The sequence below is a fragment of the Suncus etruscus genome, chromosome 8 (genome assembly GCF_024139225.1).
Source record: "Suncus etruscus isolate mSunEtr1 chromosome 8, mSunEtr1.pri.cur, whole genome shotgun sequence".
Taxonomy (NCBI): Eukaryota; Metazoa; Chordata; class Mammalia; order Eulipotyphla; family Soricidae; genus Suncus; species Suncus etruscus.
In genome coordinates, this window is record NC_064855.1 from 6633440 (window position 1) to 6705026 (window position 71587).

Genomic DNA, 71587 nt, shown 5'->3' on the forward strand with positions numbered 1-71587 from the left:
AAAAATTCCTCCCTGCTTCTCTTCTCATCACTTCCTCGCCTCACTAGAGTGTTAGCCAGCAAGTTTCTTTTTATCTTAAAACTAAGCATAAAGAAAACTTTTTCTAATTTTATTCTTTTAAATTATCTTCTTGGTGAAAATTCTTAGAAATGGAAATGACTCCAAATTTAGGAACTCTTTCATTGTCCTCTGTATGTATTCTATTACTTTTTAGAAGGATTTTTTTTAAGAAGGATCTTATCCATTTGCAATTTAAGGAAAAAACTTTTTCAGATCCAGCACAATTTTTTCTACCATCTTACTATCAGGGCAGTGCTCACAGATGTGCGGGTTTGTTGCTTGGCAGCTCGAGTCAGTCTCATTGTTGTTGACCTGAGGTTGAGTGTCACTAGGACATGGTGGACAAAGGCATCAGCATATATGCTGCAAGTGTCAAAAACAATAGTTTTGAGTTCTAGTAGATCTGAGTGAAAAATCTACATAATATCTGCGTGCATGTCAGTAAACAGTTCACTCTACCAGAACTCAACAGGATGTCTGACAGCCATGTGTGAAAACATGCAAAAGTGCTTGGCTAACCAGGAGCTTTAAAGGAAGAGTTTGGGCAATGTTCTGACGCTTCAGTGCAATGGTAAAGCTTCCAAAGTCTTGGGTCACTAAATACTTGTTTGATTCAACAAATTGACTGATATGGATAAATTTCAAATGTGTTCCTCTGAAGACAATCTTCCTTTTTTTACTTCTGTCTGTGATCAATCAACTCTTCATTCATCTACTCACCGAATATCTAATTTTTTGCAAATATTGATCTATGTACTAGGAATTAGAATATAAACTTTATAACCTTGTTAGGTCAATATAGAGTCCTTAGCCTTAATAGGATATACTTTTTGGTGGTAAAATGCAGACAACAAACATATAAACAATGTATAGCAATCACAAGTTTACATCTAAACGTGTAACTCTATTTATTTCACCTTTGGTCACAATGGTCAACTCAATAACCATCAATAACCATTAGTCTCTTGGAAATAGAATATTGAGGTTGGTTTTATTATTCATGACATTATTTCTAGGAATTTTTTTCAAATCACAGTGAAAAGAAATACTGCAGAGTCTCCTTCCTGAACTGGACAAAGTACTAAGCATTCATTAGCTACTTTAACCTTCTCAACATACTTTGAAGTAGGAATTGTTTTCCACTTTATTCAGGAGTTTCCAGATGATAGTAAACATTTCCCAGGTGTGCTTTTCATCAGTTCTCTGGTTTTTTTAATCACCAACAAATTTGATGAAGTGGCTTTTGTATCATTCAATCTTCAAGAAGTTTACAATAAACTTTAATCAAAAAAGTCTACTGGATCTGTGGTTTTTATTTTTTTTTCCTCCTGAGAATTCTATTTTGTACATCTCACAGTGGGTGATAAAGATGGCACTCACTTCTGTCTGTCCCAAACTCTTATTGGCTTTCCAAAGGGAAAGAGAGAGAGAACAAAATAAAATAGGTCAAACCAAAATAAAATAAAAATATGTAGCAAAAGCTAGTAGGTACAAAGTGAAAAGATAAAGTGAACATTTTGTAAGAGCCAATGTGAAAGTCAGTGTTCAGCTGTTGTGCTCTCCTTTAACGACCCTAACTCCTTTGTGATAATCAAGCAAAGTATTTGCTCTGTAATTTTACACCTAAGCTGAATAACATTCAGTAAATCGTTCAGTCATATGGCCATGGCTAGATGTCAGAATAAGGATGGGAAGCTGGTCCTATAGAATGCCAAGTGGCGGCAGAAAACACAGTACTCTTGATGTGTTATCTACAACATTGAGAACTCACACACAGAATTACTCTGTCTTTTTACACATTATGAGACAGATTCTGCAGAGAGGCTAAATGACTCCTCTAAAGTTACACAGGTAAGAAGTATCTCAAACAATATTAAACTCAGAATGTCTGATACTGAACTGTTTTTCCCATCATAAACACTATCTCTCCATGTTCTCACCAGACCAAGGACCATACAAGTCAGAGCTGCGGGGTGTAAGGGGGTGGGACACACCCCCAGATAACCAGAGAGGACCTAAATGATTCTATCCCTGTTATAGTTAAGATCTCTCTCTCTGTGTTAACTTCTTCTCAAACTTTATAGCATTTTGTTCCCTTTCTGCCTTAAGTCAGCACAATATAATAGAAAGTTTTCTTGATGACTCAAGGCCTAACGTGTCCCAAGACCATCATTACAACCCTCATTTGTTACTGAGAGATGTTAAATTGGTTCCAGAAGTTACAGACAATTGGATTGACTGTGTGGAGAGCCCAGAATTACCATCAGAACAGATTCAATCATATTAGAATCATTTACTTGTCCTGTAAGCAGACTGGAGAAAGGCCCCCAAACAGAGATTTACCAAATGCTTCGATTGAGTTTGGTTCCAATTCATCAAGTTTACCCAATTCATAGAAGCTTCACTAAAAGTGATTTTTCCCCCTACTTTTGGACCTGCTAAGTTGCACAGAATAAAACTCACCTGAGTCCTGCGCACCACCGTGTTACCCCATCATCAGAGAGAGAAGTGGACTGTGTAATTAGTTTTTGAGACATGAGTCATCCTTGCTTGGAGTCCTAGACCTGCTTGACTCTATAAAAGCGGCTCAGGGTCCAAGTGCAAACGTGCTGTTGACTGTCCCTGGGATCATCTAATTATCACGCCACCCTGAGGAGATGAAGGTGCTCCCTGCGCCTAGCTTTGCTGTCCTCCTTTTCGTGACTCTGAAGTTTTCCACTGCAGCCTCTTCCTTATCATCCAGAACCTCAAGGACCAACTACCACCTTGCACAGGTTTGTGAATATTCGCCAAATCCCTTTTCTTCTGGCTGCACTAAGAATATCTATTAGAGAATGAGAATAGGAGGAAAATTCTGCTATCATTTGATAATCATCTTTTAAGTCCCTTGATGTAGTTAAACTTTATTATACAGTGAAGACTGAGATCTGAGAACATTATGTGCACGTTGCGTGATTAAATAAATAACTGACTAAACTATATATTCAGACCTCTTGCTCCAGACAGAGTTTGAGGCAACTTGCTAAAAATGCAAGCATTACAAAAAAACAAACAGGGGCTGGAGAGATAGCATGGAGGTAAGGCGTTTGCCTTTCATGCAGGAGGTCATCGGTTCGAATCCCAGCGTCCCATATGGTCCCCCGTGCCTGCCAGGAGCAATTTCTGAGCATGGAGCCAGGAGTAACCCCTGAGCACTGCCGGGTGTGACCCAAAAACTACCAAAAAAAAAAAAAAAAAAAAAAAACAAAGAAAAAAAAACAGAAGCAATGTTTGAAGAATAATATGAGAGAAATATGAAGGGGAGAAAAATAAAAAAGCAAATTATATTCACTTGTTAGATTTCCTCTGTCCACAATTTAGAAAGTGGCTCTTATGCATAAGGCAAACTTGATGAACATCTAAAAGGAGCCAAGTTCTGGGGGGGATGTCTTACCCACTCCTCATTTGAGTCTTTCCCCCTACACAGATTATTCCCACCCCATACTTAATTTACTGTACTGTCCTCTTAGAGCTGACAGTTGGAAAGGATCTGATACAAATCATTCACATTAAAATTTATTATTCAATGTCTATTTATTTCCAAAGCATATAAAGGAAAGTGACCATCTGTAACCTATTCTCTTATTAAGGGAATTTCTCCACAGTGGTGAGAGGTGTGTGAATGGGGTGTTTTTTATTTGCCAAAGCCTCTTTCACAATCTGTCAAAATGACAGTGTGCCTGTGATTTCTAGCCCTGCTTCACAGTTTTCTCCTACTTTGCAGCAGCATTAGGAACTGGTTTGCACAATGTACACCACATTCAAGTGTGCACCTCCTAGTCACTATTCAAGTTGGTCACCCCAACACACACACACATCTCCAGCCCCACAACCCATGGACACACACCCTACAAATCAATAGTGTGGCAAGAATTGGGCTGTGGAATTCAGCTTCCTTTGACAGGGTTCTACTCGTAGGTGAAAATGTTGAAAAACAACTAGATGGCCAGAAGAGATAGCACAGTGGTGTTTGCCTTGCAAGCAGCCGATCCAGGACCTAAGGTGGTTGGTTCGAATCCCGGTGTCCCATATGGTCCCCCGTGCCTGCCAGGAGCTATTTCTGAGCAGACAGCCAGGAGTAACCCCTGAGCACCGCTGGGTGTGGCCCAAAACCAAAAAAAAGAAAGAAAAGAAAGAAAGAAAGAAAGAAAGAAAGAAAGAAAGAAAGAAAGAAAGAAAGAAAGAAAGAAAGAAAGAAAGAAAGAAAGAAAGAAAGAAAGAAAGAAAGAAAGAAAGAAAGAAAGAAAGAAAGAAAGAAAGAAAGAAAGAAAGAAAGAAAGAAAGAAAGAAAGAAAGAAAGAAAGAAAGAAAGAAAGAAAGAAAGAAAGAAAGAAAGAAAGAAAGAAAGAAAGAAAAACAACCTAGAACACTAGATTGTTTTAAACTGCTTTTTCTCTGGATCCATTTTGCTTTAGTACCTTTCTCTCCAAATATCATTTCTTCTCACACAGATTCATGCCTCTCTGATTCTTTATAACTTCAAAAAGGTGGATTATAATGAGACCGACACAAAAGCAAGGGGACTAAGACAATCCTCCTGGTCCAGATTCCAATTTCAAGATATGGTGGTATTCAGGCAACCAGTCATGCCCATACATGTACATGAGTTCTAGTACTGCCTTTGTACCACCGTGGCAGAGTATGGCCTGTAGATTATAAACAAAGATCCTCTTTTTGTTGATTTTGGAGGGTTTTTTTTTTTTGTTTTTTGACCACTTCTGGCATTATTCAAGGGCTTTCCCAGCTCTGTGCATGGGGTCACTCCTGGCTGTGCTCATGGGATCATTCTGAGCTAATGATCAAACCTGGGCTCTCTCCCACTCCTTTGGCCCCTTCTGCCCTTCTTTTATTTTCTAAGGCTACTCCCACAAAAATGCTTCACCTGATAGTGCACCAGAGTTGCTGGGACCCCTGGATGGCACCCCACAGCACCTGAGGAACTACCAAGCACTGATGTGTTCTAGCACTAAGCTATCCCTCCAACCATAACAATCAGTCATTTAGAGAAGAAATTAGTCTGCCTCTGGGAAGTCTATTCAGGAAGAAAACCAGGAAGACTTGGGTGAAGCAATCCTTGGAAAAAGTATTTGGCAGGAAATTAGGTGAGCGTGAAACACGGCGCATCTTTAGGATTTCTCATTTCTGCCTCCCCAAATAAGTCATTGCTCCTCGCCTCCCTTATTAGAGACTTTCAGGAAGAACTTCAACCAAGGACTAAGGAAGAGTGCAAACATCTTGCCACTTGGCAAACATGGTAACATTCAAAATTCCAGGCAGCAAGCTGTGAGAGTGTGAGTCCCAGTTACTATAAATAATTAAAGAGTAACCATATAGTTTATAGGAATAGATTTAAAAAGAAAAAAACTTTGGCATTTTACAATAAAAAAAATGAAACCACAAAGAAAAATCATTTAATTTTAAGAATACTCATTCCACAATTATTTGTTGAATGTTTACTATATGCTGTGTTCCAAGATCTACTTTAAGTACTGAAGGGAGTGGGGTTCTAACTCAGCTAAGTGTAATCATGTCTTGCATATATGAGGTCCTGGGTTTGAACCTAGCACCCAAAATAAATGAGTACTGGAGAAACCTCTGAGAATAAAGCAGGTAAAGTACCTCAACTTACAGCTTTTCTTGCAAGGGAATGACTAGATGCAGAATGGGAGGCAAGAAGCAGATGAAAGATAATCTGGGAAGAGCAGGTCAGGACAAGAACAGTGCTTGTAGCAGCCCAGGGTGGAGACATTGCTGAGGGCAGAGGAAGATGGAGAAGTTGGCAGATGGCTTGGGAGCTGAGAATCAGTCAGCTTTGCTCCTCACACCCTGCTTTCTTCTTCTGAGTTTCCTAAGGAAAGACCGTTGGTTTCTTGTATTTGAAAGCTTCCAGCAGGCAATATTTCCAAATACTTCAAGAGCCCAAGAACACAATAACATACCAGGCACACTAATGACAAATTAGTCAATTTGTTTAATGCCCGTGTTCATCCTTTAAATTCTGCTTGGTTGATTAGCATGAAGATTTTAAAAATGATGATATGAAAGCATAGTTATTTAGTCTCATAATCTGAGTTTAGTTCTACATTTTTTCATAAATAATAGCAGTACAGTTGAAGTAGATGGTTGAGTTGTCTTTAAAAACATAAAATTTGGGGGCCGGAGAGATAGCATGAAGGTAAGGCATCTGCCTTTCATGCAGAAGGTTGGTGGTTCGAATCCCAGCATCCCATGTGGTCCCCCGTGCCTGCCAGGGGTGATTTCTGAGTGCAGAGCCAGGAGTAACCCCTGAGCGCTGCTGGGTGTGACCAAAAAACCAAAAAATAAATAAATAAAATAAAATTTTATTGGGGACAAAGTAATAGTACAACAGCAGGTCCTTTGCCTTGAACACGGCCAACCCAGGACAGACCCAGTTCAATTTCCAGCATCCCACGTGGTTCCTTGAGCCTGCCAGGAGCAATTTCAAGCACAGAGCCAGGAGTAATCCCTGAGTTTGTTTTATAGCCACAATTCTGAGTTATGCTGGGGTAGGCAGACACTCAGCAGCTCAGGGAACTGTCAGGCTCAGGTCCTTGGTTCTGGCCAGAACTACATCTGGTGGACGCCTAGAGGAAGTGGACCATATATTACCAGGGACCCAACTTAAGGCTTCATACGTACAAGACACTGCTCTACCACACTCACCATCCTGCAATGGTGTTTTAACTTCCACTCTATTTTCTGTGCATAAAGATATTTTTCATTGTTATTACATTTTGTTCCTCCTTTTCTCAGTGTATCTTATATTTTCTTTTTCTGTTCAGGACACACCACTAATAAGAGTGTATGCCTCATATAGGGGGGGCCCTGAGTCCTTGGGGGGGCTGCTCCTTGGAGTGCCCCCCTAAGCAATGTAATATTGAGGGCAGTGATGTCACTACAGACCACCTGGCCCTAACTCTTCATAGCTCCGCCTTGCAAAGTGGTACTGTGGCCCATTAGAACCACACCAGCAATTCCATGGGTCCTCCCAGGCTATACCTGGGAGTACACCAAAAAGTGGGGCCTGAGACTTGGATTCAAATTAGCCCCACATAAACACGGCTATCTATCTCCGCAGCCCAGCCTGGTCGGGCCCTGGGTTCCTTGATGCCCTAATAGGAAAAAAAATAAATCTGCATTTCTATCAAATACCTATTAAAAGTTAAAAGTTAAAATAGTCTAAAATACAAATTACAATTCTTTAAGCCATAAATTATTTTAAGGATCGTGCTGGGGCTGAAGTTAGGGTACCAAAGTGTATCCAGAAGTTGGGGACTAAAGTGATCTGGGGAGCAGGGCTGAGTGCTGCAAAAAATAAACCAATGAATTAAGATTTCCTGGGCCACAGGGACCATTATCAGAAAAAAGATAAATAGTCTGGTCTGAAGGACTGTTTCTCGCGATAGACTTTTCTATGAGAAAGAGGGTGGCTACAAGTTTGGGGTTTGGGTTTGGATTTTGCGTTGGTGTCTGAGCCACACACACATTCAGGCATGAACTTAAGCAGCATCCGAGGGGTGCAGGGGTGCAGAGGGACAGGCCCCTGGGTCCACACTAGGAGGCAGCAGAGCTCCAAGGAACCAGGGCCACACCCCAGGAGCTGCTGGAAAGTTCTTCACAGGGGTCTTCACAGGGCAGAGAAGTCCAAAATCCAGGTCGGGAACCAGCTCAGGTGCTGTCAGGGCGCCCCCAGGACGGGCCCTGCGCCTCCATCCACACCCCAATCCAGGGCTTCAGCGCTGAGAGAAAACTTGGTGAACTTGGGGGTGTGGGTCCGACGTGAGAACAGGAGAAACCAACGAGTTTCAGGAGTTCGAAGTTCGGGTGGGCGTGCTGGGAACTTGTGCAGAGGGCGGCGAGCACCCGAGCGAGGCAGGAGTGAGCCTGGACAGACTGACAGACAGACAGACTGACTGACACAGACTATCAGACTGCCAGACAGACACAGACTGACACTGACAGACTGACAGACACTGACAGACTGACAGATTGACACAGATTGACACAGACAGATTGACAGGCTGACAGTCGACTGGCACAGATAGACTGACACTGACAGACTGACTGACTGACACAGACTATCAGACTGCCAGACAGATAGACACAGACTGACACTGACAGACTGACAGATAGACTGACACAGACACTGACTGAGACAGATTGACACAGACAGATTGACAGGCTGACTGACAGTCGACTGGCACAGATAGATTGACAGACTGACACTGACAGACTGACTGACACAGACTATCAGACTGCCAGACTATCAGGCTGCCAGACAGACACAGACTGACACCGACAAACTGACAGATAGACTGACACAGACATTGACACTGACAGATTGACACAGATTGACAGGCTGACTGACAGTCGACTGACAGACTGACAGACTGACACTGACAGACTGACTAACACAGATTGACAGACAGACTGAATGAATGACACAGATTGACAGACAAACTGAAAGACTGACTGACAGACAGACAGACTGACACAGACAGATTGACTGACATAGACTGACAGATTGGCACTGACTGACAGAGACAGACTGACAGACACGCTGGGCCTTCCTTTCCTGGAGGCCCGCCCAGGTGAGGCGTGGTGAACCCTGTGCCCAGACGACCGGCGACTCCGCCTCAACACAAAGCCCGGTGGCCCCCAACCCGGCAGGAGGAAGCCGGACGGACTCGCGCCCGGCTCCAGGCACTCGGGGAAGCCGGCGAGGACGCAGGGCCACGCCCACCGGATGCGGGCCACGCCTGCTGCCACGCCCACCGCATCGAGTGCACGCCCATCCGCCGCAGACCACGCCCACTGGTCTCACGATTCGGCCGTAGGCTTAGGCCACGCCCACCGGACTCCAGCCGCTCCCGTTGATGGTAAATACACGCCCACCTACCGCAAATCCAGGCCTGTTTGTCGCAAATACGCGCCCACAGGCCTCAAGCCACGCCCATCTGCCGTAAACCACGCCCGTCGGACTCAAGCCCGCCTGCACGCCGCAATTCACGCCCATCTGCCTTGGGCCACGCCCACTTGTCGCAAGGACACGCCCCTCCGCTGTAGACCACGCCCGCCGGGCTCCAGCCGCTCTATTGTATGAAAAGACACGCCCACCTACGGCAAAATCAGGGCCTGTCTGTCGCAAGTAAACGCCCACAGGCCTCAAACCACGCCCACATGCCGTAAACGCGCGGCTGGGCAGGCCTGGTTGGATCCTCCGCTTTCCATTTGGTCCCTAGGAGCCCTCCAGGAGTAATTCCTGAGCACAATAAGCAAAAAATAAGAAAGCAAGCTACTATGATGTTATTGATCTGGAATACAGAGATAATATGGCAAAATTAACACATATTATTATGTAGAATTATATAATATATTTACATTTTTAGACTATGCATGCACGCATATTATTAGCTGCTTTTTGGTGTTTCTGAAATCAGTGGGGAGGTCAAATTCCTTGGCTAGCAACAGGCTTCCACCTCACGTTTCCATGATTCTACCTTTCTTCATCTGCACAGGTACAGAAAAGTGTTCTAGAGGATCTGTCAGAGGGTTTAAGTCGTTATTTCAACAGGAGTTCAGTACTCTATCAAGCTTTGTTTTATTTGTTGCAAAGAACAAGGAGTCTGTTCTAGAAAACCTGCCCATGAAAACCATGAATCCATAGCAGAATAGACCTTATTGCAAACAGACCTTCTCTATTCTTACTTTGTAAAAGATGACAGGATTGGTACCGGAGCCATACTGCAGCAGTAGGGTGCTTGCCTTGCACATACTGTCCAGGTTTGATTCCTGGCATCCCCGTAGGTCCTCCAAGCACTGCCAGAGTTATTTTTGAGTGCAGAGCCAGGAGTAATCTTTGAGCATTGCTAGCACTCAAAAAACAATTGAAAAAAAAAAGATGACAGGATAGAAAGTAAGGCCATGAGACAAAAAAAAAAAAACAAACACATATTGAAATTATGATACTAATAACTGCTTATTGGGAAAAACAACATTCTTTTTTATAATATCTTTATTTAAGCACCATGATTACAAACATGTTTGTAGTTGGGTTTCAGTTATAAAATGAACACCCCCTTCACCAGTGCAACATTCCCACCACCAATGCCCCCCAACTTCTTCCTCCCCCACCCCCACCTGTATTCGAGACAAGCATTTTCTTTCTCTCACTCCCACCATTGTCATGAATGTTGTCAGTGTAGTTATTTCTCTAACTGCACACACCACTATTTGTGGTAAGCTTAATACCATGAGCCGGTCCTTCTAGCCCTCATCTCTATTGTCTCTGGGTATTATTATAATAATGTCTTTTATTTTTTCTTAAATCCCACAGATGAATGAGACTATTCTGTGTCTATCTCTCTCCTTCTGACTTATTTCATTTTTTTTTTTTTTTTGGTTTTTGGTTTTTGGGCCACACCCGGCGGTGCTCAGGGGTTACTCCTGGCTGTCTGCTCAGAAATAGCTCCTGGCAGGCACGGGGGACCATATGGGACACCGGGATTCGAACCAACCACATTTGGTCCTGGATCGGCTGCTTGCAAGGCAAATGCCGCTGTGCTATCTGACTTATTTCATTTAGCATAATAGTTTCCATGTCCATCTATGTATAGAAAAATTTTATTACTTCATTTTTTCCTGATGGCTGCATAGTATTTTATTGTGTAAATATTCACAGTTTCTTTAGCCACTCATCTATTGTCAGGCCCCTCGGTTGTTTTCAGGTTCAGGGTATTGTAAATAGAACTGCAATGAATATAGATGTGCAGAAGGTATTTTCATATTGTGTGAAAAGGGACATTATTGGATTTGCAATTGAATACTTTCTCATTGTTGTATTATTTTGTCTCTATTCAATTATATGAATAATAATGGGGAGAAAATTTTCCTTCTAATTTTTTGCCTTCTTAATATAACTATTTGTTGTAGCAAAATTAAAAAGCTGGTGAGTAAAAATGACTTTAAAATAACCTTTTTCTTTATGTTGTAAAGAAAATCTTATAACTCAAATAGAAACACTGTAATTTTTTTTATTTTTTTATTTAAACATCTTGATTACATATATGATTGTGATTAGGTTTCAGTCATGTAAAGAACACCCCCTACCACCACCAATGTCCCAAATTTCCCTCCATCCCACCTCACCCCCACCTGTACTCTAGACAGGCTTTCCAGTTCCCTCATTCATTCACATGATTATGGTAGTTCTCTGTGTAGTTATTTCTATAACTGCACTCACCACTCTTTATGGTGAGCTTCATGGAGTGAGCTGGAAGTTCCAGCCCTCCTCTCATTGTCTCTGAGGATTGTTGCAATTCTGACTTTTATTTTTCTTAAAACCCATAGATGAGTGAGACTATTCTCTCTCTCTCTCTCTCTCTCTCTCTCTCTCTCTCTCTCTCTCTCTCTCCCTCTCCCTCTGACTTATTTCACTCAGCATAATAGATTCCATGTACATCCATGTATAGGAAAATTTCATTACTTCATCTCTCCTGACGGCTGCATAATATTCCATTGTGTATATGTACCACAGTTTCTTTAGCTATTCGTCTGTTGAAGGGCATCTTGGTTGTTTCCAGAGTCTGGCTATTGTGAATAGTGCTGCAATAAATATAGGTGTGAGGAAGGGGTTTTTGTATTGTATTCTTGTGTTCTTAGGGTATATCCCTAGGAGTGGAATAGCTGGGTCGAATGGGAGCTCAATTTCCAGATTTTGGAGGAACTCCATATCGCTTTCCATAGACTAGAGGTTGGACTAGAAGGCATTCCCACCAGCAGTGGATAAGAATTCCTTTCTCTCCACATCCCCGCCAGCACTGATTGTTCTCATTCTTTGTGATGTGTGCCAATCTCTGTGGTGTGAGGTGGTATCTCATCATTGTTTTGATTTGCATCTCCCTGATGATTAGTGACGAGGAGCATTTTTTCATGTGCCTTTTGGCCATTTGTATTTCTTTTTTATCAAAGTGTCTGTTCATTTCTTCTCCCCATTTTTTGATGGGATCGTAAAGTTCTGTCAGTGCCCTGTATAGAAACACTGTAATTTGACACATATCTGGCTTTCTCTCTGTAAATAGATCTAATTTTTTTCACAAATGGGAATGTACTCTACACACTACTTTTAGAATATCAACAGTATTTTCCCTGAATATGCTGCTTCCTGGAGTCTGCCACAGACATATCAGCTTGCCTCTCCATTTCAGGCATACCTTGACAAATATTACACAAAGGAAGGAGGACCTCAAATTGGTGAGATGGTAGCAAGACAACGCAACACCATGGTCAAGAAGATTAAGGAATTACAAGCCTTCTTCGGCCTCCAGATCACTGGGAAATTAGACAAGTCTACAATGGATGTGATCAAGAGACCTCGCTGTGGAGTTCCTGATGTGGCAAACTATCGCCTCTTCCCAGGTGAACCCAAATGGAAAAAAAATACTTTGACATACAGGTAATGAGATAGTCTTTCCAAATTCAGAGAGAGAGAGAGAGAAAGAGAGAGAGAATCCTTTCCTTTTTCTCTTAAAAGTATCTCTCCTCTGATCTCAATAAAAAGCACAAGACATAACAACTTTAAGAATAAGAGCTTATGTCCAACTTCTAGAAAATGAATTCACTGAAAATTTTGAATTTAATAATACTGTAATCACTAGCTGTCTTTTGCATTATAACTTAACCAGTTAATGGTGGCACATATATCTTTAAAGAAAAATCATCTAGGATTAATAATCTTACAGTACCAACTAGTTTATTCTTTCTTTAAAAAAAAATAGGAGCTAGAGCAATATCACAGTAGGTAGGGCATTTTACTTGCACACGGCTGACCAGGGTTCAATCTCAAGCAACTCATATGGTCCCCCAAGCCTGCCAGGAGTAATTTCTGAGTGTAGAGACAGAAGTAACCCCTGAAGGCTGCTGGGTGTGGCCAAAAAAAGTAATATATTTTTGGTTTAGGGTCACATCCAGCAGTAGGCACATGCTAGCTCCCATTCAGTCTATTTAAACCAACCTGTTTTGTCAGAAATATTTGAAACTATCCACCTTTTCATTGATGCCAGACATCACTCATTGATAATATATAAAGTGCCTTATGATAAGAATTTAATCCTGGAGATAACAGGATGTATCATCTTCCCCTGCAATAGGGAACTCAGTCCTTATGAGATTCACACAAGCAGCCATTTGCAGTTTTGTGTGAGAAGAATAAAACTAGGAATCAGGCAGAAACTGTAGGAATGTGTAAAGTAAACTTCTCATTGCATAGATACCAGGAAGTGACATCTGAGTTTGATATAAAAGCTAAGTACAAGCCATATTCCTGGCTCCCCCTGCCCCTACCTACACTTGAGCATTCTTCCTTCTCCACCTGGCCACACTCTGGTCTCCTCCTGCCCCAAATGGAAGAAATGTTCTGTGTAAGGGAGAAGCCTAACAAGAACCTCCCCATAATTCACAGATGTTCTCTGGGAATTCACCTCAGTTCCTACACAGGAGCCCAGAACCACCTCTGAGGCTTAGCACAGGCCCTGCACTGGGGTAAAGGAGAATGGCCCAAAATGAGGGGAAAGGGGTAGCCTTAAGGCTAGAATGACAGCTAAGGAATTTGGGCCTATTTGTGGCAGAGACATCCAGATCAAGATTAGATTTCACTGTTTAGGTGAGCACATGTAGGCATCAGCCTGGGCAAGATTGAACTGTGAAGCTGGTACAAGCAGGGTTTGCTGGAGCTCATGGCAGTCAACAATGAATTTTGACATTTCAAGCCATTTCCTAAGAATCTTGAAGTTGTTGACTAAACAGTCCTAATTAACAATTAAATTATGGGACCAGAGAGATGGTGAAAAGAGAGAGGCTCTTGCATTGATCATACTGACCTGGGGTCAGTCCCCAGCACCTTGGTATCTTGAAATTGGCCATAGTGCTCCTGAACAATGTAGAAGTTAAGTGTGCTACCAATGAGGCATTTATTTTAGTGATAAATTGTTTAAGTAGACAAGCACACCTGGTGAATGAGCCCTGGAGATCCAGAGTGGTCCCAAGGCCAGGGAGTTTCAGTGATTCCTTTAGTTCTTCTGTTCTCTGCCATAAATCTGAGACCATAAGGAGGCGCTCAAAGACAACTGTTTGTCTCCTTAAGCCTAAGAGATTCACAAAAAGCATCTGGGAGTAAAGCATCCCACCAGAAACAGGCACAGGTGGTGGTGAGATTATTAAGATTTATAAAGGAAGATTTTACTATAGCCTATGAACTCTTCCAACATTTTCTTAGACTGTCTCATAGGATTATAGTCTGTGCTGCATTACAAAGACAAGGTATCACTGATCAAGTTAATTTGGAAGTAGGAAAAGTATATTCTTGTGATAAACATTTTAGGAAAATCCTCTACTCTCCCTCCTATATGAGTTCATCTTCTCATACTTTTCATTCACTCTTGCTCTTGAACAATTCTTCTTTCCCCCCAAAATAATAAAAGCAATGGTTCTAAGACTATCTCAGTGCTGTCCCTATACCAACTGACTCCCAGGTCAGCTTCTTGTAACATAATCTAAATAATTTTAAAATATGTATGTATTATTTATACAATATGTAATATATCTTGATGATTACCTACATAGGCTTTGAAGTCAGATATATCTGGATGCAAATCCTGAATAAGATAGAGATCATCAAGGTTTCCTCAGTCTTGTGATGAGTGCTTGGCATAACACATTCAGATTACTTAGGACAGGGGGTAGAGAAACAGTTCAGTGGCCTCGAGTACATGTTTTGCATGCAAAGTTGGGTTCATTGTTAGCATTGCATGTCCCCCATGCACCAGGAGTGACATGCCTGAGAACCGAGCACCAAACCAGGAATAGCCCTGGTCATCACCAGGGGTGGCCCCCAAAAAATAAACAGACAAAGTAAAAATAACAAAATTACTTGGGACAGAATCTTGTACTTAGTATGTGCACAAAGAATATAATAACTATTGCTTTATCGACCCTTAGACATGGGTCAGACTTTTCTCCATGTTCTTTTCTGGAAATATCTTTTTTGCCCACACTAGTACAGCACACAAAATGAACTTGAACTAGCCTGTCCTGTGTGAGAGGATTACAAACCTTTAACTGTCTAGAGTCATGATCAATCTCAGATGCAGCTGCAATGGTGGCATATTTTGGAAGCACTAAAGGAGCCTTTCAAGATTCTTCTTGGGCCTAAGAGCTACACAAAGAAACTGCTTACCTTTTATGTGGCTGATTTTGGTTTGATCCCTGGCATTGTATAGCCTGCCGCATACCACCTGAGCATGAGTAGACCCTAAATACTGGAACGTGTGGCCTCAAATCCCAAAAACAATGAGGGTCCTCTGGTTTCTCCTTCTGCACAACTCTCACTCTAGACTTCAGGCCCTGGAATAAGGATGGCCAATAAGTGTTGGTCAATCTTTCTGGGAGATATGGTCATTTCCTTCTGGGCCCCTAGACTCATTGCTCTTAGTTATGGTAAATATCACACCATATGTTTCTAACACATTTAAGATACTTGCTTAAAATGCAGATTTCAGTTTCATGCATTTATTAGACTGCTTGATCTTCAAATGTTCTTGCCACATCAATATTCAATGGAGGTCTCAAGCCCTTTTCAGTTAAAGCAAATATGCCTTAAAGTCAGAACTTTCTAGTCAGGAGAAAAGGGCAGACAAAGAACCATCTCTCTCATATGGGGGATGTAAACAAAGTAAGGGTGTAATCCAAAGGCAACAGTCCACAGGGGAGAGGGGAAGAGAATGGTGAGGACACTAGGACAGACAGTAGTGGAGGGTCACTGGTGGACTGTCATTGGTGCATGTTCTATTCGATGCCTGGGGTCTTCCTGTTAATGATACTGGAAACCACAGTGTTCAAGATAAAACACAAAAAGGAAAAGTAAAATTAGAACTTCCTCTTAAAGAAATTCATTATTTTATCACCAGTCACAAAGTTATCCATGGCCCCAGCACTGCCTGGTGTAGCACATACTTAACAAAATAAATAAAGCACTCTCTCACTGCTCTAGAGAAATCCTGGGAGTCTTTAAATAGCATCTGTAAAACCTCAAAACTCTGTGTTTTTATTTTTACAGTCAAAAAATATTTCAGTCTCTCTTTTGGAGGAAAAGATATTCCTTCTCAATTAAAGCCAATTAAGGAAAAATTGTTCCCCTGCTACTTGTAAACTGCCACACAGACACTCTTCTTTAAAAGTAGTGATTGTAATAGCAAAACACACTGCATCCTTCGTACCAGACTTGCCCACTTTCTCTCTTCCCATCAGTTTTGTTGTATTTTAGTCATTTTACAAATGTGACAACAAAATAAAACTGTTTTGGTGGGAGGTGGGGTATAGAGATAGTATTAGTGGGTAAGACACTTGCCTTGCATGTGGCCAACCTGGTTTTGATCCCAGAACTTCATTTAGTCCCATGATCTGTGAGTTCACAGCCAGGATTACACATTCAGCCTTGTTAGGTTTAACTCCACACCTGCCTCTCCTCAGTGAAAAACAATTCTTGTCTTGGAGAGGGAAAATTCTTTTGTAACTGTAATCAAATATAACCTAAATCTATCCTATGTCCAGTATTCAGATTTTCACTGCCACATTACAGTAGTTCCTCCTTACCTCAGGAGCGTCACTGAAAGGAAACATATGGCTTCTGTTTTCCCAGAATAGACAAATACACGTCTTCCATGACATCTGTAGAAGTGGACAAGGCTGTGGAGATGGCACTGCAGGCGTGGAGCAGTGCCGTCCCTCTGAGCTTCGTCAGAATCAACTCAGGAGAAGCAGACATCATGGTATCGTTTGAAACTGGAGGTACCTTGGTATTTATTTGTCCACTAGTCCAGAAAAGAAAATTTGGAAAATTTTCCTTCCACAAAGAATTTTGATCTGCATTATTAGCGTGATTGTCATTCACAGGGTGATGGGATAAGCAGAGGCCAAGACTGGGACCGCATCATGGTCTTTAGGCAAAAGACATCACATCATCAGCTCTCATGTCATCTTGCATGCAGATGGAGCCCAGTTCTGTCAGATTCTGCTTTGCTATTAGTCAGAGGCCATTTGACCACATGACACTCTCCTATGGTTAGTCATTAGTTAGCCATTAGTTCTTACCTCTCTCCTGAGTTCCTCAGTGAAGGGTAAACTCCACAGATCACTGACAGCTGTGTGCCAGTAGTTTGGGGAGTAGAGTTGCTGTCTTCACATGCTTTGTGGGGCTTTCACCTGTCTCCAACTGTACACTTCGTCCCCATCACTCATCACCTGGCAGTAAGTGGAGACTTGTCTATCCATGGGGATTGGTGGATACTGCAAAACCTTTCTTTAGTCAACAAAGAAAACTCACAAAATGTCTTTGCTTTCTCAGTTAGTAGTTAAAGAAGGTGAGACCTACCCCCCTCTTCTCTCCCTCCACAAATAACGGTTTTGAAGGCCCTTGTTTTATATGATTTCCACTTATCTGAAGTCACTAGGAAGACATGCTTGGGAGCTAGGGAAGAGATCCAGCAAGGCTGTGCATGAGTCTGTTGGAGAGGGCTCTATACTCTGGCCCAGGCAGGGCCACTGTGGTCAGTGGCAGAGGGTAACTCAGAGAAATTGAGGAAAGCTTCATACTGGCTCTCTTAAACCTTCAAACTGGGTCTTTGTCCCTGAGACACAAGCTAAGTGAGGAGTGATGTGTGCTACTATTTCACTGGAGTGAGGGGGGGCTGCCTGATTGGGTGTGCTACCCCCAGCCCTGAGAGATGAGTCCCCAGAATTGCATTGACTTTAAATATATCTATGAAAAAATTGAGGGTACAACTTCCATCAGAATCCTCATTTGCCCTTATCTTTTTTAACCAAATTAGTAATGAGCTGTTTGGAAAACATAGGTAGTAAAACAAAACCGTACAGATCTTGGATCAAAAAGATAGGATTAGGAGTTTTGGTTGCATGCAGCTGACCCTGGATTGCTCCCTGGCACCACATGGTTTCCTGAACCCCGTAGTTAAGGATCTCTGAACACAGCACTACTTGGCGTGGTCTATAAAAGCCTAAAAAGGTTTTTGAACCACATCTCATGGTACTATTCAGAGTTTACTCCTGGTTCCGTGCACAGGGATCACTCTCGGCAATGCTCAGAGAACCATACACGGAGCACAGTGTAGGGGAATGAATGCAAATAAAGCAAGGACCTTAACCCCTGCACTCACTATCTCTCTGGCCCCCAAATATATAAATCTTTGAATGATACATTACAAATCCCTTTATGGCTCATGACCTTTACATAAAAACATAGAAGTTAGGGAATAAGTCTTTTTGCTCTTCCTTTCATTGTATTAATTTATGTGATAGCAACAGAAAACACTACCTTGTTCATTTTATTGTGAGTTCCGTTGCTATCAGAAGCCACACCCTACAAATAGGGCAACATTCCATTCAATGAGTGAGATTGTTCAAGTATGGCCATGTGCTCTTTCTCCTTGCGTAGGCTAAAGCACAGTCAGTACTATGCCATGTGTTGATTAATAGATATTATATTTTAAAAAAAGGTAGTACAACAGGGCACCGGTGCAGCCAACCTGGGTATAATCTCCAGCATCATGGTTCCCCGAAAACCTCCAGGAATAATTCCTAAATGCAGAGTCAGGAGTAACCCCTGAGCATCACTGAGTATGCTCCCTCCCCAAAAAAGTAACAAAAGAACTTTTCCTTTTTAATACTTCATATATTTTAAGCAAAGATAACCCTGTTTATTTGAATTCAAGGTTCTTCATATATGCATGAATTTTGTAATTAAGTTGATTAAATATAGTTCTGTAATTAAAAAGAAACATTAAGAGATGAAACTACATGAGGGGTTGTCAGTTCCCTTCACTGTTATGTATTTCTCACTCATTGCTACCAGGACTAAATTTTGATATTTTCCAACTCCATTAGATCACGGGGATTCCTATCCATTTGATGGGCCTCGGGGGACTCTAGCCCATGCATTTGCACCTGGAGAAGGCCTGGGAGGAGATACACATTTCGACAATGCCGAGAAGTGGACTATGGGGACGAATGGTATATATGCACAATTCATCATAACCTGGAAACTATTGTACCTTCTTCTGGGCCTCCATCATGGAACCTTGAGGTTCAACATCCCAAGCCACCCTTTAATTAGAGAGGCTGGCTAGGACAAACAAGTAAGCTCAAACTCCAAAATGGATAGACCCTCCCTCCCTTAGTTGTGCTGTCACTTGACTATTTCTGGTTCGAAATGTATGATTGCAAGAAATAACAGTCTTCTCCTCGACACACAACTCATTTTTTTCCCCTTCAACTCCATTGTCTTCATGGTTTCTTAATTGAATTCAGAAATAGGCCATATTCATAAGTAACCTGAGTGAGTCAAATCTCTCCTTATAAGTGTGTTGAGGACGGGGAAATAAAGTTCCAACATATTCACAGGTCATTTAAAATCTTTAAGTGCAATAGATGCAGACTAAAATAAGTAGACTATACTTGCAAGGAGCTAGCTTTTGTGACCTATGCCTATATATTCCTGCCATTACCAAACCAAAGCCCTTCCTTCTTTAGCAATCAAAGAAGTACCATTGGCAGGATCCTTCTAGCCAAGGGAGAAAGAACTAGACCAAAGTGTTCAAGTTCAGTGCCAGAATAACCCAACAAACTCTGGACAATCCAGTCCTGAAAAAAAAGCACTAACTGTGGTTTGAGTGTAGTTTTTCAAGTGAGGACAGAAGATCCTGACAGTGAAACGCTGGTGCTGATGCTGCCTCTCTCTTCTTTCTCTTGTTTAGGCTTCAACCTATTCACAGTTGCTGCTCATGAATTTGGCCATGCACTGGGCCTGGCCCATTCTTCAGACCCATCCGCGCTGATGTATCCAACTTATAAATACCAGCAGCCGTATGGGTTCCGCCTGTCCAAGGATGATGTGAAAGGGATTCAGGCACTGTATGGTACAGGCACTACTTGGACCATTAACATGGGATGCAGCTTAGAGGATGTGTGTGTGGGTGATGGTTGTGTTGTTGTGTTGAGACACACAGACCCAACCAGGTCCCCGGTGAAGAGCCTATTGACAAGCTATCAATATTACTTTCTATTATCAGATGTATGCTCACATCTCTCTGAGGCATATTGATCCCTGACAATCACTCATTTATTTGGTTATTTTTAAGTGTAGGTCAGGATTTAGCCATTGATAGAGAACAGATATATTTTATAGTATAGATACATTTTCTGTCCATTGCAGAGAGCCAGAAGGCATCATTCCTCCTCCTCCTGAGGAATGAATGAAGAATATGCTGGGAATATCTCTATCTTATTAGCTTTCTCCAAGGCCTGAGAACCCAGATTTCATGAAGAACTATTCCAGTGGGCCAAGAAGTCCAGCAATATCCAATCCCCTAATCTAGATAGGTTCCTTATACCCAGGACAATCATCATTACTGATGCCTGTGGTCCCTCTACCCAGCACTGAAATATTAATTTTCTCATGGTCAGTCTTTAACAGGTGAAAAAACTATAAAATCATGGTTGTCTGAGCAGAAGTGATAGCTCAACAGTAGGGCATTGCCTTGCATGCAGCCAGCCCAGGACAGACCCGAATTGGATCCCAGGCATTCCATACGTACCCTGAGCCTACCAGAAGCAACTTCTAAGCACAGAATTAGGAGTAACCCCTGAGCACTACCAGATGTGACCCAAAAACAAACAAATAAATCATTGTTTTTCTGTTGCAAGAGACTACACAGAATCTCTCCCTGACTGCCCTGCACTGCAGCCCATTAGGAAAGTACTTAGCACAGATTAAAGATTGCACCATGGAGTCAATTCTTCTTGATATTCCCAAAGTCTCACCCATCTCTGGGTTTCATCCAACTCTGGTCTCACAATCTCTTACTTCCAGTGGCCCTTAGCCAACTCTTTCTCCTGCTAAAAGACTAGATCAACAGTTGGAAGTTGTTGAGTCATGCAGCTCATTGTTTGTAGCTGGAAGACAGTCCCCAAAACAGAACAGAGTAGGAGCAAATTCCCCCATTTCTTTCAGGGAGCAGGCCCAATTTTGCCAGAGAATTCACCGTCCAGAAGACATCTTGAAATGGCAGCAGGCTTCAGCATACTTTCAAGGCTATGCACAGTCCCTGAGTATTTCTTGGGCTCCTAATAAAAGGCACAGCCCAGAAGTGATACCCAGAATTGGACACAGACACCCTCTAATAAGTCATATGATCTATTTTAAAACAAAGAACTAGAGACAATGGAACCTTTTTTACCTTTTAAAACTGGGCTATAATTGACATATAGACATCATATTAGTTCAGATATACAACATAACGAGTATTGAAAACTGATTATTATTATTATTATTATTGAAAAATGATTATGATTCTAATTCCCATTGTGTGACTGTACAAAGGTAGAAAGTGTTTTTGGTGTTTGTGGGAGAAAAGGGGTTGAGGATTGGGGACTGCTCCCAGCTCTACTTAGGGGTCATTCCTGGCTCTGCTTAGGAAACATAGGCAGTGCTGGGGCTATAACCAGGACCAGCTATACCCAGGCAAGCATCTTAACCCTTGTGCCTTCTCTCTGACCCAGGGTTAAGATTTTCTCTTTGAACAACTTAGAAATATGCAATATGGTACTATTAACACAAAGCACTGTGCTCAGATTATATCCTCATGACTTCCAAAATGCATGACAGCATGTAAGATATCAAGGAAGTTAAAAGTAATTGCAACCTAAATGATCTCGGATATAATTTAATTTTATAAAAAAATAAATAAATAAAGAACCTTCTAAGGTGGCTATGACTAGTACTCTGCCCCATTTAAGTAACAAGAAAACTAAGGGTTAAAAAGATCAAACCAGTGTCCTAGCAAACAGATGGAAACCCAGAACTACCTTACATTCAGAGCTAGACTTTCTCACCCTGTCACAGGCTATGGAAGTGGGTTTCTAGGCAGATATGCTCTGGCTTGAGATGCCTAGCTTCCTTTTGATCCCTTTTCTTCAAACCCTAGGCCCTAGGAAACCATTCCCAGGAAATCCCTCTGTGCCGCACACACCCCCTCACCAACCTGATCCGTGTGATTCCTCCTCGTCCTTCGATGCAGTGACCAGGCTGGGGAAGGAGCTGCTATTCTTCAGTGACCGGTAAGTCCAAACTGTACCACCGACTTCTACCCAGCAGCCTCAGTGTTGTGTCCAGGTCAACACCACTAAGAGGCCTTTCTAAGAAAAGTGTTCTCAAATTCTTACAAAGGACCTGAGTAAGGGATTATTCTCCTTTTAAGCCACAAAATGCAATACCAGGTTGTTGTTGTTTTTTGTTTTTTGTTTTTTTTTGGTTTGGGTTTTTTCTTTGTTGTTGTTTTTTTACAGGGAGGGTGCTACACATCCAACAGTGCTCAGTACCTACTGCTGGCTCCTACTGCTAAAACCATTCCTAAAGAAAGGGGTTTGGGGGACATATGGGGTGCTAGGGTCTGAACCCAGGTCAGCCATGTGCAAGGCAAGTCCTTTCCCTGCTGTAGAAGAAGCAAATTTTTCCAAAACACATAGGTAGTGACAGGTGGGGCTGGGCCCTATCGTTGCTTGCACTGCTATGTCTTTCTGTGGCCTCCAGACCTGAGAGCCCACATTTCTCTCTATCCTCTCCTATTAGTTGTCACCACATGCCCAAAGTGCTTGAGAGGCCTGGGCCAAAAAAAGAAACAACAAAAGAATTCTTTGAAGGCTTAGCCTAATAGCAACCTGGGGGCTATTATGAAAGAGCCCCTTGTCTGTCCCCTACCACCCACCAGCCTGGAATTCCATATCATTAACAATGATCTATTGATGAGATATTTCAAGCTGTGGATTTAATAACCACATGATTTGTTTCTACAGCCAATGGAATTTGGTACTTTTATAAGTCACCTTGGCATTGTTACAGATTCTCTGCAGTATATGAAGTACATTGGTACATTCTGATATACTCTTGGAAGAGAAATGGACTTAAGTTAAAAGTCATCCATATGTGCCTATGTGCATATACGTATAAAAACTTTTATAAATGCTAGATTCAAAAATAGAAGTTTACTTCAGATTTCCTGAGGCACTCAAGGAAGAGAAGGAAGTAGTTGGAATTGTAGTCAATCCAAAATTATCTTTGTATCTCTCAGATTATTCCAGGTTTTATTCACTATTATTTTTTTTTTGGTTTTTTGTTTTGTTTTTCTGTTTTGTTTTTGGGCCACATTCGTTGACGCTCAAGGTCTACTCCTGGTTATGTGCTCAGAAATCGCTCCTGGCTTGGGGTGGTGGGAAGGGCATATGAGACACCAGGGGATCGAACTGCAGTCCATCCTAGGCTAGTGCTTGCAAGGCAGATGCCTTACTTCTAGTACCACCACTCTGGCCCCTATTCGCTATCTTTCTTAAAGACAAATCAAGACTATCACAATCAACTATTGACCTGAGAAGAAGAATAGCATTTTACAAAGGAGGTAAGCCTAAGTTAGTCATGCCCAAGTCCTTCCTTGTAAAAATCATTGATCTAGGACTGGAATGTGATCCAGTGGTGGGAAGCACAACCCACATGTGTGAAGGCCAAGTTTTATCTCCAGCAACAACAAAAGGAACTCTTGATATTGATTTCAGAGTCCATAATTCTCTTTAGACTCTCATTCATATACTATAGAAAACTAATGCAATGGGGAAAATTTTTTAATTCAGAAAACAATAGGGTCCAGAGCATTAGTACAACATCAGGGCATTTGCTTTGCACGTGGGCGATCCAGGTTCAATCTCTGGCACCCCACATGGTCCCCTGAGCTCCGCCAGGACTGATCCTGGTGTGTTTAGGGTACAGTGATTTAATCTCATAGTCAGCCATCATTTCCTGCTCTTTAGTAAATGGGAATAAAAACTTTAAAGTATATGAAAAGTAATGACAAAACAAGTTCTACTCAATCAATCCTCTGGCAACCATTTATATGGGGGTGGATGAAATATATATATTGAGAGAGAGAGAAGAGAAAGAGGGAGAGAGGGAGAAAGGAAGGAAGGAGGGAGGGAGGGAGGAAGGAAGGAAGGAAGGAAGGAAGGAAGGAAGGAAGGAGGGAGGGAGGGAGGGAGGGAGGGAGGGAGGGAGGGAGGGAGGGAGGGAGGGAGGAAGGGAAGGAGGGAGGGAGGGAGGGAGGGAGGGAGGGAGGGAGGAAGGAAGGAAGGAAGGAAGGAAGGAAGGAAGGAAGGAAGGAAGGAAGGAAGGAAGGAAGGAAGGAAGGAAGGAAGGAAGGAAGGAAGGAAGGAAGGGAGGGAGGGAGGGAGGGAGGGAGGGAGGGAGGGAAGAAGGAAGGAAGGAAGGGAGGAAGAGAGGGAGGGAGGAAGGAAGGACGGGAGGGAGGGAGGGAGGGAGGGAGGGAGGGAGGGGGAGAAAGAAAAAAGAAAAAAAAGAAGAAAAAAAAACAAAAAGAATCTTGATTCTCTGAGAGGCACCTGGACTCTCAGTATACTTAGATAAACCTTGTAGGTAAATACCTAATCTGTAGAGCTCTCCTGTCAATAAACTCCTTTCTTTGTTTTATTCTCTTTACCAAAGACCACATCACAAAGCACTGATAGGATCTGTTTATCTCCTTTCATAATCTGGTTCAAATGCATCCTGAACTTATTCTTTTGGGGGGGGGGTCACACCTGGCAGTGCTAAGGGGTTACTCCTGGCTCTAAGCTCAGAAATTGCTCCTAGGAGGCTCGGGAGACCATATGAGAAGCCGGGATTTGAACCACCTTCCTTCTGAATGCAAGGCAAATGCCCTACCTACATGCTTTCTCTCCAGCCCCTGAACTTATTTTTTCACAGGCTCATAGATAAAAAAAAAAAAAGGAGGGCCATCCACAGTTGTGCTGGGCTGACAGACCCAAGATCAACCCATCATGATATGGTAGGGGTAAAGATGAAGAATCAATGATAGAATCCAGAGCTGGACATGGATAGAATCCATGCTGGACATGTGTCCACTATCCTTAACCCCCAGATGTTTAAATTATTGAAAATCTACTTATAGGTTTATCAGAAGGAGGCTTTGTTCTACCTTACTTGTTAATTTTAATTAATTTGTTTTCACAATCAGACTCATCAGAGCCATGGCTCAGATGGGCCACATTTGTATTCAAGTTTTAGTTCAATACATGTATACAGCCATACCTTTGTGCAAATAATATTGGGTATGGGATCGATGAGTTGCTAAACCTCAAGTTTACTTACGTGTGCTAGATTCCTTTTAGTCATCAGGTTCAAAGACAGAAAAACTTTCAGATTGGGCTGGAGAAATAGCATGGAGGTAAGGCATTTGCCTTGCATGCAGAAGGATGGTGGTTCGAATCCCGCATCCCATATGGTCCTCTGAGCCTGCCAGGAGCGATTTCTGAGCGTAGAGCCAGGAATAACCCCTGAGCACTGCTGGGTGTGATTCCCCCCCCCAAAAAAAAGAAAGAAAAACGTTTAGATGATAAGGCTACAATACAAGACAAATAGTCATTCCTCTTTTTATACCCGAGACCAGCAGTAATCTGCAGGCTAGAGATTGAAAAGAAAAGGTCACATGAGAATTTAGTATTGTTAATGTTTCAGCCCTGAGCACTGCATGGCATAGCCAAAAATAAACCAAAAAAAAAAAAAAAGATCAAAATGATAAAGGAAAATTCTTATCAAGTGACACTTAGAATAGGAATATCCAAAGATCAAAAATATGTCACTCATAGTGCTTACATCAGTGTTTTTCTGATGTGTGCCATGAAATATTGTCTGGTGTGCCATGGGAAAAATTCCAGTTTCATCCATAACATGTGGCTTGAGCTCACAAATAGACCAATCATTAGATTATTTCATTATAAAATAATTTCTTTGTGGGCCTGGAGAGATAGCACAGCGGTGTTTGCCTTGCAAGCAGCCAATCCAGGACCAAAGGTGGTTGGTTCGAATCCCGGTGTCCCATAAGGTCCCCTGTGCCTGCCAGGAGCTATTTCTGAGCCAGGAGTAACCCCTGAGCAACACCGGGTGTGGCCCAAAAACCAAAAATAAATTTTTTTTAAATTTCTTTGTGTTATTTGATTTCTATTCAAGAGAATTACTTTATATATAGTCACTATAGGCACAGTGTTATTTTTTTTTTAACATTTTCTAATGGTGGTATGCCTCGTGATTTTTTTTTTTGAAAAAAGTTTGCAAGTGTACCTTTGCACAAAAAGGTTGAAAAACACTGGTTTAAATAAAAAATAAAAAAGAAAGAAGTATAAGTCATTGATGTTATTTTTATGTTTTATTCTTCCATATTTTGAATGCTTTAATTAAATTAATGGGATTGCTAAGATACTAAGAGGACACAAAGGGAAGAGGAGGAAGTTTACTTAAACTACATTTTTCTTTAAAAAAAAAAAAAGTCAAGTGAAAGGTGCATTTAATAAGGATCTCTGCAGAGCAGCTTGCAGTCCATTTTAGTCCATGTTTAGTTCATGCTCCAAGTCATCCCCTGACTGATTCCTCTTGGACTTGCCCAATAGGATTCTCTGGCGTCGGCAGGTTCACTTGCCAGCGGGGATCCAGCCCAGCACCATCATGAGCTCCTTCCCCCAGCTGATGTCCAATGTGGATGCAGCTTATGAAGTGGCTGATCGGGGCACTGCCTACTTCTTCAAAGGTACTTATAGATCCCTCCTGGAAGGAATCAGGCTGGGCCCAGACTGGTGTGGTGGGAGCTTGTAGCACTGACAGTATTTGTGCAGTGATATGAAACTGTGCCTCAGTCACTCCTTCTTCTATGGGCTAGCCATGCTCCCCTACCATATAGTAACAAGGCTTTAGCATAGTGAGTCGCCATGGTAGGTTCTACGCATGATGAGTGTAGAATCAACAGGAATCCCTTCTTAAAGCAATAACGAAGATGTTTGTTTATTTTATCATTGTCTCCAGAGCAAGTTTGAAGTCTTTTACTGACTTGATAAGGAGTTTAATAATTCCTTTTGGGTTATTACCATAACAGATACTCTGTAATCTTGACCTCTTTAGGAGCCTACAGAGACTCCTCATGAGAGAAGTGAGTCACCACACAGGGTACAGAATTTAAAAAAACAAAAAACACTTTGGTTTCTTTTTTCAGGTCCCCATTATTGGATAACAAGAGGATTCCAAATGCAAGGTCCTCCTCGAACTATATATGACTTTGGGTTCCCAAGGAATGTGAAGTACATAGATGCTGCTGTCAATGTCAAGGACACACAAAAGACCCTTTTCTTTGTGGGAGACGAATATTACAGGTATGGCCTTCTCTTCTTCTGACTATATAGATGTATTCAGAGAGAAAGAACAGGACCTTTTGAGAAAAAGAAGTCAAGGCAAGGACCAAAGCAATAGTACAGCAGGTAGGATGTTTGCCTTACAAGTGGCTGACCCAAGTTCCATCCCTGGTATCCCCAGCATATGCTTATCCAACCCTATCAGGAGTATTTTCTGAGCACAAAATCAGGAGTAATTCCTGAGCACCACCAATTGTTTCCCCAAACAAACAAACACAAAATAAAAGAAATAAATAAAACAAAAAAGAAGACAAGGCAGATCCAATAGGCACATTGCTCCTTTATGGCCACTAGCAAGCACATCAGTCACTGGTCACTGAAGTCTTCTTCAAGATATAGAACCATTCAAAGGGAAATGTTCATTCTAGAATTGTATTGTTTAGTCTAGGATAAAGAATATCTTAGCTTTTCATGCACACTCGTTCCTAGATTCCCCAGTGACTAGAACCAGCCTCCCCAAAGACTTCTTACACAGGTATGCATTCCTTTAGTAGAAGTAACTGTGTGAGAAGTGACCCCATGTTTTGTGAATATTGGTGCTTCCAGAATACTGGTGACTTTGTTGACAGGGCTATGCTCAGTGAAGGGAATTGGCTGACTGGAAAAATCCTTCTTGTTCAGTCCTGTTACTCAGTCTAAGCTGAGAAGTCTTCCTACCCTAGGTAGATTGTATAGGACACCATTACTCTCTTGTGGGTTATTATATTCAGGTCCATCAAAATTCTTATCACTGCATGTGAGGTCAAGTCTCTCAAAGCTAGATTTCTGCATTTAATTGACTTTGTCGAGAAATTACTGTGAGTTTCTGTTACTGTGCAGTTTTTCTGTCATTGCATACCTGCCCTATTCCATTCTCACCTTGATATTATTTGTTCTTCCAAAATTCAGAAGAGAGAAGCAAATGATGGGTGTGGTGTTGAAATTGTATGAGAGAGAGAGAAAGAATTATTGGTGTTGTAAGCTGCAGAATCTCAATTTTTAAAGTTTTTTAAAAGAGAGATAAAAATAGAATCTAAGCAAGAGATTAGATATTTTAGTGCTCACTATTTTAGTTCATAAGAGAATCTCATAGGAAGCAAGCACCCAACTTTCCGAGAGTTTTCATTTTCTTCTATATTGTCATTTTGAGTAGCCATCTAAGGGGCATAAAAGAAAATAGTTGGCAATGGAGATGTTGTTGGTGTTTGGGCACCTGCTTTGCAAGGCGGGCCCTGGGTTCAATCTCAGGCACAGTGGGAGAGGGTGAGTTATATTGATCATTTCCATTGCCTAACCTGGTGCAGTGAAAATAATCTATCTGGAGCACAACTGTATTTCAAGAAAAGGAACTTTTACTTTTAAATATGAACACCAATGCAGTCCCTCTGAATCTCCTGATGTTATCGTCAGTGTCACGTGGTATCATCTAAAGTTGTAAGTTGCAGACAACTAAATCATCTACTTTTCCTTCAGACTTTCACTTCTAAAGGCAGCAGATTCATTCACTCAATAACTGATATCTGCTGAGCAAACCCTCCCCGTTTTTGAAAAGGCAACTGTAATCAATGCTAACAGGCTGTAGAATAGCCATTGAGGTAGCCAAGTTCAGCTCAGCACTTCCCAAGTGAGAGGAGAAATGTAAAGCATATTCCTTTGGAGGGAGTGCCCTTCATAAGGGCGCAGAGCTCAGAGGTCAGAGAACCAGGCTTTGCATATGTGTTAGGACCATGGATCAGACCCCACAGCACACAGCATCCTGGAGCACTTCTGGTGTAGCCCTGGTGGTCTCATTGCACTCCTGGATGACTGTGGTGCTCCCCAGCACGTTAGGGACCTGACTTGGCCCAGTTAGCCAAACATTACATGGAGTGGCCCCAGGATCCCTTGAAAATTGCTTCAGAGGGACTGGAGTGATAGCATAGCAGGTAGGGTATTGGCTTTGCACATGGCTGACCAGGGTTCAATCCCCGGCATGCCATATAGCCCTCAAGGCTACCAGAAGTAACTTCTGAGTGCAGAGCCAGGAGTAACCCCTGAGCACTACTGGGTGTGGCCCAAACCCCCCCCAAAAAAAGAAAAAGAGAAAGAAAATTGCTTAAGAGACCTCAAAAAATTCTCAAAAAAAGACTTACAAGCCAAATACAGCAACATAGAAAATCATGACCAAGTGGGCCTTTCCAAAGACTGAAAGATTCACTTAACAAAAATAAATTATTGTTGTGTAATAATATTATCATATCACTATTATTATAAAATATATTAATTAAAACAAATAAATGAAAGCCATGTATCATCAGTTAATGCAAAGTAACTCATATGCCAAAATCTAGCACTATTAGGGGTAAACAGTAAGTACAGGAGTTAAGGTGTTTGTCTTGCATGTAGTCAACCTCAGTTCAATCCCTAGCATCACATGTGATCAACTGAGTGTTTAGTGGGGTTGATTCCTGAGCACAGCCCTTAGTACACTGAGTGTATCCCCAAGACAAGACAGGCAGATAGATGATAGATAGATAGATAGATAGATAGATAGATAGATAGATAGATAGATAGATAGATAGATAGATAGGTAGGTAGATAGATAGGTAGATAGACAGACAGACAGACAGACATAGAGAGATAGATAGATAGTCCTCTACTACATAATGGTCTTTTTTAATTTCTGAACTATTAACTGATGATTCCAGGTTACAGTAATCACACTCATAGTCCTCCTGTTATAATTTTTATTTTCCCCTTATTAAAATTATTATTCTCTCTATCTTCTAAATCTTTATTTGTCTTGGTTCTCTGAACTTCCTCCATTGTATTCTTTTCTCCTTTCTTTGCCATGCCAACTTTGCCTCCTTCTACACAATGTGTCCTGATGAAGTGTGTTTAAAGATTAGTGAAAGGTTAAATTCCCTAATAAATTAGGATTCTGCTGCCAGTGGCTTCTATCTGGCAGCTCCAGCTAGACTCCAATGAATCTGCTTCAGGGAGTGGGCATGACACAGGCCAGCAGACGAAAAAATATGAAGAAATGAGACCACACAGTGAATGTATGAAGAAACATGTTCTAGCAAGCATGTTACAACTTTAATCTTCAAGCTAGGAGTATTTAAGGGGTAAAAGGCCAGTCACATGAGAAGAATGCTCACATTTTGATTCTTTGAAAAGTACAAAAACTTATCAGTGTACATTGTTTGATGTTTAAAGCCATATACATGGTTCTAGGTGGTTGGGAATCTTAGAATAGAATATAGTTCAGTTAGGAGCCCAGAAGATGAAGGGAAGGCAAACTACATTTCAAAATTACCTGGTCCTAGGTGTTATACTGATGTAAATTAAGAGATTAGCAAGAAGCCCTGTTTTGTTTTTGTTTTTGTTTTGGTTTTGGTTTTGGTTTTGGTTTTTGGGTCACACCCGGCAGCGCTCAGGGGTAACTCCTGACTCTATGCTCAGAAATCACTCCTGGCAGGCTCAAGGGATCATATGGGATGCCGGGATTTGAACCACCATCCTTCTGCATGCAAAGCAAATGCCTTCCCTCCATGCTATCTCTCCAGCTCCAGAAGCCCTGTTCTCTATAACAAATTTCCTTTACCTAAGGGAACAGGTTTCTATCTCTAGGGACTAAGACTAACTTCCTAAGGTCTGGTTTTGAAAGAGATCAAGTATATGAAAAGAGTACAGAATTATACCTAGTAAATTCAATAGCCCAGTGCTATCTTGGCAAAACTTGTTTGGAGCGTAAATTAGTTACCAGGTACTCAGAGTGACTAGGGGAAGTCCCTGAAGCAAAGCAATCCTTTCTGTTACAAATTACTATAGTGTTCAAAGACAAGGAGAGAAGAAATTGGTTTTTTGATGCTGAGTATTCCAGGTAAAATAAATTTTTTTAGAGTTAATGATTCTTGGGGTTTAAACAAGTGACAAAGTCCTGTGTCTCAGGTTTGCCCTCAAGACTGGATGTGTGTGTGTGTAAGATTTCTTTACTCACAGTCACTGAGTCTGGGTAAAGAATCATCCAAAACCAAGATTTGGAGTAAGCAATGAAAATTCAGCCTAGCACCATCTGCATCATTGTGCTCTTTGCACAAAAATTTCAAAATCTGTTTTAAGTGAAAAGGTTCTCACAGACTAGAGAGATGGCGAGTATGTCCTCTCTGCTTCTTTCGATGTGAAAATTCTCTTTTTTGTTGTTATTTTGTTTTTACTCTTGTGTCACTGAATCCAATACTCATACACAGCCCTATTTGGAAATGTTTGATAAATTCTTTAGGTCCAGGATGTAGCTTGAGGGATAGGGCATATACCTTGTATGAAAGAGCCAAGTCCTGCACAAGATCCCTGGGGCTATGTTATCTAGGAGCACTACAGGATATGGCCCCAGCTGCAAAGAAAAAATTAGAGCAGCAATACCTGGGTTAGGAGGTGACCCCAAAATCTCAAAAATCTAAGAGAGTAGAATAGAATGAGAAAGAGAGAGGAGAGCCAAATGGTCCTTATCATCAATGAGCTATCCCCAAGAAATCTTCTATTAATGCTTCTTTCAGCTATGATGAACGAAAAGGAAAAATGGAAAAAGATTATCCCAAGTATATCGAAGAGGAATTTTCAGGAGTAAATAGCCCAATAGATGCTGCTGTGGAGTTAAATGGTGAGTATTTTCACCAAACACTTTTTCATCACGGGAACTGTAATAAGAATTAAGAACTCTGGGCCCGGAGAGATAGCACAGCGGCGTTTGCCTTGCAAGCAGCCAATCCAGGACCTAAGGTGGTTGGTTCGAATCCCGGTGTCCCATATGGTCCCCGGTGCCCACCAAGAGCTATTTCTGAGCAGACAGCCAGGAGTAACCCCTGAGCACTGCCGGGTGTGGCCCAAAAACCAAAAAAAAAAAAAAAAAAAAAAAAAAAGAATTAAGAATTCTGCTTTAATAAAACAGAAAATGGACTTCCAACTTGGAATTCTTGATGCTTCTTTTTGCTCTGCAGTTTCTAATACATGAGAAAGAGCAATTATAAACAGTCTGCTATTGTGGTTCTCTCTTGGCAAATTTAAAGTTTGCATTGTGTAGCTTCAGTCCACGTGTGTTAAAAGTCAACCCAGATCAAAATGGCCATTTTTATCTTTAAAAGACACATACTCTCAGTTTTTCTCTTGCCTTTCCTTACTTCATCAACTCAGTCCTGGAGAAAGGGAAAAGCTAAATTGAATGAAATTTAGTAAATTGAGATTGAGTAATTTGATTGGGGTTTTTGATTCAGTCAGTTGACACAGACTTCTCAGAGTATGTGAGAGAGCAGGACACTGCTCAGAAATGCACATAGTCCTATGTGTGATCTCTGCTCTTATGGTCACTTGATATCTGTGAGGGCTGTCCATCCATTTCACATAGCTGAAACCACTAGAAAACAAGAGAATCTATTATTTAGGACTAAATTGGTGCTAGGTGGCCTTCACAGTAGTTAACAGGAGGTGGTTTGAGGAGCAAAAAGACCAGAACCAGCATTGGGAGTTGAGATTTCAACCTGGGACTCAAAGAATGGCTGGAGGGTTGAAGAGAAGGGAGAGGGAGGAGAAGGGGAATGGGGCATTTACCAATGGAACTGCGTGGGTGGAAATAGCATATTAGTGGGGCTAGTCTGATCCGTGACCCCTGGAGAGGGTGGCAGCAGAACTGAGGGGGTGATAAGAGGTGTGGGAGGCTTTCGGACTAGCTCACTGACACCTCAGAAAGTCCTAGTATTCTTTGGGGGTCACCTCTAGAAGGCAATTGCACTCTCATTCATCCATTTGCAAGTCATTTCCGACAACCATAATGTCCTCTGTCTCTCTTTTTTAGGCTACATTTTCTTCTTTTCTGGACCTAAAGCATACAAGTATAATGTGGAGAAGGAAGATGTGGTCAGTGTGGTGAAATCTAGCTCCTGGCTTGGTTGCTAAATAGAAAAGTCTCATCTTTCTGAAGGACTGAAGAGGCCTGCGCGCAGCTGATAGCTGAATGTGAAGGATGAACATAGGAGGGAGTTCTTCTGTTTCTAAGGCAATTTAGAATGCCTGCGTCTACATTTTTACATTTCTGTGGATTCAGAATTTTAATCCAAATGGGGAATTCCTGTATGGTCAACTTTATTCAAAAATCAACAACAATAATACTCTTTAGTTAGATACCTCGTATTTTTTTTTCTTAATATGCTGAAGCAAATTCAGGCTGCTTGGTTTTTATTTATAAGAAGAAACTTACTCATAACTTCTGACGTATGTTAGGATTCTTTTTATAGACACTTTCATTACCGTATCTTTATAAGTGAGGGTTTTTGTATCCTTAACATTTGTTGTGATTAAGGTTTGGCTTTTTTTTTTTTTTAAATCTTGAACTTTATACCAAACAAATGCTGTGTACCATTTGTTTCTGGTGGTGAGTCAAACTCACCATCCCTGGAAGAGGTCATTGCGGTCAAAACTATTCAAAGAACTCTCCATTCTAGGCAAGAGATGGGCATTTTGCAATAGGAAAACTGAATAAACATCAATAAAAATGTTGTATTTGAACACTCCCCATTTCTTTTTCAGTTAATCATTGCTAGCTTCTTTGATACTTTATTTGACGAGTTTTGTGCACCTCAGAAAAGACAACAGCGATTTACTCTGTTTTCCTTCTTGGCAATAAAATGCCTCAAGTGATTTCGTGCCCAGCATAGCGAGTCTTTCTGAATAGTTTTCTATTTAGAGGAGGTCATCTTGCTTCTTAGTTTTTCTTTAAGCTTAGCCTGGTTTTCTCCACATAGTCATTAATGTAGATAAAGTACAGCTGTCTGTCTTTATAATTTTTTAAATATAATTTTCTGTTTCTAAAATGAGTTGTTAAAATATACTCACTTTACTTCTTAGATTGCCTACTTGCATGTCCAGTGTTCCACAGATGTGAACTATTATTGTGACTGTAATTTATGAAATTTCTTTCATATACTCATTGGGGGAAAAAACCAGAGCTTTAAGAGATGGGGTTGTGGTTGAAGATTATCTGATTGTTCCATCTGTTTTCCTTTCCGGGATGTGACTGTCTACAGCCAACCAGATGATAAATCTTGACTTGTTAGAGAAGACAAGATCTGGTTATGATGTTCACCAGCATCAGCTTCCCAGAGCAGGGAGTGTCCACTTTGCCAGAGTTGTCAGTCATGGAGGTCCACATGGATCCAGCCATTCTAGTTTTAGTTAAATCCTTAGGAGAAATAGGACAAGCATCTCCTTTCAAAAAATACAGTTAAACCAGATAAACATGCCCACAAATGCTTAGAAAGATCAGTGTTATTCATGATAACCAAAAGTGACTGTATCCATCAAGTGGATGAACTCTTTAAAAATTATGTTTAAAGTATATATTATAAATTCATGTGATTAAATTATAAAATGGATTTTTTTCTCAGAGGAGATGAATACATTCTGCAGCATGGGTGAACCTGAAGAAACAACACACTAAGTGAATGAACTTAGACATGGAGGGCCACGTTTGCATGCTTCTTTTCAGACAAGATGTACAGGCCAGGAATATCCACAGAGGCAACTGCATTGCACTTGTCAGGAGCTGAAAAAAGAAGGATGGGAAGTGACAGCTAATGACTGTGGTTTTCTTTGATGATGAAGTGCTGGATGAAGTGATGATGAAGTGCTGGAAGTAGTGCATAACTATGAATATTCTAAAAGCCATGAAATTGTACTCATGGAAAACAAATCAATTATATGAATGATACTTCAATAAACTTATAGGTTTTTTTAGAAAGAATTTTCAAAAAGATCTCAGTGGAATATGATCCATGAGGGCCAGGCAGTCTGGTCCACTGTGGCAGAAACCATATGCATTGGTACACCTCAGCCAGCCAAGCATCTCCATTCCTAGCCCTAACTCCAGGTGCGCAAATTGAAGACACCTCAGCAAATAAAAGAAAGTTGCTGAAGCAAAAACTTGAGCACCCTGAGATCTGGTCTAAATCTGCTATTTTCAGTGGTGGGAGGTGGTCAGAGTTCCCAATGTCTTCGTTTCCTCCTTTGTAACATTAGAATGGGCTCTAACAGGATCTATTTTATAATAGTTTCTGAAGCAGCTGGAATTAAGTTTGCCTTGATCTGTTTTCCAAGATTTATGTTTCTTCCTTAAGATAGTGGAAAATGAGATAAACTGCAGGACCAAAAGTATCGTATGAAACTTTTTCCAAATTCTAAATTAAACCAGTAATCTTGTAATCTATGAATTATTCTTAACTCCATTCTCCCCAGCATTCCTTGGGGGCAGGATGGCTTTTGGCCCCACCTAGTGGTTCTTGAGGTCACTCCAGACTGTAGTCAGGGTATTCCTTGGTGGCAATGATCAAAGCTAGGCCTTGAGCATGCAAAAATACGCGTTCAGCCCAGTGAGCTACCTCTCTGACCCCCCCCCCCCAAATAATTCTAAGAAATCACCATTCCATTGTTGCACGAGAGAATCCCTGGCTCCCTGATAGAGTGATAAACACTTTGGAAAGATAAAGACAAGTCTCTCCAAAGACTAAGAAAATAGGGATTGTCTTTGTATCAGAACCCAATCAGAACATTTAAGGCATGTGCTCATTTGATAAAGAACTTTGTGTAAAGCAAATAATATTTTACAGATGCTCCCCACTTGGTTTCAGAATAATAATTGGGTGCCAGCCGTGATCTGTGACATAATGGCTCTGAACAAAATATGGGTCAAGCCCCACTTTTTGAGGACTGAAGGAAACAGGTCAGTTTACTTTCTTATGGCCTCTGCATCTTATCTCGCCAGCCTCGGCGATATCTCTTCATGCGTGTTCCAGAAGCCCTGGGAAAGCAGAAAGTCCCTGACAAGATGAATGGACTCACTGGCATTGAGTTCCCCAACAGAACCATGTAATCTTTGCTCTGGTCAGAACCAGCCTTCCTTAACCTGTGTGAAAAGGCAAAGCCAACTTTGTCTGCTGGATCCTCTGTTTTTTTTTTTCAAGTAGTTGTTTGGAAGCACCTTGCTTTTTCTTTTCCCAATAAAATGCATTTTTAATCTGAAATTCTATATGACACATTTAGTTAAGTACTTTATTTATAGACATATGTATAAATAAATGTGTATGTGTGTATATAAATATATTTGATATATTCAAATATTCTCTCTATTCACATTTAAATCATTTTCTTCTGCCTGCTAGGATAGGTTCTTTATAAACATTCATCACAAAAATTACCCTGTGAAATGCTCCTTAACAGGAAATACAGAATCTGATGAACAGATTGAATATTTTACTTCTAAGAATGGTTACTAGTGATAAAAAAAAAAAAGAAATGGTTGGGGCCTTTGGGTCTTTGTAACTAAATAGGGTTTGATTGAGAATCAATCACACCCCAGACATAGTGAGTTCACAAACAGTTCACAAACAGAACCTATGAGAAAGATCGAACCAGATCCAGGATGACACAGACCACCGGAAACTGGAATTGGTCCATTACCTCCTGGCTGACTCTTCACTAACCATAGTTCCCCAGACTGAAACCTCATGCATCAAGTGGAACCCAGTGCAAACCAGTTCACCTATTTGTGTATGTAAATGCTCCCTGGATGGACATCTTAGCTGCTTATACAGCTAAGGGTTTCCCTGGCTGCACCTGAAAGGACTCTAGAAAATGTTTTTCTTTTGCTGTAATTTGATTCAGTTTTTCAATTTACAACAGAAAAGTTTTGACTAAAGGATTTCCTGCATGTTTCCTTCATTGATCCAGTAAAAGGAAGAGGCTGTGTCCTCTGACCAACTTCCATCTTCCAAGATTGTCCTTGGTCGGTCCCATTGCATCCCAAATGGCTTGTTGACATGAACAGACTAAGGTGTACCTGATAGCCTGGAAATACTATGATCTTTGCCTTGTTCCCACTACCAAGACTCTTGGAATTGAAATCAGTGCAGAACTGGGATATCTGCTGATAAACTGACTCATTGATGAAAACTAGAGAATGACCTTGGAGTTTGAAAGAGGACCTTTGAACGCATATGTGCCCAAATTAATATCTCTCATCTTCATCCAACATCAATGTATTACTTTAGTTATTTAAATCTTGTGTATTTCTTCATATATTTGAGGTTGAAAGTAGACTTGCATTGCACAAAGGAGCATCTTGTTCTGATGAGTGGGAAGAGCGATGAGAGAAGGGTGGAAAGAACCAAGCTAGAAAAAAAAAAAAACTTGCAGAAGACCCGTTGAGAAAGTAGAGTATGAAAATCCATTTGAGGTCCTCTCAGTTGGAGGGAAAGCATGTCTGTATGAATAGCCATCTGTATGTCCTTGGAGAATCCCAGACCTGTAATACCATGGGTAAATAACAGGAGCTTTTGGGCCAGAGCACAGTAAGTTTGGGTACAGCAAGTAGGGCATTTGCCTTGCATGCAGTCAACTGGGGTTCAACATTCGGCATCCCATATGGTCCCCCAAGTCTGCCAGGAGCAATTTCTGAACACAGAGCCAGTAATAATCCCTGAGCACTGCCAGGTGTGGTTCAATAAAAATAAAAACAAAAATGGGAGCTTCTGAGTTGGGTAGTCAAGGTTTACAGCTGCCTCTCTGTAGCTTTTCATAACACTAATACTCAAAGTGGTTAGTTTTTAACTGCCAGATCTCTCTCTCTCTCTCTCTCTCTCTCTCTCTCTCTCTCTCTCTCTCTCTCTCTCTTCTCTCTCTCTCTCGCTCACTTATCTTCTCTCTCTTTGCTAATTATATGATTACCAAAAATACTTTGGGTAAGATTTAGATACAAATTTTGTTTAGAAACCCTGAAAACCTACATAAATTCATGCAAGTTCTTACATATGGATGGAAGTTCACAACAGTAAGAATAGGCTCCAAGCTTCTAAAGGAAGTAAAGGTTGTTCTGAAAAGTTTCATGCAAAAATACCCAGCTCTGTTTCAGGGATCTTTGGCTATTTCTGTTTGTTACACCATCCTCCTATCAGGCCATGACTGCATTTCATCAACACGGAAAGGGGAGAGCAGTGGGGAAGATTCTTTCCTTCCTCCTTCCTTCGCACGTTCAATGAGAATATTGATTTTTATATTTACAGATTATCCATTATTTAAATATTTCCTACTGTAGAATACCTTTATGCTCTCTGGAAATGGTCAGGTTTGCTCATAAAAACTCTATTTTAGAGCCTATTGGAGCCCCTTCCCACAAACACATATGAGCATTTCTTATCTCAGGGAGCCCAGCCTGACTCACATACCTCATGACCATTCCTGACAGATTTTTTTGAGGGTCCCTGGCGTCTGCCCATGAACTCTTGGTCTCACATGATAAGTTTCTAGAGATACTGTCTGCTCATCAAGCCCAATAGCAAAGCCCACAGCAGACTGGCCCAAGTCCCCATTGCAGTCCCCCTCAGCTGCCCAGCTTGAGGCCACCCCAAACTCTGCTGGGATCCTTCGGATGGGCCTCCTTCCAGCTGCCTCAATTCTCCTTGATTTAGGCTTGTCAGTATACAGGTCTTAACATATTTTATTAGATTCACCCCTAAGTGAGTTCTAGTCTTTATCGTACTGCGAATTGTGTTCTCTGCAATGTACAATTTTCTATCGCTGCTATTTAAGAAAAGCAACTGATTTTTATGTGTAATGCTAAATTTATGGGTGCTGTGATGTTAAGTCTTATTTAATTAGCTTTTTATTGTAAATCCCTTTAATGTTTCTGTTGAGAGATCTTCATGGACCCATAAAACCAATAGGAGATTGAATCAGTAACTATTAACGAACAGGAAGGAGAGTGTGTGTTCTAAAGTCAGTTTTGACTTCACATAGTTGTGAAGGGCATCAAAGATCACAGGAGTTTGTCAGGCCCCTAAGAAAGGAAGTTGACCGGTTGTATACATGCTGAGGGCTTTCCAGATCCGCTCAGAGAGAACACAGGGAAATCTTTAGACCGTACTCCTAAGCTAGACTTTTCTCCAGGTGTCATGGCAAGGAGCATGAAAACGTACAGGATTTTGCTTATGTCTACAAGGTCATTTGAATGCCAATGTCTTTAGAATGCTTATCCTAAATGTCCTTGCTTTGAGAGCTCTTGTCCCACTGGAAGGATTTGACCAGTAAGACCCCAATCTGGATGCATGCCTCAAAGTTTCTTCTCTATATATTTCTATTGATAAAAAAGACCATTTGTCTTTTTCCTTCCCAGTCTCCAGGCCTAGGACCTCTAGAATAAATGCTAACTGCATGTGTCTGAGGGGTTCCCCAAATTTCTTCACTCTCCTTAGAGGGAAGGTGGCCAGACTTTCACAGTGTGATAGCAGCTTCACATTCTCTGGAGAAATGCTTCCTCCAATGAAGGAAGTTTTTCTTTTCCTATAAATGAGTGCTGAATTTTGTACCAATCAGCTCTGAATTTTGTTAAAAGGACAACTGCATATTGAACTGACAAGACATATTTCTTTTTTAAATACATTTTATTTTTAATCATAAATTAAGCCCAATGTTTTTTTTTTCTTTTTGTATATCATAGATTAATGTCAGTAAAGACATCACCATAAAATGTTCTATCAACTGTAAAAATACTACTGAGAAAGATAAGAGAAAATTGAATTTGAACAGAAAAGCAGGTAGGGCCCTTTGCCTTGCATGGGGCCTTTGTAGATTTAATCCCTGGTATTACAGATGGTCCCTTCTGGTTTTGCCAGTAGTGACCCCAGAGTGCAGAAACAGGAATAAGCCCTGTGCTCAGCCTGGATTGTAACCCTCTCCACCCAGAAGAGTGAAATTTTACAAAGGTTTAAGTAGGTAAGCCCTCAACCATGAAAATTGCCAGTATCCTTAAACAAAGATCATATGCCCAAAATCCCTACCTATTGTCCTTCCATTGTGGAGTTTTACCATTAATACTGGGAGAAGACAGTCAATTCCTGCTAAAACTAGTCATTCTTTCAACAGCTCAAAAACCCCAAACACGACTGTGAGACTAATTCATGATGTGCCACCAACTTCAGAGCCATGAAACTCTCAGAAAATTTCAAGACCAACAAGTCCTTAACCATATAATTATTAAGAAAATACTGTGCTCGGGCCGGAGAATAGCACAGTGGTAGGGCCATTTGCATTGCACATGCCAACCCAGGATGAATGATGGTTCAAATCCCAGTATCCCATATGGTCCCCGGAGCTTGCCAGGAGTGATTTCTGAGCACTGAGCCAGGAGTAATCCCTGAGCACTGTTGGGTGTGACCCAAAAACCAAAAAAAAAAAAAAAAGGAAAGGAAAAAAATAAAAGATAAAAGATTGCAGACAATCTCAGAGTTATCACTGGATGATATCTCAAAAATATGGTTGGGTGTTTTTTCAGGACCCAGAAAATATTTCCCATAATGATGATATTCATTTGCCACAAACAGGGGGTTGGAGGACCTCTCTCAGAATTGGAAATCTTGCGTTATCCTGTGTGCCTATATTTCATTTTGACATAGAACACCAAGTTGTCCTAAAAGGACATTTTCACATAGAACACCAAATTGTCCTAAAGGTCTGCTCCAGCCAGCTATGTGTGTCTCAGTAGAGGTGGGAGGAGAAATCATCATTTTTAGGGAGCATATATAATGTGCTAAGAGTTACGTAGGTACATTATATGCATTGTTTTGTCTAGTCTTCACAACTCAGTTTTCTTTATGTTCCAGTTCAGTGAGGTTATCCCAATTAATGTCTGGGGGACATTAGAAAGTAGGGGAGGGGTACAAAAGGAAAGTAGCAGAGTCAAATTGAGGCTGATATTCAGTTCAGGGCAACTTTAATCAGAGCAAATTTAGGCTGACAGTGTCTACAGTGGGTGCTCTCTGAAGAGCTGTCAGTTCTGTCGGTCTCTGTGACTCTCTGGGAATGTGACCATGGATTGGAGCATGGGAGGAAAGGAGAAAGGTCAGACCCAGGACAGCTCTGAGAGGAGGGTCAGGGGGCTCTGTAAAATCTGCCTTGCTGGCATCTATAGTCTCCTGTGCAGGAAAGCAGGAATCCTGAGTGACACCCCTGTAACCCAGGAACCAGGACCCCAGGACCCTGAAAGAAGAAGGTATCTGTCTTGGGGATGGGGGGACAACTCTTTGTTGGACGCCACCCTTCATTTCCTTTGTTGTTTCTGCTCAAAGCTTTCTTCACCTCTTCCTCATTCCTATGAAAGTCCCTGACGCAAATTCCTCGAAATAAAGCCCCAAAATAGCCTGACCTACCTTCTCACAGGTGCATCAGCTCTCCCCTGGAGCTTGGGGAGAGGAGCCTTGTCCTTGACCTTGGCCTTGGCCTTCCTGAGCCTTGGCCTCCATGAGACTCTTCTGGGTGAACCCTTCCCTGACACCGGCTGAGCTCCAGGTTCCACCTTCACGGCCAGACTCACACTGTGACACTGATCTGGTCTCAAGGTCACCCAGTTGCAATCTTCCTCAGAGTCAGGGCTCAGATCCTCCTCAAAAGTCACATGTCAGAAATGTATCAGAGGGAGGCTTCCCCCTCCATTCGCTCTTACCTGTTGCCTTCCCAGGGCCTGCTCTCCTTTTTAGTTGGACCTTCCCAGTTACTCATGATAGAACAGGTGAAAGAGGATCTTTAGAGCCAGAGGAGGAAGCCGCTCATGGTGGAGGATGACTCTGGATGTTTCCATTCCCCCATCTCCTCCCTAGAAACTCCTCCTGACTCTCCTCCCAAGGTCTTGTCCCAGCCCTGTATAGCCTTTATCTCTACTCTTACCCATTTGCTTCCTTTTGTACTTCTCTGAATTAAAACTATTTTTTAGTGCCTCTTGGGAACCACCGAACAAAATAGGAAGTTCTTGTTCCTTTGTCTCAGGGACCAATTTTGTTTCCTTTTTGCCTCCACTTCCCATTTCTTGACATCAGCAGTCATCATAAACACCATAAATGGCGTCTCTGCAGGAAAGGATCTGTCCCAGCTTCCTGCAGCAGTCAGGGTCTCCAAAGCTTGGGCTTTCTTCGTGTCTCTCTACTGCCTTTATTGACTCCTGCCCATGAGACAGCAAATCCACCTGTGATCTCAAAGGCAAGGTCACACTTGGTCACTGCTTCTAGGGCCTGATAAGTGTGGGGGAGGTCATGGAAGCTGGTTTTTGCCCTCACCTTTCTGCTCCTGTCCCCCACCTCATTATTGACAGCCTCCAGGAATTCCCTGCACTGTCTCCCCTGCTTGTGACATGCTCCCAGCCCAGATCCCTGAGCACAAGAGGTTTCTTAGAGCTCCACTTTAACAGAATGGCGCTGTTATTTTGTTTGTGATGTCAGGACATGTGACAACACTCAGGGCCATTCAAGATGAGGGCCCAAGCATGGGAATGTGGGCAGTTCTGTGATGAGAGAGGACCCCAGAAAGGAGACCTGAGAATCTTTCCAGGGAAATTCTCTTGCTGAAATAACTAGGTTAGGATTGTGCTGTTTGAATCACTTCGGGTGAGGGGGAGGAGGTGGGCTGAGTAGCAACATTCAGAGATCATTCCTGATAGGTTAGAGGGACATGTGAGGTACCAGATTGAATTCAGGTCAGCTACGTGTAAGACCAAAACCCTCTCTGCTGTACTATTCCTCCAGCCCTCTGCTTGAATCAACTTTTTAAGAAATATATTAAATACTGGGGAAGTCTTATTTCACCTTAGAGGAAAGCAGTTTCTTTAAGGAAAACCCTGAAAATGAAAGTAATTCATTTGTTATTAATGCTACATATACATAAAGTTATGATACGCTGTCTATTTGATCATGAGTTACATCAGAAAGGTAAAAGACCACCAAATAATCAGTGTAGATGATAAGGAAAGTACCAACTATGACGACTAAGGAAGACCCTCTGGGCTTTCTGTAGGCTGAGTAGTATTTCCCCAAGGTCTCCCCCTACTAGCCCATGCTGAAATAGTTCATTGGAAGTGGGTTGAACAGAATCAAATTATTGAACAGAAACCAAAATACCAGAGGGATTTTTTAAATTCTACCATGAATGAAAACAAAACTAAGATGTTTCTTAAGCCACTACCAACACAAATTTATGGTATATTTAACAATCTCCAATAAAGCTATTTTTAAGGGCAAGGGGGATAGCACAGCAGGTAGGGCATTTGCCTTTGCATGCGCAGAGCCTCAGGTTCAATCTCCAGCCATGTCCCACATATGGTTTTCCCCCGAGCTTGCCAGAAGCAATTTCTGACTGCAGAGCCAAGGAGTCAATCCCTGACGTGCTTGCCAGATGTGGCCCATTAAATCTAAATAAATAAAAATCTATTTTTAAAGCTCTCAAAATATGTCAGGCCACCAAAAACTTCATGAGATACTATAAATTCCCCTCTTTCAGGAAACTGCCTGTTTTGCAATATATATTTCTCCCTTTTTGGAGATGGGTTTGGGCGAACCCCGGGGGGTCATGCCATGGGCTACCCGTAACTCTGTTCAAGAATCCAGCAGGGTCCGACACATGCAAGAAGAGAGCCTTCTCCTCTCAGAACTATCGTTCCAGACCCCAGTTCATTTATTCTTTTAGCCAATTTGTATTTCCATTTTTGTCATTTTGTATTATCTTTTTGTTTTTTTGTTAACAACATTTTTCTTACAACCATTTAAAACTTCAAGACATATCATAACATATGAAACAATGCACATCCCCTCCCATGGAAGACAAGCTTTTGAATCTTTAACGCTCATGTCTGAGACATGAGCTCCACTAGCTTTGAGCTATGAGATATCAGCATTTTTCCGAGCTATTTACTAGATAAATCATGAGACAGTTCAAAATTAAATAGGTCACCCATCATATCCAAACCACATGGCTTAGCAAGCCTAAACGAAAACCAAGGTTACAGGCTACCATAGAATTCTGAGTGAGAGAGTGTCTGATTAGCAGGGAGCTACCTGCTCACTTGTGAACATGATGTAAATGGACTCTCAGGAGCAGAACCATGTGTCCCATCAACCAGCGGCACTGAAGCCACTGCCCAGATCACGTCGTCTCACCCTGGTGAGGCTACCTGGCAGTGACTTTGGGGAACTGGCTAGGGCCTTAAAGTATACCAGCAGAGCAAAGCACTAACATGCATGGACGAGGGAGCACTCAGTTCCTGGGAGGGGTGGTTAGGACTTGGTTCATCGAGCATCTTAATAAAAGGAAAGGTACCCAAAGATTTCAAGAGGCCAAAGGAAGGACTTGGGGCACCAGGAGGAAAGTCAATGAAAAGTCAGTCTCTCAGTCAGGGATATGAGCACTAGAGTGGGGTTGTTTGTGGGGCCTCTGTTGTCTGGATCTGGGGCTGTGGAGACCTTGATGTGGGTCTACAGAGAGCTGGAGGCTCCTTCACAAACTGTCTTGCTTTGAGGCAGAAGAGATGGCAGAAGGAACTCCTGTCCCTGCAACTTGGAACAGTCGCACTGCCTGTTGGGAACACTTCTGGCTCCTCCCCTTTGCTGACCCATGTCTGGTTCATGGAACTGTTTGTTCCATGGATGACTGAAGGATGGGAGGGAGAGTAGTGCCGCTATATAATAGCTAATGCTCTCTGGATTACTATGAATGCACAGAAGTGTAAACCCTTGGGAACACCTTTAACTTCCATTAAAGATATCAGGAAGTCTAAATAAATTTATAGGGATTTGAGAGATAATCCAGTAAGTACATTTGCCTTGCATATGGCAGACCAGGGTTTGACAACCAGATCCCCATATGGTCCCCTGAGCCCACTAGGAGTGATTCCTGAGTACAGAGCCAGCAATAAGCCCTGAGCACTGCTTAGTGTGGCCCCAAAACCAAAATAAATTTTTTTATTTTATAAAAATTTATTATCCACCAAACATGACTAAAGATATCTCAGGTATATTTGAACTGTGACCACTCAGAATTAAAAGTACTTAGGTGAAGAGAAAAATTTTAATTAGCTGCCCTAAAGTGTTTACCTCTACACACACACACACACACACACACACACACACACACATACACACATCATCAATCATCATCATCATCATCATCATCATCACCCCATCACCCTATCACAGCATTGTACCATTTTACCACCACAACCATCCAGATGGTTAGGATATACCAGAATGATTAAAAATATTGGCTTCCAATCATTTGGGATATTTCTTATGGTATAGAATAACTGAAAGCATGTTCACCCAGGAAATATAATTACAAAAATGAATAACAACGTAATGTTGCACATAAGAAAAGCATTGGGTTGAGAGTTTGGGACTATTACCCTCTCTGTGTGACGTGTGACTATAGGAAAATAAGTTCAGCCTGTCATGGGTTTCCAGTTTTATCTTTGTAGAAGTGAAGTCATGGCACTAGTTTAGGCTATGGGTCTTAAGTCACAGTTCCATGATTTCAGGCTCAAACCAGTATTTCCCATGGTTGGCTTACCCTTGGCCAGGGTGATTAGAGAGAAAGATTAGATGAGTTTGCTTCTGGTCAGAAGTCTAGTTCTGGGGAAAATGGGCAAGGACATGTTCGAGAAAAGTGATAAGTAGGATTAGATGAGCAACCCACACTCTGGTTGGGAGATTTTTGTTTTCCATAAATGTAAGAAGCTGCCCTTACTCCCCATATTATCGTCTCCAACCCAAAAACTTATGTTTAACCTTCAAGAAAAGAATTCTCTGTGCTCCACGAAGGAACCCCAAAAGGTAAGGCAACCAGGTCTCCACCTCATGGTAACCATTGGCCCATCCGTATCCCAATGTCCTTGCCCTGTCTTACTCTAAAGAGACACAGGCTGTGGGGCCCTGCTCTGACTAGCAACTTGAGTGATCATTAAGAAGGATTTGATCTGGGGCCAGAGCGATAGCACAACGGTAAGGTGTTTGCCTTGCATGCAGCCAACTCAGGACCCAGGTTCGAATCCCAGCATTCCATATGGTCCCCCAAGCCTGCCAGGAGTGACTTCTGAGCACAGAGCCAAGAGTGACTCCTGAGCACCACCAGGTGTGACCCAAAAACAAACAAAATAAAATGATTTGATTGTGTGTCATATACTTTTTAGTGCATTTCAAGGGGGTGTGGTTTTGCAGGGAGAAGTTTTGCCATACCAGCAATGCTCAGGGGTTTCTCCTTGGCTCTGCACTCAGGAATGGACTCCTGGTGGGGACGACGGGCCATATGGGATGCTGGAGATGGAATCTGGGTCAGCCTAGTGCAAGGCAATCACCCTACCCACTGTACTATGGTACTATGGCTCTAACCCTGAATTTCTTTTTTTTTTTTTTTTGTTAACTAATTTCTGATGCAGTACCCTGGGTGATGATGTGCCCCCAAATTTCAAGTTGAGAAGATTTCAAGTTGAGGAACAGTCTGATTTTGGCCAGGAAATATTTACTCACATGTCAGATTTGCGCAGCAGACAAGGTAGGAATCTCTTGAAAGAAATAGTTGTGTGCTTCATGCCAATAAGGACATAAAACTTCCTCTTGTTAATGAAAAATAGCACACACTTTAAAAGTTCTGTAGACACTAAGAGAAAGAAAACATTCAAATGAGTCACCTATTTGCATATCAGGGCTAAGCTTTGATATAAATGCCACCCACCTCCCGAGGAGAAGACCAGATGAACCCCAGGTTCAGAAAAGCCTCCCCTGATGGCGGCCATGCAGTTGGCCATGCTGTGGACCCTGAGCCTGTTTCCAAGCACCCTGGCCCTTCCACTGCTGAAGATCCCAGACGCAAAAGGCATCCGACCCGAGCAGCAGCAGGAGCAGGCTCTGGTACGTCACCATGACCCAGTGGGCCCCCCTTGGACCCTAAGAAGCTCTTTTCTATCTCAGGGGCAATGTGTGCTGTAGTCTGTAGCCTTAGTACCAGCCTTGGTACCAGCTCCCCCAGCCCCCATCTACTGCTACAGATGAACATTGGAACAGTTTTCACCTTCTCTGAGCATCACTTCTCTAATGTGGAAATAATAATGGGGTTCACCATTCTCGTTGATATTTCTAGCACTTGAATGCCTTCCCGGTAACGTTTGTTGAGCTTAAGTTGAGGTTGTTACTGTTGTTATTTACAGTCACTAGAAACATCCTTTCCATAAAGAGTAGAGTGTCTGTCACCTCCTAAAATCAGGGGCTTCTTGTAATGGAGAGACTTGAAAAGAGAAAAAGAACTGAGAAAAGCAGAGTTAAGGTTAAAGCCTCCCCCAGTCCCCTGCCAACACAAGCTGATGCAGATGGACTAGTCAAGAAAGGTTTTGTTTTCTTGAATAGCCAATGGAAATAAGAATGCGATGTATTTTATACCCCGTAGTGTTGTTCTAGGGTAGGAGATACATGAAATGATAACAACAATAATTCATATATGTAACAGGTATGTTACATTGTGCAACATATATGTAACCGAGTATGAAATAGTTCATGCACATATCATCATTGTTCTCTTAGCTCTATCTTGGAAAAGAGAAGCCAAAATCAGTCAATTAACATGTTTACTAATGATAGAGCTAGGAACCAAAGACAAGAGTTTCTCATTTAAAAGTAGCATTTTTCTCTAGTGTATTGTTAGGGTTAGTGTGTGTAAAATAATGGAATGTTTAGAGTTTGAGGATGAATTTAAGGTTTAAGAAGAAAGAAAGACAGGTTTAGTGTCACATAAATGTTGGTAGGGTGTCCTGGATTTTTGGGACACACTCAACATAGTGCTCAAGGGTTACTCCTGGCCCTTCAATCAAAAATTACTCCGGGCAGGGTCAGGAGACCATATGGGATGCTGAGGATTGAACTCTGGTCTACCGCATGCAAGACAGATGCCCTATCCCGTGTTCTACTGCTCTAGCTCCAAGTGTCACATTAACTTTTTAAAAGCCCAGAGGCATATCAGATTGAACCATATGGAATTATTTGATGAGTTTTTAACCCCCCTATGGTACCCATTAATGGGTACTCTGGGAGAATGTTGCATTACATAATTAAAGATTGATCTGGATGGAGGTGGATGGATAAGGATGGAGGCCTTTGTCCTTAGGCCCCGACCACGTGGCTTCATCCCCCATCAACAGGAGGGTCTGGGGTCCAGGAAAGCGACGGGTATTGAACTCACTCACAGGCAGGCATCAGGAAGCATCAACTTTATTCATGCCCTATTCACCACATGTGTGTGGCCTATCTCATAACCTTTCAAGCATTCAGCCATTCTTAGCTACCCTGCATCTTAACTCCTTTCAGCCATCTTTCCTTTCACCTCCATGCTGGCCAAATACCAGAAGCTAGCGAGAGCCAGCCAAAAGCCCTAATCCCCTCTGGTCCATACCTTATCTACCTTTTCCAAGACCCCTCCCAGGAATGGGCGGGGTCTTGCAGGTAAGGTCAAGTTACCTAGGGAGAAAGGATGGGGGATGAGGCTTCAGGAGAATAGCAAGAATAGATTGACCCTGTACAAGTCCTTTTATCTTGAACTAGATTTAGCAAGGTGGAGAGAGGTACAGGAAAATTCATCTCAAGGACTCAAAACCCCTGTAACTTTGCAACATTATTTATGAATCTGGCATTCACCCCTAACTGCTTCGGGCACACAGTGAGCAAGGGCTGTGTGGGGGAGCACAATCTCTGGTTCCAGGGAGAGAGAGCACATGTATGCTCAGATCACTATATGTCCTGCAGGGACTCTGAGACCTGGGGCCAGTACCAGCCACTCTAAATTACACCGCAGACACGTGAGCTGCTGTTTGAACCTCCCTCCTCTATCCTGCCCCCTCTGGCCCTTCTATTTTGTTCTGATGACATTTGCTTTGGGATCAAAACTTAAGTTTTTTTTTTTTTTAATATAATTTTTATTTTGATCATAGTGTCTTACATATTGTTGACAATAACATTTTAGGTACATATTTACATAAAATCAGGGGGGATTCCCATCCCCAAATTGTCCTCCCTACCCCTCCGTTGTTGTCCTACCTCCCATTTCCTCTTCCCTCACCCCCAGGGCGGCTAGAACATGTGGTCCCCTCTGTATCCAACCCACTACTTAGTAGTCTTGCACCTGTTTGGTCTTGATGCCTCCCTTATCTCCCCCTCTAACTGTAGGCAGGACTAGCTAGTTCAAGTTGCGTGGTTTGGGATCAAAACTTAAGTTTAACTCCGGCTCTTGAAGGTACTCAAACCTGGGGTCGTCTTGTGCCAGTCATTGTGCTTCTCTGACCCTTGTATCTCCCTATGCAACTGGACACAGAGCTGCTATTTGAACATGGGTTCCGCAGAGTGAGTAAAGCTCCCAACAGAGATGCCCCACATTTCTAGAAAAGTCTTGTGAATCTGGTTCTCTTGGCTTTATCCACGTTTCCCTTTTCCCAATCTAGCCTGCTAGGCTGCCATCCTTCTTGCCACCCCAAATATGTAGGTCTTGTTAAAAATGTCCAGGGATCCAACTGCCCCTGGATAGGCTTAGGACATCTGCTCTACTACCACCACTATAGCTTCTAGGAGGGGTTTTACGAGAGCTTTTCGACAGTTGAAAGAGCACAGAACTGACCATTAGGAGACCAAGAGCCAGTTCTGCTATAGATATTATGTGTGGCCCTACGTAGCTTGATTCAGTCCTTTGAAATTTGGTTTCATTCACTGGATAAAAGTTACATGAAAATGAATAAGTCTGTCTTATCCTTTATTAGAACTAAAATTCTGAGACCTTGTGGAGTTCAACAGGGAACAGATTTCTAGGAAAATCTCTAGTGGACCTGGGTAACTTCTACTCTGCCTGCAGAATCTCTAATGCCAGGGGAAATCCTCAGCTATTTTAGAGCTGTTTCTACAAGTTTTAACTTTTGAACAAATTCTATATAAGTTTCATGTAAGATTTGTCAGGTGTCCTCACATCATTTCATGAGGTCAAAGAAGAATGGAGAGGAATTGGCAATCCTTCATTGCCAGTACTAAACTTTCTCCTCATAACTAATTTACTTTCTGTGTTTGGTGACTGTGAAACTATCCCGCCTTCCAATCACTATTTGAATTCACAGGAATCAAAAGTCAGGTTGTGTCAATTTGTCTGATAAAAAGATGGCAACAAAAAAAAGTATAAACTAAGGGGCCGGAGAGATTGCCTACCTACAGAAGGATGATGATTTGAATCCCGACATCCCATATAGTCCCCCGAGCCTGCCAGGAGCAATTTCTGAGCGTAGAGCCAGGAAGAACCCCAAGTGCTGCCGGATGTTACCCAAAAACAAAAACAAAAAAAAAATGATAAACTAATTACTCTCTTCCCAACAGACCTATCTCAAGAGGTTTTACCCATCAAACTCAAACGTCAAAGATGAGGATGCTTTAGAAGTAAAGGTCAAGATGATGCAGAAGTTCTTTGGCCTGCCCATCACTGGAGAGATAAACTCCGACATAGTAGAAATCATGCAGAAGCCCCGATGTGGAGTGCCAGATATCGCCAATTATACACTGTTCCCGGATATGCCCAGATGGCCTTACAGAGTGGTGACCTACACGTTAGTTTTGCTTGGGTTCATTTTGGCAAAAACCATAAAACCTTTTTTAAAAGGGTGGGGAGTGAGGAAATAGTTGAATGGCTAAAAAATGTGTGCTGGGAGCCCTGGTTCAATCCCCACCTCTGAATAAATGATCCCCTGAGCGGCCTCCCAATTCTTACCACAGGCTGTGTTCTTTATACTGACTATATAGAAAGAGGAGGTACAGTAAAAGCACCCCAGATACACCTCAACACAAGCCCTTTGCCTGGTCTGTATTGTGAATTGGGAGACAACAAAAAAAAGAAAAACAATTAAAGAAATGATCCCCCGAGCAATGTCCTCCCTGAACAGCGCCAGGTATGCCAATCCAAGGGGGGGGGGGTGAAATCCCAAAAAACTTTGGGGGGGGACATGGAGGTGGAAAGAGCACTCTCAGAAATGCTATAGGGCCACCAGGCTTCACTCAGTGCAGTTTGTATGCCAGAAATGATATCAAGTTCTTGTTCATGCAATCTCCTGTTCAGCCACTCAAGCCATGTTCCCAGTGCCTACGAAACCCTCTTCTGATGAGACCAAATATTGTTTTCTTGTTTGCCACCAGGATTGTCTCCTACACGAACCACTTACCCCCTGCTATCGTGAATCATCTAGTGAAAAAGGCCTTCGAGATATGGGGCAGAGAGATCCCTTTGGAGTTCGTTGAAGTCATTGATGAGCAGTACGCTGACATCGTCATTAGCTTTTCCAGAGGAGGTAAAGGGGCATCCAGCTGGCATGCCCCAGGTGTGGGGTCATTGGTTGATTCCCATGGCCAGGCTCTTTTTTCAGAGAAGAACATTGAAAGCCATAGGTACATGCATATGTGTGTGGATATATACATATATATATATATATATATATATATATATATACATATATATCAATAATGCATTACAGCTATAGAACCATGGTCTATTTTGTTGTTGTTGTTGTTGTTATTAATCTGCTGATTTAGAGCCACTTTTGATAGTGGAAGGACATTAACTGTGGTCCATGAGCCAAGTTCGGCCTTTGTCTATCAGTATTTACGACAACAGTCATGGGCCTTTGTTTATTTAGTGCCTACAAATGCTGTGGAGCTGTTATGGCAAAAAATTAGTAACTGTCGGGGCCGGAGAAATAGCACAGCAGTAGGGTGTTTGCTTTAGATGCAGAAGGACGGTGATTTCAATCCCGGCATCCCATATGGTTCCCCGAGCCTGCCAGAAGTGATTTCTGAGCGTAGAGCCAGGAGGAACCTCTGAGCGCTGCCCAAAATCAAAAACAAATAAAAAAAAATTTAGTAGCTGTGACACACAAATTCTGTTTACTTACTTTCTGGCCCTTGGCAGAAAAACATTGTTTTTATACCAGTAATCATGAAGAGGGAGGGAGAGAAGGAGCAAAGAGAAGAGAGAGATTCTTGCAGTTTAAGATGTGTGTTCAGATGTGCTAAGATAGTTTGAGTCTATCTAAAGCAAGAGGAGTTAAAATGTCATTGCCTGAGTGTGTAACACACTGGCTTTGTTTTTCTGGCACCCCATATGTTTCTCCCTTCCCCTAAAGAGCCCTACCAGCTGTGATATCTGAGTGGAGAGACAAGAGTAAACCCTGAGAGCTCCCTAAACCCTATCACTCCCTGGCCAAGTGGGTGAAGCGATAGTACATACAGTGATGAGACAATTACTTTCCCCGCAGTTAACCCAGGTTTGATCCCTAGCATAATTTATAGTTCCCCAAGCACTACCTGAAGTGATTCCTGAGCATCTCCAGGTGTGGCCCAAAAAATAAAAACATTATCAATCTATTACTTTAATGCCACCACAGTTGAATGTGATGTATTCAGGGCCCCAAAGACAATAAGCTCTCAGACTGGAATTCCTGCTGAGCGGTGATGCCCAGAAAGAGAGGGTGCTTTCAGGTGTGCCAATAGCTGTTTAAGACAGCAGAGATGGCAGGACTTATCTCACCTCAGAGATCCCAGAAACGAGAAGACAGAATGGAGAGGGCAGGAGGAGCTGGTATGATAGAAAACAGGCCCTGCATGCTTGAGGCCCTGAGTTTGATCGTCAGCCTCTCCTCCACCCCTTCTACCCCCACCCCTCCACAGCATGGCCGAGAATAGTCCTGGTAGCCCAGGCTACCCTGGCTGAGTGTCCCCAGAGTGGCCCTGGGCCCCCTCTTGGAGAACTGATGAAACAGAAATTCAATAGCTAATGACAGTGACCTTCTTTTTCCCAGCTCACGGAGACAACTACCCCTTCAAAGGGCCAGGAAACACGCTGGCCCATGCCTACTCCCCAGGCCAGGGTCTGGGAGGAGATGTCCACTTCGACCTGGATGAATTCTGGACCCACAGCCAGAATCGAGGTATGGCAGACCTAGATCTCCTCTACCAGAAGCCCTTGGAAATGCCCCAAACATCCCAAACAGTCTCACATCGGGTCATTGCTTCACTGTCTAATAATTACTGAGCCCTTTCTAAGGGTCAGCAACTAGATTGTACTTGATTTCACATGCAGCCTCCCCCCTCACCCGATTCCAGATAAGCAGAGATCATCTAGTGGGTGCAGAGGCACCAACATTCCTCAACATTAGAAAATCTGGGCATGATATTTACCTCCCCCAAACCTGATAGCCAGTAGCCAGCCTTGAAGTCAAAACCTGGTGGTAACAGGAATAATCAACAGACACAGACTAGTCATAGTCTGTATGACACAACGAACACAGAATTGTCAACCGACCATGTGTGGGTCATAGGCTGCATTTTATACAATGAAGTAGAGCTCGAAGAAGAAAGCATCATTAAAACATAGAGCTCAAATAAGGATTTATTTGGGGGGGGGGGCAGAGAAATAGCACAGTGGATAGGGCTTTTGGCTTGCACTCGGCAGACCCAGTTTGATTCTTGACATCCTTTATGGCTCTCCAAGCAGGAGAGTTTTTGCAATTGCAGGAGTAATTTCTGAGTGCAGAGTCAGGAGTAGCCCCTGAGCACTACTAGGTTTGACACCCCCAAATTTGTCTTTTCCAGGTTCCTTATGGAACTATGTTTATGTGTGTGATGTACACTGAAAATTAGCATACTTTTACCAAAAGAAAATTTAACTTGGAACCAGTGGAAGGTGTTTACTTTGCATTAGAATTGACAAAGTATCATTTATTATATATTTAAATAATATGTAAGATTAACAAACATCCCAGAAAAAAATGAACACTTTTATGGAAGAAAAAATATGTAAAGCAAAAAGACACAAGTAAATTTATTCAACTAAAAAACAAACAAACAAATAAACAAGCATGGGGCTCAGGGACAGCTCTAAGGGGTAAGCAAACATGAGACCTGAAGTTAATACTGGGGGTCAATGGACTTTCAAGCACCACCTGGTGTGTCTCTGGTGGCCTCAGCATCACTCCCCAAGAATGGATGCGGGAATGGACTTTGGGTCGCCCAGTATGTCTAGGATGGGGTTGGGGCTATTAAAAATGAATCAAGAAAAGTCTACAGAAGTAAAAAGATCTTTACAGACTGATCAGAGTGGCCCTCAGAGTTACTCAGGAGTCCCAGGTCCCAAGAGCTGCCCGTGTGTTATGGTTTCAATGTACAAAGGACACTCAGGCTATGGAACCCAGCAAGATCAACTTCTGGCTTCTGTTTGCCAATGCCCACTATGTCTCGGAACAAGGTCAGGCCTCCATGCTTCTATCCCTGTCAAATGTCCCACCTCATAGGATTGGTATTTGAGTTCAACAAGATAACATGGACCCAGAACCTAGGACGTTGCATGGTGCACATTTATCATTCATGTATTTCCTCCACGTAAGTGTTTCAGGTGAAGGAAAAAGAGGAGCTGGTTAAGAAAGATTCCGGATTTCTTTGCTATTGTTCAGAAAGAACCACACCCTATCCTAGCCTACTGCCATCATTTCCTTATGAAGCAAATTGTAGACACAGAGGGAAAGCAATGAAAAGAGAAGCGCTGGCCTAAACAATCCTAATGAGGGACCATTTATTAAAAGTGTACACGTACTAGGAAGCCTTGAATATTAAGAGAGGCCTTCAAGGTCATTGTCTCTGCTGAACAGAGGAGGAATGGAGTATAAGAAATGTCACCAAATTGTTCAGAGTATTCCAATTACCCATTCTGAACACCTTAGTTCTCCATTACAGAACACTGCTACTGAAAGATGACATGAGAGCAAACAGGGGCCAGAGAGAAAGCAAAGGGCATCGGGCAGCTGACTGAGTGACCCCAGTGGTGACCCCAACCACCACCCTCTGCACCTTTCCCAAAGCAGACACCACCAGAAGAGCATTATGTTTTCTCAAAAACACAAAGTGACAGGGCGATGGCATTGATCCCTCTCCAAAACTCCACTTTGAAGGTGCAAAACAAATACGAGGATTTGAAGGGGGTGGGCATTGCATCTTTTTATTAGGATGATTTTGTTATTTGTCTAATTTCTGCATCTCACTCTTGATCATAGGGATTAGTTTCCTGATTGTGGCGACTCATGAATTCGGCCATTCTTTGGGCTTGGCTCATTCTTCAGACCCCAGAGCTGTGATGTACCCAACCTATCGCAAGAGAGACCTCTCGGATTTCAGACTTTCTCAGGACGATATCAATGGCATTCAGAGATTATATGGTAATTAATTCTGATTCAATAATTCTATCTAAGGGAGGCTTGGAGGAGAAAGTCTGGAAACTGGAGCTTTAGCTGGGAAAGTACTGAAAATTCCACCTAAAAATGTATCAAGTGGAAACATGGGAGGCCTCAATCAAAAGTTTGTTTTGATAGTCTGGAATACAAGGATTTGGGCTGGAGAGATAGGACAGAGGGTAAGATACTTGCCTTGCATGCAGCTGACCTCAGTTCAGTTCCCAGCACCATGTCTCATCCCTCCCCCCAGCACTACCAGAGGTTACTCCCAAGCACAGAGAGGCAAGAATAGCCCCTGAACACCAAACACTGTGGCCCAAAATTTTCCAACTACAATAAAATATAAGGATTTCTAGAAATTTCTATGGGGGAGGGAAGAAAGAATACACTCTGCAGAAACCAACTCAAGAAACACAATGTAGGGGCCGGAGATATAGCACAACAGTAGGGTAAACATTTGCCTTCCATGTGGCTGACCCATGACGGAACTGGGTTCGATCCCCACATCCCATATGGTCCCCCAAGCCAGGAACAATTTCTGAGCACATAGCCAGGAGTAATCCCTGAGCATCACCAGGTGTGACACCCCCCCAAAAAAAAAGAAACACAATATACACAATAAATGCAATATTCCCAACACCACTAGGAAAGAAAAAAAAAAGGTGACTTCTGCACAGAAGAGAATAAAATTTTATTATAAAGGTTCTAACTTCAGCAAGATTGTCAGCACAAGAAATGATATGAACATGTACATAAATACAAAAAAAATTATTATGTATGTATGAGACTTTGGATTCAATCCCCAGAACTGCCAATAAATAAATAAATAAAGGGTGGATGGGGATAGTTAACCTCAGGAATGCAAGATTTTCAAAGTTCTTTCCAGAATAATAGATATTGAGATTTTAGCATCAAGGATTTACAGCAGACCATGGATTGATTTCCTGTGCAGGACTTCAGTCAGTGGGCCACCACTGAGTCCTTAATCCATCCTACTTTACAGACTCTACACTGGCATGGGAGTGGCTGGGTCACATGGCGCAAGGTCTCTGAGCCCCAGAACTTCATTCTGAACCCTAGACAGATGCCCCTCTTAGCCTCTGCACTGGTTCTAGAACTTGATTCCCTAACACAGAAAACCAGACAAGGTGAAGAAGGAACTGCCGCTATGAAGAGGCCTGAGCGGAGGCTGGAGAGTCAGTCCCAAAGTTAGGGTGCCTTAACGTTTGGGGTGCTACCCCATTGGGCCACTGCCATATTCATCTGTTTTGTGCTCCATCTGTCTTGTGTCCCTGTTTTCTCTCCTTACAGGAAGGAGATATTAATTTCCCCATAGGATTAGAACTTTGGGTAGAACATGCTTCATGCATCGGATTCTGCACCTGCCCAGCACTAGCCAGAGCCAACGATCAGCAGCCCTGCTTTCGCCTGTCACTTCACCATTCCTTGTCTGCATGCTCTCCCGTTGAAGAGAAATCCCTTTCGCCCTCCCTCACGTGTATCAATCTGCCTCTCCTCCAGCAAATTGCCCTTGACGGATGGCAATAAATATTAAATGTGCATGTGAAGAAAGTCGTTATTCCGCAGTACAACAGTCTCTGTTTGACAGTCCCGCTTCTGTGTCAGCAGAGCACACACAGGCGATCAAATCAAAAGGCTAAAACCAGGAACCAGAGCCAAAGTGCAGCGGTAGGATGTTTGCCTTGCACGCAGCAGATTCAAGACGAACCTGGTTCCATCCTGGTGTCCCATACGGTCCCCCTAGCCAAGAGCGATTTCTGAGTGCATAGCCAGGAGTGACTCCTGAGCGTCACCGGGTGTGGCCCAAAAACAAAAGTAAAACAAAAGGCTAAAACCAAATCCACAAGCAGAATGACCCATGGATGAGATTATGAGATTATGCTGGTTGCCTACTGCACCTCAGACAGCAGCCACTGAAGTAGCTGCTCCAAATTTCAGTGACCCATTAGCCTGGCTCAAAGGCCCAGTATCCCCCTTTATCTTTTGACCCAAGTTCTAGCAGAGAGAGTTCTGGGAAGTCCAATTCTTTCCACAAAGCCACTTGATAATCCCAGAGATTTACCGTATTTTTTGCTCTATAAGACGCACCTGACTATAAGATGCGTGTAGTTTTTTGATGCTCTCCTCCCCTGCACGAGAGCTTCAGCATTCGCTCCATAAGATGCACTTTTGAGGGGAAAAGTGTGTCTTATGGTATGAAAAATACAATACATTCTCCTACTCTCTTTGGGCCCTAGCCCTGCTCCTGACCAGATTTCACTGTGTCTCTGCCGCCTCAGCTGCTGTGTCCTATCTCCTCAATCCCATGTTGTTCTCACCTTCCTCTTGACTTTCTGCAAAGCAGCGCTCACAGGGTGCCATGAGACTTAATTTCCTTAAGATCTGCATCAGCCATGATATTTCCACATGGCACAATTTGCCGTTGAGCAGAATTAAAATTGGGTTCTGTCCCCCTGATCCTCCTATCAGATTACAGGTGTATCAATGAGAGGGGGTGAATGTACTTTAGTGGACTACAAAGGCAGAGACTGGCCATTTGCAAATGGCCAGGATGCTCAGCACCTGGGCCACACGTGTCTCCCCTTCCTAGTCCTGTGCTTCTCACCTTCCCAGTCCACAGGATGTCTCCCCTTCCTTCCAGCCACCCACTGCGGAGCCCACATTCCCCATCTTGAGTCAGCTACTCAGCTGTCTTAGAATCCGGTGTAAGCAGAGGCTAGTGGCAGAGGTACAGAAAGATCTGGGGCTGTTAGGTCACACCTGGAAGTGCCAGGAGGTTATTCCTGCCTTTGTATATAGGGTCACTCCTCAGACTCAGACACTCAGGGAACCATGCGGTGGTACCACACTGCATGTGGCACCATGATGAATCCTGGATTCCCACATGATGAACCATGGATTCCCCTTCCCGCTGTCTCTCTGGCCCGCTGAAGTGTGTAACTTGTGGAAAAGCTGAGGAAGCGTGTCTTATGTGGCCTCCGACTTCTCCCCCTCTCCCAGCTGAAGTGCTGACTGTGATGAGCCAGAGCTGAGTGAAGCTTGATCGCACACTTAAGCCTTGCAAACCTTCTTCTTTCCCTCACTGAGGCAGAAAATGGTCTCATGTTTGCCCAGAGTAGGCCCTGCCTGGCTGCAGGGAGAGAGAGAAAAAAGATCCCCCTTCCTCAAGCCCCCTTCTTGGAGTCTCTAATCAGTACATGCAGCAGATAGGCTGTGCACCCCAGGGAGAGAGAGAGCTCTGGCTTGCAGAACCCCCTGAGCTGGGGGTGCCTGAGTACAGGGCAAGTGGCCTGGGGGTAGCTGACTCACCAAGAACCAGCTGCAGTGGCGGAGGGGATTCATCTCCAGCTGGTCCTTAGGGATCCATTGAGCCAAGTGTGTTCTCTCTCCTGCTTTCTGATTCCCGCGTTTCTATTGTAGAGTTGACACACACACACACACACACACACACACACACACACACACACACACACACACACACACACACACACATCCCTGTGTCTGTGCTGGACTCAGCTGTGGAACACGAGGCTCTGGTTCCCTGCCAGCATGGCAGCACTTCCCCAGAGATGGGACGGACATGTACTGAGTGCACTGGGGGGGAGGGTGAGGGCTCAGCAAGTGGCCGAGACACTGCGTGGGATCCATAGTCAGGGCATTGGGTGGCCAGGAGTGAAGGGTGGGGGGGGCAACATCAGCCTTCCCCTTTTCCTCATGGACATGCCATCGAGTGTCATCTCAGCACATGGCAGCAGCTGTGAGCCAGCAATAGAGAGAGCACTGCAGACTGGGGGAGAGAGCACTACAGCATGGGGGGCACTGCACTGTGAAGTAAGTCATTGCAGCATGGGGTGCACTTTATGGGGGGGTCACTGCAGCTTGGGAGGAGGAGCACTGCAGCGTGAGCACCCCAGGGCTCATTCTTTCCTCCGAGGAAAGCCAGAGTGACCAGGAAGTGTCAAAGAGTTTGTAGTCTGGGGCCGAAGCTGTCGTCTAGTGGGAGGACGCTGGCCTTGCATGCAGACAAGCTGGGTTCTGTGATCCCTGGCATCCCTTGTGGTCCCCGGAGAACCACCAGGAGAGATCCCTAAGCAGGGAGCCAGGAATCAGCCCCCTCCCACACCATCCCCACTCTCCCCACTGTCCACAAACAGAATTCGAGGTCTCGCTTCAAATGGCCACACAGGGTCGCCCTTTTCCTTCCTAAACTACAGTTTCCTGGCCCAGAACAGAGAATCTAGGTTTCCCTCTACAGGTCTGAGTTGGCTCTTCCACTGGCACCACCTTCCAGCTGACAATGCCCCAATAACAAGGGGAGAATTCAAAGCCAGCTGGTGATGTTCTACTCCAGGAAAGCATAGCTGTTCCAAGCAGGGCCAGAGAGCATGGTCTGAGTTACACTAAAGCCACGGCTAATCTAAGGCTCCAACTCTTCTTTTTTTTTTAAATTAATATCTTTATTTAAGCACCTTGATTACAAGCACATCTGTAGTTGGGTTTCAGTTATAAAAAAAAAAAAAAAACACAAAACAAAGCACTCCCTTCACCAGTGCAACCTTTCCCCCACCAATGCCCCCCCAGCTCCTATGATGGCTGGAAACCCAGAAGCCGGCACTACTGGGTCTGACTCCACTTAATAACAGCTGTGGGTGGCTTGTTCCTGATTCACTTGTTGAGAGAGACGCAGAGAGTTCTGACTATAAAAAGATAAAGATAATGGGTGAGCAAAACTGCTTTTATCCTCGTTATCTTAAGAACCACAGGCTTCCGGACCAGGTACCAAACTTTCCTGAGTTACCAAGGGTGGACCCGCCCTTCAAGTGCTGAAGGAGGATGGTCTGAGTTTCTGTGTGCTTGTGGGCTCTGCATGCACTTGGAAAAGACCTTGAGAATCATATCAGCTTCATACAGACTGCACATGCCCGGCTTCTTCCTCTGGCCTCTCAGATTGGGGCTGGAAAGATAGGGCAGCAGGGAGGGCATGAAGCTTGCATGCAGCCAACCTAGGTTCTATCCCCCACATCCCATAGGGTCGCCTGAGCCTAGAGAGTCAGGAGAGTGATATCTGAGTACTGCTGTATATGGTTCTTGCCAAAAAGAACTTGTTGAAGAACAAAACCCTGCCTCAGAATGTTGGGCCCTGGACTATTCTCTAGAGCTGAAATTCCATCAGTCTTTCTTGCCCTCTAGTCTCACACCTTTGTAGCTTTGGTTCATAGTTTGCAAAGCGAGGCCCAACTACATTTGACTCACCTGGGGATGGGTCATGGGTCAGAAATTCGACTTCAATCCCTCAGAAGTGGAAATCTAGAGCTGATGCCCAGCACCATCTCTGCCAGCCCACCAGTGCAGTCAGCCTATGCTGCCTCATCTTCTCACAGGCTTGACCAAAGGCTTGTGTTACCTCATGAGAGGCCATGAGATCATCCCTAGGCTGATAGCTTGGCATGGGCCCAGACAGTGCCAAAACTTCATCAGATCTGGCGACTCCACATTCCCAGGTGTGGACAAGTCCAGCCCAGAGGAAACTGGACCTGCCAACAAGAGCTGTCTCTGCTCTTTGCCAACAATGCTTTCTACTCTTTTCCCTCCCCCTTTCCACCTGGGTCCATCAAGAAACCCCAAGTGCACCCCCCTAGGTTCAACTCCTAGAAGCAACCCCGTCTGCACCTTCTCACTGGAGGGAGGCTGAGGTGTGCAGCCTCTGGCGTGTGAGTAATGGGGATGGGCCTGAGGGTCAGGCCCGCTATCCTGCCAGGAATGGTTATGACTGGAAACTGCCCTTGTGTCTGTGGACTCTAGAAACAGAACATGGACTTGTGCAGAGCATTGATTTGATTAGATTCGTGATCACACATGTTTATATCTTACAAGCAACGGGTCTTTGAAAGAACAGAAATTGGTTTTCATCGAAAATAGCTTGAGAAGCACAGTCCTAAAGGGCTTCTCTAATAACTTTCTTTTTACAGCACCACTAGGATAATCTTCTTTAAACCCTACTTTTAAGATGTTTAACATTTAATGTATTGTAATATTTAATATGCTATGATATGTTAGTCTCTTTCTCAAGTATCTCCACAATTTTATTGACTTCAGATAGTATGTTCTTTTTTGTTGAAGAGAGAAAACTAACATTTGCTATTAATTATTTGCTATTTATTATTAAGCATCTTTAAGTATACCCAAGACCCAGGGACGAGTGAGAGGTTTTAAATAAACAGTAGCAACCTTATCCACAGATAGTATAGAATGAGAGAAAAGAGAGAGAGAAGAGAGGAGAGGAGAGGAGAGGAGAGGAGAGGAGAGGAGAGGAGAGGAGAGGAGAGGAGAGGAGAGGAGAGGAGAGGAGAGGAGAGGAGAGGAGAGGAGAGGAGAGGAGAGGAGAGGAGAGGAGAGGAGAGGAGAGGAGAGGAGAGGAGAGGAGAGGAGAGGAGAGGAGAGGAGAGGAGAGGAGAGGAGAGGAGAGGAGAGGAGAGGAGAGGAGAGGAGAGGAGAGGAGAGGAGAGGAGAGGAGAGGAGAGGAGAGGAGAGGAGAGGAGAGGAGAGGAGAGGAGAGGAGAGGAGAGGAGAGGAGAGGAGAGGAGAGGAGAGGAGAGGAGAGGAGAGGAGAGGAGAGGAGAGGAGAGGAGAGGAGAGAGAAGGACAGATAGTCTTTACCCTGGAGCTCTAAGACCAAGCCAGGCCTGAATTCAACCCTCAAACTCTCCCTCTCCCTCTCCCAACACAGGGATTGAATTTATTGCCCAGTCTTATAGGATTCCATCCCCAGCACTAATTCCCACTTGGTGCCTGCCTACCCAACTTCACCCCACCCCAGCCCACCCCCTGCCCCAACTTTTTGTTTCTAGTATCATTGGCTGGTAGTGCTGTTTGTCCTCCTAGTTCACACTGGAAGAGAGATGCCTCTCAAGTTAAGGGACTGACTTAGACAGAGAAGGAAGGGACCTAGCATGGGCAACCTGGGGACCTGGATATAATTAAAGGTGCATAGTTAATAGCATGAGCAGATTTGTCAGGACCCCCACACACACACACACTCTGTCCTACACTCATGGGCTTGGCTCCATGTTGTCCCCATGGCTTTGGGTAGAATGATGGAGTGATTGGGATCCTCATCAAATGAGCCCTCTCCATTTCTACCTGTGAGGATATTTTGGGGCTGTGACATGCTCCACAATTAGAAGTCGCAGGAATTAGGCCCAGAAGCCGAGCTTTAGAGCACTTATAATAGGTTCACCCACCAATGTTGCCTTTAATGGGAGTTAGAGATTGACTTCCGGTTTGGTCAATAAACTCTCCAGGGCCGAAGAGATAGCACAGTGGTCGGGTTTTTGCTTTGCATGCAGCTGATCCAGGATGGACAGTGGTTCAATTCCCGGCGTCCCATATGGTCCCCCGAGCCTGCCAGGGACAAATTCCGAGCACAGAACCAGGAGTAACCCCTGAGCACCGCCAGGTGAAAACCAAAAATAAGTAAATAAATAAATAAATAAACCCTCCAAATTAATTAATATGGGAGGGATAGGTTGAAGGTATTTTTTTTTCTGATAGGACACATTACTACATTTGCCATTTACAGCAAGCAATAAAGCAAAAACAACACAAAACAGAACGTTTGGAATAGTACTTGGAAAGGAGTAACGGTTTTTAACTAGATTGGCTCCCTAAGGGCCATGCTGAAGGCTCATGGGACCCAGCTACGTTAACAAGAAAAGTTTCTTTTTTGCACTTCAGTGAAACTTCCTCCTTCCACTGAAGCATATTCATCTTGGGTGAATAAATATAGCAAAATCGTTTATAAATAAACCCAGGCTGCCCTGAACAAGAACATGAATTTCCATTTCCTGTGTATGCTCACCAAAGTAGCAAGCACCCACAGTCAATCCATCCATCCATCTGTGTCCGTCTGTCCCAGCAGTTACAGAGAGAACGGGGAACCCAAATCCAGCCAGATCAGAGCCTGGCAGGTGCCAACCATAGTGAAGGGCCAGTTACATGGATAATACCCAGCATCTGCAAGGAGTGAACCTACATTGTAAAGGAAAAGGAGCCTTAGAACAGCAGCTGTCTGCCAGGTGTGGCCCCAAAATAATAAATAAAGGCCACTTTAAATATAGGCCAAAAGTTTAGAAATAAACATTCATTGGCTATGTCATCTCGTCCTGAGAACTTGCTTTTGAGAATCACTGTGGCCACACTGCTAGGTTATCAATGAAAAAAAAAAAAAAATGATCCTGGTGGCAGCTATTTCTAGAGGCAGAAATCAGAGATAACTGGAATTATGCATCCAAAGCAAGGTGCGTCCCTATGTGGACTGCTCTGTAAATGATACCTGAGTACTGCTGTATATGGTTCTTGCCAAAAAGAACTTGTTGAAGAACAAAACCCTGCCTCAGAATGTTGAGCCCTGGACTCATCTAGAGGCACAAATACAAGGAATTGGACACGAAATGTTATCAAATGAAAAAGGAGCTTTGGGGCCAGAGCGATGGCACAGCAGTAGGGTGTTTGCTTTGCATGAGGTTGACCTAGAACGGACCGCGATTTGATCCCCCGGCGTCCCATATGGTCCCCCAAGCCAGGAGCGATTTCTGAGAGCATAGCCAGAAGTAACCTCTGAGCGTCACCAAAAAAATAAATAAATAAATAAATAAAAATAAATAAATAAAACAAAACAAAAAGTGAGCTTTTTTCCTTAAAAAATCAAGTAAAAACACAATGTGATTCTTTGTGGGGGGAAGAAACTTGCTCTGTTCTGTGTTTGAAGAAACAAAGGAACAGTTGTAAAGCAAGAGTGAATCAGCCCAAATGTTATCAATAAGATGCTGAGAGTTCAAGGGGCGCTAACAATGAACACAGATCCATTTCGACACCACTGGATGGTCACACACAGTGTGACACAACACAAGTGAACACAAAGGGTGAGAAAGAACCCGTGTTGCTGTGGGCGCCATCAGGAGGCGAGGAAAGAACTTTCCTTCTGTGCTTCTGTGAATTGTTTAAATCTTTTCAACCTACACGAACAACTTCAACAACAACAAAAAGAAGGTGATGAAATCAGACTTTGAGGTAGTGACTAAGCCATGGGATATTCTAGGAATGAACTAGCCAACTTCCAGGGCTGGCCAGATTCGATCCTGGCATTCCCTAGGCTAGGTAGGCCCTTCCCCAACCCAACTCTTCATTTCCAGCACTACTAAGGGAGTGATCCCTCAATTTTAGAGCCAGGAATAACCCTCTGGCATCCCAAAGCAACTCAGTTTTTTAAGTAGCAGTGCGGGGCTGAGACTTTCCCGCCAAGCAGGGCCCAACACTGGTTGGTTTTTCCTGCACCATTCTAGGAGGCCAGCCTGGAGTTGGGGGGCCACAGGTGCACCCCCAGACCGGAATCCTGACCCGGGGGAACTGGGGGGGGGCTCCCTCCATCCTCCTCCTTCCACCCCCTGACGGGCAGGGGAGGAGCCCGGCCCGCCCAGTCCCGGCCCCCCGCTCCTCCCCACTCCGCTGACTCCGGGGCGCACCGGGGCGCACTGGGGCGCAGGCACCGGGGACGAACAATGGGGCCGGGCGCGCGGGGCGCCTGGGCCGCGCTGGCGCTGGGCCTGCTGGTGGTCGTGGCGCTGCTCAAGGCCGCCGTGGACGGGCTGGACTCGCCGGGTGAGTGAGTGGCCGGGGTCGGGCCGGTTCGATTCCCGGGGGGCGCGGGGACCTGTTGCGCGCGGGGCTCCCCAAACCCAAGCGCCCCGACCTGCCCCCTCGGGACTCCAGAGTGTCCCGGAGTGTCCCAGGAGGCGATTGGAACCCCGAACCCCCATGTCTGCAATGTCCCAGAGCCCAGGAGGCAACTGGAGCCCCGAACCCCAATTTCTGCAATCAAGTGGGGCTCCCCAGAGACGCCTGCAAGGCCACGCGGGCCGGGCAGGGCCATGCGGACGGTGCTGGGGACTCAGGTGGGAATGGGTTTCAGGTGGAAACTTGGGGGCTGCCCCCAAATAGGGGCCTTTGGTGCCACCCAGGTTTGGAGACACTAGGGGTCTGTCCCCCTGATTCACCCCCCCTCTCCAGCCATCTCATCTTCTAGGGTCGCTTTGCAAGAAGCTGCGGTGCCAAAGGCCTTCTTTTTCCCCCTTTTGTTACCGAGTCCCAAAACTCTGGATAAAGCCCCACACACACACACCCCAGTTCTGGGCGGGATCCAGCGGCCCAGGCACCCCTGGGTGGCTCCCAAGACTTGCTCGACCCAAAGAGAGACCCATTGGGTTGGCTGCTTATGGACCCCGCGACTCAGAAACGTTCCACGGGCCGGTGCATTCGAGCCAGACAATGAGCCGCTTCTTCTGCCAAGTGGATTGTTTGCTGGGTGAGGGGGGACCCCCTTGTGGCTTTGAGGACCGACCCGAGTCTCTGGCCCTTTAGGAAAAGGGAAATCAGAAAAATCCTTACCCCATTTCTGACCTCTGAGATGTCTGTTTTACTGTAAAGATAAGAAGAAGAAAAAATCTGAATCCAACCAATCTTACAGCAGTATCTATTGGGAAGAAACTTTGGTATGTTATGGATTACTCACTAGAGAAGCTGATGTCCTGGTTTTTCGGGGGACAGAAGGAGACCTCCAAATAACAGACTTTCAAAAGCAGGTCCCTGGCTTTAAAAGACACATAAGGGGCCAAAGAGATGGTGCAGAAGTTCTGGCTTTAGGGAAACCCCTATTAGATCATCCCAACCTATGGTTTCTGAGTACCATCAGATATGACCACACAAGCACAAAAAAAAAGCGACCCTAAGGAGTACCAGTTAGGAGATGGAATTAATCCTGAGCAAGCCTGTACCTCAGGATTTGAAGTTCTTTTCCTCCATTCTGTGTTTTCCTGTTTCAAACTTTGGTCTTTCTGCCTTATTCCTCGCATCACATTAGTGATCCTTTAGGGGTGAAAGCAGTGTCTGACACTGTCTTCCTAACTATTTACTAGGAAGGTAGAAAGCTGGAAAGTTTATCCACTTTCGTCCTCTTTCTCCAGTCCTAAAAGGGTTGGGGGACAGGAAATGCTCCTGGAAATGATCCCTCATCAGGGTGAGTCCAGGAGGCAGGCTGGGTGCTCTTCCTGGTAGCCGAGGGGCTGCACAAGGCAGTGGAGAAGGTGGGAAGGCTGTTTTTTTTTTAGGAGGGGGGTGCTGAAATCATGTGCCCACGAATTGGACATTGTCTTGAAGAAGAGGGAGAACCAACGGGGCAATGTTTTTCATTTGGGGAGTTGAATAATTGGGGGTGCAAACACCCCGGAAGAAGAGGTTTTCTTGAAGGGGAAAACCAATGTTTCTATTGCTTCTTGGCTAGGCCAGGCCCTCCAGCTGCTTCCTGGGCCAGCTCTTTATTGTGACTCACTCCTTGCTTGGTCCTTCCAGCACTGCACCCCGGTGCTCCTGGCTCGGGATTACTGGAAGAGGTGCGGGTTGGCGCCCCTTACAAGGCCAGGCACGCTCTGTGCTTCAGAACACATGGCAGTGCCCAGCTTCTGGGCATGCCCCTGGCTGCTAAGCGTATCTATCGATCCTCCCCCCACACCTTGGTGGTGAAGGGAAATTGGTTCCCCAGAGATCCAATCCTGGTGAAGCCTTGAGGATTTGGATTTTGGGGCTCCCCTGCCCAGGAGTTGGGTGCCAGTCCTGGGAAGAGCAAATAGTGAAGCATTTCCTCTGCTCACTGAAGCTGCTGGGGCTGGTGCTATAAAAAAAAAAAACAAAAACAAAAAAAAAAAACTAAATAAAACATCGGGAGAAGTTGGTTGCTTAACTATCAGACCACAGAACCCCTCCGTCTCTGCTGCATCCACATCCTTCCGAGAAATGTCAGTTAAAATGAAAACCCACCTCTTGGTTTTCTGAAGTTTAGAGGGAGATGCGGGCAGGCCAAAAGACCCCCCCAACTGTGGGAGCCGGTTCCCCTGCCCATTTGCTCTGGGAAGCTACAGTCCCAGTGCCTGCCCTAGTGTTTGTTCCAGACATGGTTTTCTGTCTGGAAAATCCACCAGGAGCACTGGAGAGAGAGTACAGGAGTAGCTTGTCTGATGCGGTGGCAGCTGTGATTATGGGCCCTAGTACCAAAACAATGTGACTTCCCCCAAACCAAACACACACACTGGGTGACAAGGCTACATGTGGGGAACTATGCTGAGGGCGTCTCCCACGTCACACGACGTGGTGCTTCCTGCCTTCGGCCCCTCACTTATGAGCTCTTCAATCAAACCTCCTGGAAGGAAGGAAACGGGCTGACCTGGCTGAGTGCAGCTTTGGTGACCAAGGTCGAGGTGCCTGTGATGACAGGGCCCAAACATCGAGCTAGCAGTCACCCAACATTGTTTCTTTCTTCCTCCAGGATCCGCAAGCTCCAAGACTTTGGTGCTTCCAGAAAACTCCAATATCCAAACAGGTGCGTTGAATAAAATTATCGTCACCCGCCTCGGGCCGCAGGGCCTACAAGGCCCCTAACTCATTAACCCCACTTTACTGAGGTGGGACCCCCCCCACCCCATGGAGCCATGTAGAAGACTCTGAATTCAGGGGCCATTAAAGGGCACCAGGCCACATCCCTGGTGGTGCTTGAGAGCATCTGTGCTGGTTACCAGAATGGGGGTAACTGTGTGTGGATTATAGGCCATGACCTCAGTGCTCTTTGGGGTGAGGCACTTCATTCTAGAATCCTTCCTTGTTCTCCAAGAAACCCCTGCTCTCAGGAGGAAGCTTCCTCGTCGGGCACCAGAATTGGGGTGCACTGGGGTCACACAGAAGCCACAGGCCATGCTCAGGGTGAAATGTGAGGGCTGAGGTCATACTTGGTCATGCTCTGGGGCCTCTTGAGAGGCCTCCCTTGCAGCCTCAAACCAAACCCACTATGTGTCTTTCCTGCTGCAACCTTTGTGAGTGCCTCCTCCGGCCAGATCTCAGGCATCTCCCCTGGAATGTCCTGCTCACAAGCCTGGAAAAATCCAGACTTGGGCTGTGCCCATGAATATCCCCAGTAAACCCAGAGGGTTCTGAGCCAGTTTATCTTCTCACACATTTTCAGGTTTTGCTGAGAGAGAAACTGGACAAAAGAATCCTCATCTACCAATTAGGTCCATTTTCTTTTGGTTTTTTTTTTTTTTTGGGCCACACCCGGCGATGCTCAGGGGTTACTCCTGGCTGTCTGCTCAGAAATAGCTCCTGGCAGGCTCGGGGGACCCTATGGGACAGCGGGATTCGAACCAACCACCTTTGGTCCTGGATCGGCTGCTTGCAAGGCAAACACCACTGTGCTATCTCTCCGGGCCCCATAGGTCCATTTTCTTTACCAACCCAGCAACTAGTGTCTTAGCACTGAGATCCCAGTGCCTCTGACTCTGGACTCTGCTAGATTTTTTGTTGTGGTGCATGGCTGATGGATGTTCTGTTGCTGTTTGGACTCATGAGTTTTTGCTCCTGGGCCACCCAGCACCTCCCAAATTCCCAGTCCCGACTCCTATTTTCCCTCTTCTCTCTCACTGCCTCCCCTGTTGTTTCTGAGCACATCAGAGCAACCTTTAGCTAACAGATCAGCCCGGAAGTAATAGTGACTGTTGGGAGAGAATTTGTTTAATTCAGATCCCCAGCAGCATTTGAGGGGAGCTGGGATTGGTCCTGACAACTCAGGATGTCCTTGACTATCTGAGTGTTCTGTGGCCCTAGACCCTTTTTCCCAGCTCTATGACATCTGGTTTATGGACTGTTGAACTTTGCATCAGCTGAGGAGGGCGGCGAGAGATCCCGGGCATCCACTGGGACCAGCAGTCTCGGTGCTCCAAGGGGGATAGACTCAGAAAAGGGAAAGAAACTGGCCCTCCATGCCACAGCACAACACACTCAGGACCGGAAGCTCGCTTCCCTGTGCCCTAAGGCGAGCATCTCTTCACCAACTTCCTGAGACGGGCCCCTCTGTTTGCTGCAGAGCTATAACATTGTCATCAGACTTAATGATGGCTCTAGATAAGCAGATGTTCTTCTAGCACAAGGACATTTGCTGAGAGAAGCAAAGCTAACGTTGCTGCAAATCGTTTTCTGAAGAAGCCAATTGAGATGGTTATTTAAAAAAAATTATTTTCAAGAGGGTGTAGGGCCAGAAAGACAGCACAGTGGTAAGGCATTTTCCTTGCATGCAGCCGGCTCAGGACAGGACAGGCCTGGGTTCGATTCCTGGTATCCCATAAGGTCCCCCAAGCTTGCTAGGAGTGTTCTGAGCACAGAGCCAGGAGTAACAACTGAGTGCCACTGAGTGTGGCCCAAAAACCAAAATAAAATTTTTTTAATTTGGTGTAATTCTTCATTTCCTCCCACTCTAGAGCAGCTTCCGCTGCTGTGTGTTATACCAGCAACAAGGCTGAGTATTTTCTCTTTTATGATGACATGGTTCCACTTGTTATGGGGCCAGAGCAATAGCACAACAGGGAGGAAGGACCCCTATCTTGCACACACCTGACCCCAGGTTCCCCAAATCCCGTAGGATCCTTTCTGAGCACACCAGCAGGAATTCCTGAGTTTAGAGTCAGGAGTAACCCCAGAGCGCTGCTGAGTGTGGCCTCTTGCCCCAAAAAAGGATTCAAATTGTTGGGACTTTTTGTTTAAACTTCCTATTTTATTCATTTGGTGCTACTTATTTGGAGTGTATCTGACACTAGTCCCCAAAGGAAAACACCATTTTTCTTTGGCAGAATCCTAACATATTGCAGGGGCGTGTTGTTGGGGGAAGGTATTATTAGCTATGAGATGCTACGTAGAATCCTAACATGCTTCTCCCTTAGGTGAGACTCACCATATCTCTCCTGTTTCCACGCCTCCTTTCATCCCCGCTCCTTCAGAGGGGTACAGTCCTGTCAGGTCTATTTTGGCTCCTTGCACTGTGTCTAACTTTGGTTCCTAGAAGGTGGTTTGGGAGATTCATGGGTCCAAATACTTGCTGTGTAACTGCCCACTGAACCAAGCCCGCCTCTACCTGTTCCGTGCACACTATTAGCCAGTGCTCGAGTCTTACCCTTTATTGTAACTGGCTTTTGTTGATAGAATATGGTAAATAGGGGCCAGAGAGTTAGAAAAGCTATAGGGTGTTTGCCTTGCACATGGCTGACCCAGGATAGACAGGTCTGATTTACAGCATTCCATATGGTCCCCTGGGCCTGCCAGGAATGACTTCTGAGCGTCGTTGCTCTGGCTCCTATGTGGGAATCCTAGAAGAGTGTGTTGATATTTCAAGTCACTTAAATCTTTTTTATTTTTCCTAAAAAAATTTTGTTTTGGGTCACAACCAAAACCAGTGATGCTCGGGGGTTACTCCTGGTGGTGTTCAGGGGACCATGTGGGATGCTGAGGATCAAACCTGGGTCAACTACATGCGAGGCAAGTGAGTGCCTTACTCATTGAGTTATCGCTATAGCTCCATTTTTTCTTTTCTTTTCATTTTTTTCTTTTTCTTTCTTTTTCTTTTTTTTCTTTTTTTGGTGCACACCCGGTGACATTCAGGAGTCACTCCTGGCCATGCACTCAGAAATCACTCCCGGCTTAGGGGGACCATATGGGATGCCAGGGGATCAAACCATGGTCTGTTCTGGATCAGTCACATGCAAGGCAAATGCCCTACTGCTTGTGCCACTGCTCCAGCCCCAACTTCATTTTTTCTTAAAATTTTAATGGAATCACCATGAGAAACACAGTTACAAAGTTGTTGGTTGAGTCTCAGTCATATAATGTTCAACACTCACTCCTTCATCAGGGTCCACTTCCCACCACCAGTGTCCCCAGTTTCCCTCCATCTTTCAAGTCACTTTAAGGCTTATGGGTTAGAGATGCAGAAAGAATAACACTGGGAAACCCTGGAGATGGGCAGTGCTGGCTTTAGTACTGTGGGGCATGTGGAAGAGTGAAGATGGTGGATAAAGTGTAGACAGATAAACAGTGGGGGGAGGACTCAACTGAGAA

General features: G+C 43.7%; 3 protein-coding genes and 1 non-coding gene across 7 annotated transcripts in view; all 4 read left to right on the top strand.

Annotated features, from left to right (window-relative positions):
- Positions 1–2717: 2717 nt before the first annotated feature.
- Positions 2718–33396, top strand: MMP20 (matrix metallopeptidase 20). The gene is made up of 10 exons (XM_049778567.1): positions 2718–2834; positions 12327–12574; positions 16814–16962; positions 19075–19200; positions 19944–20105; positions 22173–22305; positions 26695–26831; positions 27291–27447; positions 32004–32107; positions 33296–33396. The coding sequence occupies exons 1-10, from the start codon at positions 2718–2720 to the stop codon at positions 33394–33396; spliced, it is 1434 nt and encodes a 477-aa protein (XP_049634524.1).
- A 13694-nt stretch (positions 33397–47090) lies between these two features.
- On the top strand, positions 47091–55578 carry MMP7 (matrix metallopeptidase 7). Its single transcript, XM_049778583.1, has 5 exons — positions 47091–47207; positions 50694–50920; positions 51504–51655; positions 53162–53290; positions 55409–55578. Exons 1-5 carry the CDS (start codon positions 47091–47093, stop codon positions 55576–55578), a joined length of 795 nt encoding a protein of 264 aa, XP_049634540.1.
- LOC126016622 (small nucleolar RNA SNORA51) lies at positions 51065–51197 on the top strand. The gene has a single exon (XR_007498411.1). It is a non-coding gene; the product is annotated as a small nucleolar RNA SNORA51 (small nucleolar RNA).
- Positions 55579–65071: 9493 nt separating the features above from the next.
- TMEM123 (transmembrane protein 123) overlaps positions 65072–71587 on the top strand; it is a 639759-nt gene continuing 633243 nt past the window's right edge. For 3 of the 4 annotated variants that reach the window (XM_049778593.1, XM_049778592.1, XM_049778591.1), the window contains exons 1-2: positions 65072–65263; positions 67980–68033. In XM_049778593.1, coding sequence (XP_049634550.1) covers positions 65164–65263; positions 67980–68033 — 154 coding nt within the window. In that variant the 5' untranslated portion in view covers positions 65072–65163. Of the gene's footprint in view, positions 65264–65343; positions 65967–67979; positions 68034–71587 lie in introns of those variants that run through there. The other variant, XM_049778594.1, reaches the window with a different exon arrangement.

Coding starts and splice junctions, on each gene's coding strand:
- MMP20 (XM_049778567.1), top strand. CDS start 2,718: ATGAAGGTGCTCCCTGCGCCTAGCTTTGCTGTCCTCCTTTTCGTGACT. Junction 12,575..16,813: donor AAAAATACTTTGACATACAG/GTAATGAGATAG, acceptor CTGTTTTCCCAG/AATAGACAAATACACGTCTT. Junction 19,201..19,943: donor GTGGACTATGGGGACGAATG/GTATATATGCAC, acceptor TCTCTTGTTTAG/GCTTCAACCTATTCACAGTT.
- MMP7 (XM_049778583.1), top strand. CDS start 47,091: ATGCAGTTGGCCATGCTGTGGACCCTGAGCCTGTTTCCAAGCACCCTG. Junction 50,921..51,503: donor TACAGAGTGGTGACCTACAC/GTTAGTTTTGCT, acceptor GTTTGCCACCAG/GATTGTCTCCTACACGAACC. Junction 53,291..55,408: donor GACCCACAGCCAGAATCGAG/GTATGGCAGACC, acceptor TCTTGATCATAG/GGATTAGTTTCCTGATTGTG.